Source organism: Lycium barbarum, chromosome 9, assembly GCF_019175385.1.
Source record: "Lycium barbarum isolate Lr01 chromosome 9, ASM1917538v2, whole genome shotgun sequence".
NCBI lineage: Eukaryota > Viridiplantae > Streptophyta > Magnoliopsida > Solanales > Solanaceae > Lycium > Lycium barbarum.
Genome location: NC_083345.1, coordinates 107,545,811 through 107,617,899, shown reverse-complemented (window position 1 = coordinate 107,617,899; position 72,089 = coordinate 107,545,811). Strand labels below are relative to the sequence as shown.

Genomic DNA, 72,089 nt, shown 5'->3' with positions numbered 1-72,089 from the left:
ATTTCGTGAAACCCTTTTGGGACATATTCTAACAATCTCCACCTTGGACCAAAATACATCAACATCAACACTCGTCACCCCATAAATCCCCGAAGGGCAATTTAAGCATGAAGAACACCAACTAAGTCTAAGCAATGCTTAAACTCAGTAATAGCAAGCGGCTTGGTTAACATATCTGCGGGATTCTCTAACGTGTGAACTTTCTTTACCAAAATCTCCCCTGCAGCAATAGTATCTCTGATAAAGTGGTATTTAACGCTAATATGCTTGGTCTTCAAGCGATGAGAATCGGCCTTGGTAAGATGAATAGCACTCTGACTATCAGAAAATACAACGGTAGTACCCTGTTGAACACCAAGATCAATAAGAAGACCTCACAACCATGTAGCTTCTTTAACCCCTTCAGTTGCAGTGATATACTCAGCTTCAGTAGTAGAAAGGGCTGCAATAGACTGTAATTGTGCTTTCCAAGAGATAGCACCAGAGCATAGTGGAAAAAATGTAACCAAAAATAGACCTACTACGATTGAGATCACCACCATAATCAGAATCAACGAACCCAACAACATCATAAGATGATGCCTTGGCTCTATCAAATACCAAACCAATATTAACAGACCCTTTCACATAACGAAGAATCCACTTCACGGCATTTCAATTATCCTTTCCAGGATTATGCATGTATCGTCTTACCATGCTTACCGCAAAAGCTAAATCAGGTCTAGTGCAAACCATAGCATACATAAGGCTACCAACAGCACTAACATACGGGATAGTAGACATCCTCTCAATGTCCTCCTCGGACTTAGGACAAGAGTCAGTAGACAGTTTGAAATGGGCAGCAAACAGAGTAGAAACAGGTTTACAATCAAACATATTAAACCTATCGAGGACTTTCTCAAAATACTTCCTCTGAGACAGGTAAAGCTTCCCATCTTTTCGATCCCTGTGAATCTCCATACCTAGAATCTTCTTAGCTGCACCAAGATCCTTCATCTTAAACTCAGAATTAAGTTGAGCTTTTAACTTGTTGATCAAAGACTTGTCTTTAGAAGCAATCAACATATCATCTACATATAACAACAAGTAAACGAAGGAACCACCAGAAAAATATCGAAAATACACACAATTATCATACTTACTACGTTTGTAGTCTTGCCCAATCATAAAGGAATCAAACCTTTTGTACAACTGTCTTGGAGTTTGTTTAAGGCCATAAAGAGATGTTTTCAACCTACAAACAAATTGCTCCTTGCCAGGAACAACAAAACCCTCGGGTTGCTTCATATAAATTTCTTCTTCTAACTCTCCATGAAGAAACGCAGTTTTAACATCAAGTTGCTCCAACCCCAAGTCAAAAAGAGCAACAATAGAAAGTAACACTCTAATGGAGGTATGACGAATAATAGGAGAGAAAACTTCATTAAAGTCAATACCTTCCTTTTGGTGGCAACCACGAACCACTAAGCGAGCTTTCCATCTTGCTTCTTCAACCCCAGGAATACCATCTTTTAGTTTGTAGATCCATTTTGCAGTCAATGCACGGCGGTTTTTGGGTAGCTCACATAACTCCCATGTATTATTTTTGTGCCAGCTTTCCATCTCTTCTTGCATAGCCACTAACCAATTTGAGGAATTAGGATAAGAAATTGCCTCAGAGTAAGTAGAAGGATCAACTCTCTCGGGAATTTCTTGTGCAACTGCAAGAGCATAAGCAATAAGCCCATCATCATCAGTGTCAGCATATCGAGTAGGCTTCTTTATAACTCGTCTCGGTCTATCACGAGCAATAACATGATCATCCTCCACCTGTGGCTCGACGGGACGTGTGGTACTAGTACTTGGCTCAACAACAGGAGCCTCCTCGCTAGCCTGAGGAACTGTAGAAGAAACAGGGCCAACTTCATGAGCTTCATGACTTACTTCTACCTCCACCGTCTCACTGGCATCTTTCATATCATCATTACCCGTAGAGGAAACAACAGACTCTTTCTTAGAAGATAACATAACGACCTCATTAAAAGTTACATCCCGAATCTGAATAATTTTCTTGGAGCTAGGACACCACAAACGATATCCTTTAGACTCAGAAGCATAACCAAGAAACATGCACTTAACAGCCCTGGGGGCTAGCTTCCCATCATTAACATGAGAAAAAACAGTGCATCCAAAAACTCTAAGTGGTCGTTTGGTACCCGGACAAAGTTATGCTGGGATTATAGTCCTGGGATTATAATCCTGGGACTAAATAATTCCTGGATTATTTAGTATTAGTTCTTTGTTTGGTTCATTGGATTAAAGGTGGGATATACCATTAATAATCCAAAGCATGTGTTTGGTTTGAAGTTGAATAAAGCTGGATAAACTTTCATTTCCAATTTTAACCTTGATATTCCAATAACTTATTGTGCATAAGTAGTACAAAACTTATGCAGAAAAATGTGCAGAAAAATGCAAAAAAGTGGGCAGAAAGCCCAAAACTATGCCGAAACTGTGCAGAAAAATGCAAAAACAATTGCAGAAAATACAAAAACTGAAGCCAAAAAATGCAAAAATTGTGCAAAAATGAGTATTATGCAGAAACTGTGCAAAAAAGAGTGCAGAAAAATGCAAAAACGAATGCAGAAAATACAAAAAATGAAGCCAAAAAATGCAGAAATTGTGCAAAAATGAGTGCAGAAAATGCAGAAACTGTGCAGGAATTGTGCTTAAGGGGTAAGATGGTCATTTAGAAAAGTTATCCCAAGATTATTAATACCGGTATTAGTTATACCAGCTTTCCAATGGGATAATATTATCCAAGATTGTGGTATAAAATTATGTCGGGACTAACTAATAACTCAAACCAAATGTGGTACAAATTTAACCCAAGAATTTAGTACCGGTATATCCGCCCTTATACCCTCTACTAAACGACCCCTAAGAAATAGAGTAGTCAACGGGATTACCAGACTAAACTTCTTCGGGAATTTTAAATTCATTAGATGAATGTGGAGATAAATTGACGAGGTAACAAGCCGTAGAAACGATTTCGGCCCAAAAATCACGGCGGTGCCATAAACCAGCATTTGAGAGCATACAATGGGCTTTCTCAAGTAATGTTCTATTTATACGTTCTGCAACTCTGTTCTGCTAGGGCTTATGAACGAGGGTCTTATGTCTAGCAATACCATAAATAGCGCAGAACTCCAAACCATTATAAATAGTGATCGAGACATAATTAACATTAATGGTTGGGAAGAGACATAATTATTGGGAAAGTCTCTGAAAAGGGGAGTTGGCGGCTTCTCCTCATTTCCTATTATCTCTATTTTCCCAAGTTTTTACGTGGACAGGGGACACATATCATATTTTAACACTAGTGGTTTTCATCTAATTAATTAAAGTAGAGTCTTAATTACATTGTTAGGATAGTAAATATCTTCATATATTTGCTCCGAGAAACAGTTGCGGGATCAGAATTTTTACTAAAGGGGTTCAAATATACAAAGAAGTAAATACACGAAGAAGCCAAAGGGATTTCAACATCTACTATATATATATAAAAATGATTTTAATCTTGTATATAAAGTGTAATTTTGACCGAAAGGGGTTCAGGTGAACCCCCTACCCCTTACTGGCTCCGCCTCTGCCCAGAAAGATTGTCAATCACAAAATTCTGGCAGATTTCTAAAATTTCCCATGCATTTTAGGATTTTAATATGGGAGCGCTTAGTACTGTAAACTATATAAATTTTGGAGAATATCTTAAAAGAGAACCACAATTTTGTAAAAATAAAAATGTAATTTTTATATTTTAATTTAGAATATGAGATACATATTAGTATAAATATAATTGTCATGACCATTTTAGGGTGGGACTTGATATGTATCTCACTCTAATTATTACTCGAGCGAACCTTGAACCTAATTAACTGATAGATAAACCCAATGAGCGGTTTGATCAATTCAACCAGAAATCCAACCATAGATAACAATGTGGTAATATGTCTGAGTCCGTAACTGAAGAATAGTAATTGTGACTTAATCTATAAACACCCATTATGTTAAGTCATGAGTTTCTATAGAGTATTGATAAAAATCTGAAAACATATGTTCTCGGGCTAGTTGCGGAGCCAAGAATTTGATAAAGGGTGTGCAAATTTTCTTCTCACTTATGTTAATGGTGTGTAAAATTAAATATATACTCATAATAGCTAACATTTAACCTATGTAGACCGCATAATTTTCTGGCGAATGGTGTGCACTGGCCATCCTTCGCCTAAGGTGGCTCCGCCCATGTCTCGGGCATAGCCCCCAAAATACTAAAGCAACTAGTGAAATGGTCCGCGCTTACGGTTACAAAAATCTGATTAGATACGCGAAATGATTCTTTTCTAACTTATCCTACAATTTTTTAATATTTCTAAAATCCTGATCTAAGAGAATGGGTTAATTTACTTCACTCACAAATTAATTAAATTGACTTATTTAAATGAAACATTGTAGAACAATTTCAATAAATTATAGAATAAAAATGTGGTGTTGAAATTTTTATGGTGATCATCCGGATTAATTTGTGGCTAAGATAAGCCTTATGACTGAAATCCTGACGATTCGTCAGAATTTGTAACTAAAATCTCGATCATCACCACAACTTCTTGTTAAAGAAGTCTTTCCCAATATCTAATTAAAAAACCTAGACATAGGAAGAACACTCATCTTGTCACAATAAGAAAAAGAAAATCATTAGAAGAAAATATTCACTTATGTATTAATGAAATTGTCTGGTGAACACATTAGCTTTTCGTATTTGGAAAGTCACAAGAAAGAGCGACAATTGATTAACACTGAATAACATCTTCTTTTTTTTTCTTTTTTCTTTTGGAATAAAGACTTATGAAATTAAGAAGATTTGGAGGTACGACGTATGGTTCCCTCAGCATTTTCATACAATCTTCTCTCTTATTTCTCTTTATAAAGAGTTTTTTTTTCGTTTGTTAATTCTTAGCAAACATAATTTTTGCAATTCTAAAGCTGATATTATCTCCAGCAAAAAGGAAAGTCACAATGCTTATTAAGCATATCTAATACTTTAAACTCCAAGGGAAAAAAAAGCTAAAAATGGTAAAACTTTTAAAAGAAACTATGAAGAAACTTAACAGTGGATCCCGTTTGGCCATGAGAAATTTTCACTATTTTTCAGAAAAAAATTTCACTTAATTTGAAAATCAGCCTTTAGCTATGAAAATCAAGTTGTTTGAAAACTTTTAATATGTGCCTCACACAACTGACATTAGTTGTGTGAGGCTCATTTTTGTGAGATAAAAAAGTGGACCCAAAAGTGTAAGATGTGGATCTAATTTTTTGTCTCACAAAAAAGAGTTTCACACAACTAATGTCAGTTGTGTGAGGCACATAATAAAACTTCTCCAAGTTGTATTTGAAATTTGAAAAACACCTAAAACCTTATTTTCACTTTCAGTACATTCAAATAACCAAATATTCTTTGCAAAAACTATAACCAAACACAACTCCATCTTCAACTCCAATTTCAAATGTTCATATGCAGTAAAATTTATCTTATCCTCTTCAATGGAGGAATATAGTCTAGCATCTTCTTCTTTTTTTCTTATCTTTTTGGGTCTCATGTTCTCCTACTCTAAAAATTGTAACTACATTTAATTTATATCCTAAAACTAAAACCTCTCAATTCTCACTATCGATGCATGTCTACGTGTAACTGCTAACAGTTACAATGAGGGGATAGGAAATGGAGGATTAGTAACAATTATGATAATTGAGGCAGAATGACGTATATATACATAATGATATGGTATATTTACAAAATATGATGATACTTTGCAGTTTACAAAACATAACGATAGATTTCTTACAAGACATATATGAAAAAATTCGCTCAAGGCTTACAATTTTCGCTCAAGATATTGTGTATGAAAATTATATGTAATGTGTATATCTCGCTCAAGCTTAAAATTTTCGCTCAATGAAAACTGTATGAAATATGTATATCTCGCTCAAGGCTTAAGAATTTCACTCAATTTTGTTTATGAATACTATATGAAATATGTATATCTCACTCAAGGCTTAAGAATTTCACTCAATTTTGTGCATGAATACTATATGAAATATGTATATCTCGCTCAAGGCTTAGAGTTCTCAATCTTTTGACATTTTTCTCTTCATTTCTCTATTTTACCAAATAAAATAAAATTTAAAAATTTCATCCATCCACCTATAATAATGACTCACTCACCATTTAATAGCATTATATATGTCATTACATCCCCTATAATTATTGTGATTACTTCGTATTAAATTTATTAGTAAAAATAATTTATCTTTTTTTTAATTCATTCTTTGGTTTATTATTGTATTAAAGGAAGACAATCTTATGTGACATCTCTCTATGGCCTCCATTAACATTTATCTTTTTTCTATGTAACATTTATCAATTTTAAAGAAAGACAATCCTATGTAACAATTATCAATTTTTTGACATTTTTCTCTTCATTTCTCTATTTACCAAATAAAATAAAATATTAAGAAGTTCATCCCTCCACCCATAATGAAGACTCACTCACCATTTAATAGCATTATATTTGTCATTACTTCCCCTATAATTATTGTGATTACTTTGTATTAAATTTATTAGTAAAAATAATTTATCTTTTTTTTTTAATTCATTCTTTGGTTTATTATTGTATTAAAGAAAGATAGTGGAAAAATGTAAGAAACTTTTAAAATTCCATCAATCGCCTCATTTCTTTTTAACAGAAATCTCATCAATTGCCTCATTTATTTATAAGTAATTACACCTTAAATATCATTTGTAACCTCCACACCCAAATACAATCCTCTATTAATAACTCTTATGAGTTTTGACCGGACCTTTCCCTCTTCATATTACCCCTCCATTTTCTTAAAAGTTTCCAGCTTTTTGAAACTGTGATTCAATGTTGTCGTTTCTTTCTTTTGTTCTTTTCCTACTATCTATATATTAGGTAGATTTATATATATTTGATTTGTATTTGGGGACTTTTTCCAAATGCTTAACGTTAGAATAATAATAATCACTCTTTCCTATTTTTGTCACCTATATTAATTGATATTAGTTTGAAATGTTGTGCTTTAATTTTTATTTGAGGCTTTTTATGTTTGAATTACTGAAAATTGAAATCAAAGGTGATGAAAGTCTTAGTTTCCTGTATTTCTTTCTTCCCGTTATGGTTTAAAATTTTACATATTTTGTTGATTTTAGGTTTCTTATTGTCTGCAGGGATCGGCGTGTGAATTTAGTGGATTTGGACTATTTTGGTTTTGAAGATATTGTTAAGTTGTTTTTAAGAGCCAACCATTTACGTGGAAGATTATTTGTGGGAGACGGAGTCACTCTTCAAGTTTCGACTACCTATTCCTGTGAAGGCGGAGCTTCATCTCTCGAGGTTGCAAAGGTCATAATATGGCCTCCTTACCAGCTCTCAAAATGTAAGTAAAAGTTGATGATGGATACTAATTAATTATATTTTTCGTGCTAATGACGTTCAATATATAGTAGAGGGAGAAAGAGAGCGGGAGGAGATGAAGGTCAGAAATTCTACCGCGAAACATCTTTCAGTGGCAACGAAGGGACAAGAAATGAAATTGGGTTTCGTTTCTATTTTTGAGCTGGAAAACGAAGAGTTTGACGGTTTGAGCTGCTTTTTACCTTTATATCTTCGTTTTTTTCTTTTGGTGGATTTTCGCATGAGCAAATATTTTTTAGGCAGTGAAAGTATGAAGTTTATGAAGACTATTGTAATTTCTGGTCAATTCAAAAAATTATTCGGTAAGATTAAAAAGGAATAGGACCGTTGTATTATTTTATTATAAGTATTATCTAAAAAAAATCATGTTGATCAATTTCAAGAATTTTATCTTTGGTTATTATGTGATAATTATCTTTGGAATTTAGAAAAAAAATAAAAAGATAAGGTGACAAAAAAACATGAAAGTTGAAGTCCATTTTATATTATAAGTGACTTAACAACTTTCACATTTTAATTACTTAAATTTTCACATCATGTTTTATATAAAAATGTAGCTGGCTAAACTAACCATTTTTTAGAAGTTTAAATTAATATAGTTTATATAATAATAGCTTTTTCTTTGTGAGATAGTCTCCCTATTTTTATAGGTATATATTTGCCATTATCCACCTACAAAAATCTTTTAACATTTCATAGGGTTATATTTTTCATTATTCACTTACTCATTTTTGTTTACTTAAAATTTTATATTTAAATTTCTAGACAATTTTAGACGTAATTCAATTGGATTACAGTTATAATTATCTTCACTTTGCTAGGGATTAATGCACAGGCTTACCTACTATGTATGAACGTTTTGAATTTTTATCCGCATAATCTTCTCTTTTTGTCAATACCTTTTTTTTTTTTTTTTTGTGAAACTGGTAATGTTGATTCTAATTTTGGGCAAAAATTAGGAAGGTTTGCTTTGTCATTTGTTGGAATATGAAAGTGGGAGAGTTAAAAGATTAGATATAACTTCGATCTTCCTTATAAGAATTAAGGTAACTTTACTGTATGCAATTTTCAATTGTTAGCAACTTGTACTTTTACATGTTCTATCTGTAGACCAAGAGTTTATAGATTTTTTTTTAATTAGACTGCTTATTTGATTACTGATTAGTTTATGTCGTCAAGAAAACAGAAGGTGTTACTCACCACATTATGTAATAAGAAGTCTTATTGAAACTAAGATTTTGATTATAGAAGCTACTCTAATACATAGATTATTTAATTAAAAAAAAATCAATCGCGCGAAGCGCGAACTTATTCACTAGTTTTGTATAAAGTTCATGTTAGGTTTTTGGATTTTTTTTTTTTTGGAAGAAATTCAAGTCAACTTTCATCTTGTCAAAGCCTAGTTAAATTCAGGTACCATACATAATTCACTTAGGTTCCATAAGAGCAGTAATATCTTGAACGTAGATAAAGAGCCTGTTTGGATGGGCTTATTATAAGCTAAAGAAAAATAAGTTGGGGTAGCCCAACTTATTTTTTTTGGCTTATAAGCTGTTTGCAGCTTATAAGCTGTTTGCAGCTTATAAGCTGCTTTAGATAAGCTAAGTCAAACGGGCTTAATTATTTTTTTGAGCTTATTTTAAGCACAAAATAACTTTAAGCTAGCCAGCCAAATACTCAAAAAAGCTGAAAATAGCTTATAAGCAACTTATAAGCCAATCCAAACGGGCTCAAAGACCCCTCTAATAATCGCCTCATTCATATTACTGTGGTCTGGCAACAGGCTCCAGTGCTTCAATTGTCATTTGTCGCCACACTATTACCCCAAATTACCACCATGCCAATCTCATTTTTCTCATTGCCATTAACCTCAACGGTGTTGTCAATAACCAAAATCATGAACTGATCGAACCCATGAAGAGTCCCCACAACTTGGTGGTTCTACCATAGCTGAACATAATCATCGGTTATAATTCTTTAGATCTGAAGCAGAGGTTGAGTAGAATGGGGAGAAGGGGAAGGAAGGGTGGGCGGCTGGGAAAAGGGAAAGGGAAGGGTCAGTTTTAATTTTTCCAGATCTAGTATGATTTGGGAAAGGAAAGGGTGGACCTTTAATTTTTCCAGATCTGGTATGATTTGTTATTAAGTTGTTATATTTTATAAATAAGAAAAAATATAGATATGTTTTGTAATATAGTATCTTAAGTGGTATTATTAGGTTATTTTCCCTTTAAATCTCTTCCTTCCCCATTTACCCACTTTTCACAATGATTGCATAAAGCTATTAACATATGATTATCCATCTTAAAAGTCTATGCTGACATATTCTTGTATATTAAAGATGCAGTCTCCAATATATTTACTTGAAGAAACGTCTGAATCAATGAATGTAGGGGGAAATGCACAAGGAGAAAAAGAAGAAGATAAATAGAAGAAGATAAAGAGAATATATTCTATTAAACGAGAGAGAAATCCAGCAAAATTGAATATACATATATATATATATATATTGTTGACGTACGTGAATAATTAAATTTTTCCATAACATCACAATTGTCTCAGTTATTGTTTAATATTTGTGTCTAAACGAAAGTCCAAATATCAAATAACATAAAAACTTACAAAACCTATGCAAAAATCAATTGCAATAAATAGTTACAAAATAATTTCCATGGCAGCTAGGAACAAAGAGAGTTCACCATGATTCGGCAGCATAAAATGCACATCAAAACCATTTCTTGGAGCGAAACCATAGTATTCCAACCATTTTTTGCACCTACAAAAAGTAGAAAATTATCAATCAATTGATTAAATTAAATTAAAAAAATCTTGAGAATGTAGCAGAAAATAAAGGCACTGTATTAGGTTAGAGATAAGAGTATATGTTGAATGATAGGCATAGTATTAGGTTAGAGATAAGAGTATATGTTGAATGATAGGCATACTTAGAGTATTAGTCTTCAAGGTTAATGATAAAACCTCCTTCATAACCTACAAATACGTGATGGACTCCTTTTAATTTCTCAATAATTAAAAAAAAAACATGTTTCAACTTCCACATTAAATTCCAGGGAAGCATAACCAACGGTTCTAGAGGGGGAGAAAAAAGGTGTAACTAAGATAATTAAGAGGCATGATTAGGAGAATTAAGAGAGTTGCTTTTGATATTTTTAATACATAGCAATTAATTTAAAATGAGAGAAAATCCAAAAAAATGAGAAAAAAGATAAATAGTATTCTAGGTCATAGAGAGGTGCCACATCACCTTGTCTATGTCTAGGCTTATATTATATATAGACTAGTGAATTAATTAGCTCGTGTTTCGCGCGGTCATTAAATTAAAATATAGCTAAGTAGTTATTTAATTTTTTATTTAAAAATATCTATCTTTGCTTATCAATTAGTTTTGTCTTTTCTATATTCTTCAATTGTAACACTACTGTTTGTTCGAATAATATTTTCCAAACTGATGACAAATGAAAAAGTAAATCTCACTTCAGCTCAACTCAATATTTAACAAATAACCCTCCTCAATTTGATCATATTGTATATTGTAAATATGCAATTACGAATAATCCGGTAAAGTAATAAAAATTCGACCCAACACATTGCAAATAAAAACTTCAGAACCTAAAGGAGCATGAGTCATATACTCCCGAAACGTCATTATTGTCAAGGTTGTGTGTCTTTTTTTCACCTTACTCATTACCTTCTTGACATAATTGAAATTTATCTTCTTTTTTTCCTTTTTTGAATTTTTCTTGATTATCTATTTATATTTTTCTTATCTTTTTCCCTTCCATTTTCCATCTTAATAATTTTCTTATGTAATCACTTTTTTCTTTATATTCATTCTAACATTATTTTTCGGCTCACTTTTACCTACTCTCTTTTTATATATTACTATGTTTTACCTTTTTTTTCAATCCAACCAAAAAATTAGTAATTATAGTGATCTTTCCTTAAATTAATCAAGTTGATTTGCCCATTTCCTTCTACTAAATTGCAAAAAGATCAAATTTTCTCTTAATTAACTATATCTCATAAACTCATGATTTATGTGTTATATTAAACATCCAAAATTACTTCATAATTTGGTTATAAATGGTTATCTTCCTCTTTCATTTCCCACTTTTTAGCACATAAAAGTTACTTGCCTACAAAGTGCATCAACGAACGTATCTCAATGTTTGTCGAAAATTATTTGTAAGAACTTTTATCAATGATTTTGGTCGTATAAGTTTATACGGCCTTTTCGAATTTACCTTGTTCTTTTAGATGTTTTGTTTATTTTGTATCCTCCTTGCAAATATATATATACATATTTTTTTGCACAAAGTAACAGTGTGAATTTAGAGAGCTCAGAACATCAAAATTCTATCCTCCTCCTTGTCCATCCCGTAAAATAACATTGTTGCGTTCCGAATAACGCCATTTAAAATATAGGTGTAATTGCCTTTTTCATCAAAATTCATTACCCTTCCTATTTTAAAAGATCTTACGATCTAATCATAGTCTTAAATTATGCATATATAATTCAATCAACGTTCCCTGCAATCCATCATGGCATCAGTTAGTCCAAGTGCAAAAAAAAAAAAAAAAGAAAAAAAAATTACTCTATTTACACTCCCTCTCAAAAATAGGAAAAGAAAAGAAACAGAAGAAGAGATAGAGACTGACAATTTTTTGTTGTATGTGCTATTTCGAGATCATGAGTTTATAAATTGTATTTACTCTCTTAGAAACTTAAAAATCTGAAAAACTTGAAGACTTTAATCAACAAAAAGAAAATGAAAAACTTGAAGACTGCAATTTTACATATCAATAAATATTATGAATTAAATTGTAATTTGAATATTACAAACAATTTTACATTCTCATGCTCTTTCATTAGGTATATTATAAATTGATTCACATGACTACGAAATGACATATACTTACTTCCTTAAACAACATGCACGTTTACGTAGGCTTCTTTTCCATGCTTTCACTTTCGAAAACATCCTGACATGGAGACATAATAAGTTACGCTAACAAAGAAAAGAAAACATAAAAATAAAAAATAACCAAGCAAATGAAAGTTTAGAAAATACTATAATTATGAGTTAAAGTGAAAATAAGGACTATGTTGTTAATATAGCATAATCAAATTCTCTAAAATAAAATAAAAAGAGAAGCAGAGAGAAATCTAAAATCATTTTCTGAAGAATTTCTCCATTCATATCCTCAAGAACCCAAACAAATGCTCTATACAACAAAGATAGAGGATAACCAACATGACTCAAAAGAAATTTATATGAATAGAAATTAGAGTGATTTTAAGGTGTCATAAATTTGTACATTAAACAATTAGAGGGTTATGAACATGAAAAGCTTGGAGGTTATGGATATTATTAATATTTATTATGAGTAGAATTTATGGTAAATAAAGAGGTGTGAGTTATGGAGATGATTTTTTTAACATAAAATTATTAACAAAAAAAGAGAGAAAAAGTCAAAAAAGGGAGAAAAAAGATAAATAGGATCCTTGGCGATAGAGAGGTGCCACATAGGATTGTCTATTTCTAGCTTTATATTATATATAGATTTAATTAGACAATAAGACTGAATCTCCCACTTAAAAGAGAAGAAGAAGGAGGAGGAGGAGGAGGAGGAGGAGGGGGAGGAAGTTATATTGTTACCTGGTCTAAACTAGTCGTACCAGGAACGTGATATATCGATTGTATCTGCATCCAAGAAATTGAAAGTAGATCATCGCAGGCTAATAAGTATCACCGTTAGGATACCCAATTAAGTCTTATAGACTATAGCCTTGTAACGACCCGTTCGGTCGTTTTAAGCATTTTACTCTTTTCTTCCCAAAATAATATTTCTTGTAGTCCGACTTCCTGTATTTAGGATTTATGGGGATGGGTGACGCGGTTTTCGAGGCTATCGGGTGAGTCTAGTTTGGTTTTGAGGATTTTAGAGTTTTCTAAGTTGGATAAGTGAAAAAGAGTTGACCAATAGTTGACTTTTGGGTAATTGCGTCCATAATAGAATTCTAATAGTTCTGTTAGGTTTGGAATGTGATTTTTGACTTAGTTGAGCTTTTGGTTTGGGTACCGAGGTGTCCGTTTGTGTTTTGGGTCATTGGTTGGGATGTTGGTTTTGGTTTGGTTGGCGTTGACTTGGGTCAACACCGGGTCAAGGCGGCCTCTTTTGGGAAATCCGAGTGCGCGAGCGAATTCGTAGCGTGTGTTATGATAAGTTTGCCTGTTTGGTTTGTGTCCGAGAGATCTCGGATGAGTTTCAGTTTGGATTGGATTTGATAAAAATCAGATTTTTCTGGTTCTGGTGCAACCGAACCTGCGAGATAGACTGCGCAGCTGCGGAGTCGCACCTATAGGTCTTCGGGAGTTTAGTAAAGCCTGCACCTGCGTGGATTTTCCGCAGGTGATGCGTCGCACCTACGCGGGATATCTCGTACCAGCGAGGATCGCTGAAATCAGTCCATAAATCTTCCATTTCAAGTCTTATTTCCCAATTCACATAATTTGAGTTGTACACTTCGATTTTGGAAGATTTGAGAGGGGTAATTCAAGTTTCTTCTTGGGGGTAAGTTCTGAACTCAATCTTAGTTATTATTAAGGGATAATTTCAGAGACCTCCCCTTAGGTTTCGCTCCGTAACACTCACCTCTTTTGTGGTTTACGATATTACACATACCTCTCTTATTTTAATTTCATTGTAACAATTCTTTTTATGTATTATTATAAATATTAAAAATCTACAATATGACACATTTACCCTTGCTAAGATTAAACTCTTTCTTTGACAAACAAATATCTAGGCTTAAACTCCTCTAATTTTCTCTTCTACGTTCCTCTTCCAATTCGGTCTTCCGAACAAGACCAACAAACCATCTTCTCTACAAAAGAAACCAAATTAGGCTTTCCAGCAAATTTATTTTCCTTTTCTCTTTTTCAAGATTTGAGTAAAAGGATAATAAGGTAACGGATTAAAACTTAAAAGCATTGATGCTCTATGCATAAATGAAAATCAATCATAACCCAAATACAAAATCAAATGGCAACTACGACACCGATAACATTCTTCCTAGGGAATGACATTGTATCCGTCATGAACACCTTTTTTTTATTCCGTCATGAACACATACCCTTATATAAGGCTGTCAAGTGGGCTGGGCCGGGCCATTTAAACGTGGGCCATAAGGGGATGGGTCGGGGCCGGGCCGTAAGTTGAGGGGCCGGGCTTGGAGGGGGAAAGGGTGTCCGGCCCATCCCTACCCGGATAGGGGCTACACCTCGGGCTAACCGGGCCGGGTCGGGTTATAATTAGTGGGCCTGTAGCACCTCCTTTGGGAAGATGTCACTTATGAAACAAAAGAAAATTTCATACTTACAACGTTTATAAGAAATTTATTTAATACGGTATTGGCAATAATTTAGTAGCGAAAATAGGCCCATGTGAACAAGTTTCCAAAAACGACATCTCGACATAGTAGGATCTAAAAGAAGCCTTCTAAAACAAAATAGAAATATCCAACCATAAAAATGGACAACACCTATTTTGAGTTAAATCAGCACTTTAGAATTTATCAAACATTTAGTAGAGAAATATTTTTCATGCTACAACATCTAAGGCTCATACCAAGCATGAAATTCAACTCCCAATCTCAAATACAAACTAGTTAAGTTCCCAAGTTCAACACAAGTACTAAATTTGATATATTACAAGACTTGGGCATGGGCACTCCCAAAATAGTCAAGTCATTCATCAAACCCAAGTTACAAAGTATTAGCATCATGACCCAAATTTCATTCAAAAGGGCATATCTAAGTGTATCACATGGATCACGTACAAGTCCCCAAAAGTATACAAAATGAACGCGCTCATGCAAATGCGATCTTCATCTAAGCATCCAAAGAGTCTACTTCAAATGGCCATCCTCAAGTCTCTTTCGGAACATCACCTACGATAGTAACAAACTATCGCTAAGCATAAAGCTTAGTGGCACATAAACTTAACTAACACTTAGAATAAAAATATAATGTAAGGAGTGCAAGAATAAATTCTAGGAATAAGCTTGTCAAAATCACCATCAAATATCAAGCTTGTCTAAATCTCAAATATCAAGAAGCTTTCCAAAACAAATCCAAGAAAGTTCACCATTTGGTTAATCTCGCCCAACACATACATCATGCAATTACATCAAAGCATAATCGAATAACAAGAAGGACCGGAGTCCCAAACCAAGTAGGGTCGTCACCCAATAATCAAGAGAATCAAGAACCATGTTGAAAATGGCTTCCCCATTCATACATAAGATGGACCAAGATCCATAATTAAGATGAAATGTGTATCCAAAGTCAAGATGGGACAAGATCCGAATAATCTCAAGAGGTATGCCAATATAAGTGATAAAGTCACTATCACAAGAAGGACAAAATCCCAACGAGAATGCAACAATGCTCAAGCAATCTATATATGTGGGCGAGTTAGTTTGTCTTACAAAAGCATTCCACATGATACCAAATGATATTCAAAGTTGCCGAGTGGCTCAAAGTGTTCATACACAATTAAACATAGCGAAATAAGAATTTACTAGCAATAACGGAATAGGATAGCAAATTAAAGAAAAGACAAGTTTTACCCAAACTCAAGATATTCAACATACTTCAACTAAATAAAATGTGAAATTTAAGAATATGTGCAAACCTTGGAGCTTTAGTGCCTTTAAAGGTCAAAGAAAAACACCAAGAAGTTACAATCCCAAGGCAACGATCAAGCAATTATATCGACTTCCTTAGCTTTTAGAAGAGCCTCTTGTACCTAAAATACACAATGGAATACTCACTTAAGGTCTAGAGTTTAACGATATAGAAGCTAAATCATGACGAACAAAAACGGGGCTAAATAGGTCGCCACTATTGCAAGATTTTAAGTAGAAAAAATTCTGGACAGCAGCTACGTGATGCCTTGCAGTCCGCTTTTGACATAGTAAAAAAAGGAATTAGAATTTTCGCAAAACACGAAAGTTGTGGGTAATTTTCTTATATTTTCACAACATTTTGAATCACCAAATTTCGCCTTATAGATAAAGAGTTATGGTCAATATACTAACTGCTGCCAGCTCCAAAAATGGGATTAAATTTCCCTACTTAAAGGTTTCAAAATCTCTAACAAAAACTTGAATACTTCATCCAAAATAATATGGAATAACAAGCTTACCACAAGATTGATTGAGCTTCTTCACAAACCCAAAACCTAGGATTATCAAAACAAGACTTAACCTATGTGATTCTTGGTGGCAACCTTCCAAAATATATACAAAGCATGAAAACTTGGGGGATCTTGTTCATATTTTGAGAGTAGTTTAGGTGGATTGGAATTTCTAATGGAGGGTTTAGGAGGAGAAGAAGAAGAATAAGAAGACCAAGTAGAGAGTGGGGCTAAAGAAAATGGTCTTCTTCCTTGTAGTACCCACTTTTATCAATTGGGTCTTACTAATGGGCTTCAATATCCAAATAAAAAATATGACAAGTCCAAATTTATTTATTTTTCCAATCACAAAGTAAAATTTTAGACTCAAGAAAAATAATAAAAAGTATTTACTACAAGAGTAAGATTATTTAAATGCCAATATTAAATTTAGGATGTTACACCTCTCTACCCCTTAAAAGAAATTTCGTCCCGAAATTTACCTTATACTAGTCTTGGAACAAGTGTGGGTATTGTATTCGCATGTCCTCTTCTCGCTCCCAAGTAGCTTCTTTGCCAAAATGATTTCTCCATAGGACTTTTACTAAGGGGATTTTCTTCTTTCTAAGCTCTTTTACCTCACGTGTCAAGATTTGGATAGGTTCCTCTTCATATGTCAAGTCAGGACTGACCTTAATGGATTCAACAGGAAGAATATGAGATGGATCCGAACGATATCTTCTAAGCATAGAAACATGGAAGACATTGTGGATCTTATCTAACTCCGGTGGAAGAGCTAGTCTATATGTAACTGGGCCAACTCTCTCAAGTACCTCATATGGTCCAATAAATCGAGGACTAAGTTTTCCTTTTTGGCCAAATCTCATAATCTTCTTCCATCGAGAAACCTTTAAAAATACCTTATCTCCCACTTGATGCTCAATCTCACGCCTCTTAAGATCGGCATAAGACTTTTGTCTATCCGAAGCAATTTTTAGACGATCCTTGATGATTTTTACTTTATCTTCAGTTTGTTGCACAATCTCAGGACCAATTAATTTTCTTTCACCAACTTCACTCCAACAAAGAGGAGTTATACATTTTCTCCCATATAATTCTTCATAAGGAGGCATGCCAATGCTTGATTGGTAGATATTATTGTAAGCAAATTCTATCAAGGCTAGGTGTCTGTCCCAATTACCCTCAAATTCCATAATGCAAGCTCGAAGCATATCTTCCAAGATTTTAATTACCCTCTCGGACTGGCCGTCTGTCTGAGGATGGAAGGAAGTACTAAAGTTCAACCTAGTGCCCAAAGCTTCTTGCAAGCTAGTTCAGAATCTGGATGTAAACCTCGGGTCTCAGTCAGATACAATAGAAACAGGAACTCCATGTAGCCTCACAATCTCATTAACGTACAATTCTGCTAAACGTTCAAGTGGGTAGTCTACTCTGATGGCCAAGAAATGACCACTCTTGGTCAGCCTATCAACTATAACCCAAATTTCATCATGATTTCTTCGAGTGCGTGGAAGTCCAGAAACAAAGTCCATAGTTATTCTTTCCCATTTCCACTCAGGTATCGATAAGGGTTGTAACAAACCAGCTGGGACTTGATGCTTGGACTTTATTTGTTGACAAACAAAGCATTTAGAAATAAATTCTGCAATGTCTTTCTTCATACCATTCCACCAATAGTGTTCTTTGATGGTTCGGTACATTTTAGTACCTCCAGGATGCATTGTTAATGGTGAAGTATGTGCTTCATTTAGAATTTCTTTCCTCAAGTTATCATCTTTAGGAACACATAATCTACTTTGATAAAATAGTACTCCATCCTCTCTCAATGAAAAATCAAGCTTTTTCCCATCTTGAACCTCTTTGACTAATTTCACGAGATGCTCGTCTAACTTCTGTGCTTCTTTCACTTGCTCAAGTAGGACTAGTTTGGCTTGCAAACTAGCAACAATTGAACCATCAGAATTAAATACAAGACAAGCGTTCATGGCTCTTAATTCAAGAAACAAAGGCAATGGACTTAGAGATAAACTTGCAAAGGAATTGCGACTTAAAGCATCTGCAACCACATTGGCCTTACCCGGATGATAGTCAATCGTGCAATCATAATCTTTGATGAGTTCAAGCCACCTACATTGTCTGAAGTTCAATTCTTTTTGTGTACCTAAGTATTTCAAGCTCTGGTGATCAGCAAATATTGACACTTTTCTCCATATAAGTAATGCCTCCAAATTTTTAAAGCAAACACAATGGCTGCAAGCTCAAGGTCATGAGTAGGATAATTCAACTCATGCAGTTTCAATTTTCGAGAGGCATAAGCAATCACTTTCCCTTCTTGCATAAGAACACAACCCAAACCACGATGAGATGCATCACTATATATCACATACTCTTTCCCTTCAGTTGGTGGAGTAAGTATAGGAGCTTGTGTCAACAAGGATTTGACATTTTCAAACTCTCTTGGCATTTGTCATCCCACACGAACTTGACTTCTTTCCTCAAAAGTTTAGTCAAGGGGAAGGCTATAGTGGAAAAGCCTTTGACAAATCTGCTATAGTACCCTGTTAAGCCTAAGAAGCTTCTAATTTCAGTTGGACTTTTAAGCGGTTTCCATTCAACAATAGCTTGGATCTTACTGGGATCCACCTTCACACCTTCAGCCGACACAATATGCCCAAGAAAAGCCACTTCGCTAAGCCAAAATTCACATTTGGAAAGCTTAGCATAGAGTTCCCTCTCCTTCAAAGTTTGCAAGACAATCCGGAGATGTTTATCATGATCTTCCCTATTCTTGGAATATATCAAAATATCATCTATAAAGACCACCACAAATTGATCAAGATAAGGCTTGAATACACGATTCATAAGATCCATGAACACCGCAAGAGCATTAGTCAACCCGAATGGCATCACCAAAAATTCATAATGGCCATACCAAGTCCTAAAAGCAGTTTTAGGGACATCTTGCTCACTTACCCATAGTTGGTGATAACCCGACCTCAAATCAATTTTTGAAAACACACTAGCACCATTCAGTTGGTCAACTAAGTCATCGATCCTAGGCAGTGGATATCTGTTTTTGATTGTTGCCTTGTTCAATTGTCGATAATCAATACAAAGCCTAAGAGTGCCATCTTTCTTCTTCACAAATAAAACAGGAGCTCCCCAAGGAGAAACGTTGGGACGAATGAAACCTTTCTCAAGAAGTTCCTGCAATTGAATCTTCAACTCTTTCAATTCTGCTGGAGCCATCCTATAAGGAACGATAGAAATAGGAGTAGTTCCAAGAACAAGATCTATAGGAAACTCAATCTCCCTTTCTGGAGGCAACCCAGGGAGATTATCAACGAAGACATTAGGAAAATCACACACATTGGGTATGTCTTTGAGACTTGGACTCTCCAACCGTGTATCCACTATATGAGCAAGATAGGCATCACAACCTTGACGAATCATCTTCCTTGCTAAGACCGCAGAAATAATATTAGAAGTCAAGGATCTTTCTCCTTGAACAACTATGTGAGAGTATTCAGGAGCTTTAAAAGTTACACGCTTCAATCTACAATCAACTAGTGCATGATGTCTATGGAGCCAGTCCATACCAATAGTAACATCATAATCCTGGAAGGGCATTTCAATCAAGTCCGCAGGAAAGACCAGATTTTGAATCATAAAAGGACAATCTCGATACATTCGATTACAAACAACCTGATGACCCAACGGACTTTTGACAAGCACATCGTAGTCAAGTCTCACAAATTTCACATTTTCAGGAAAAGCAAGTGACGAGCAAACATAGGAATGAGTAGAACCAGGATTAAACAATGTAACAACATATAAGCCAAATAAGTGAAATTTACCAACAACCACGTCCGCTCCATCTTGGTCATCCCTCTGTCTCGTGGAATAAAATCGTGCAGTAGCTCTTGACCCACTAGCCTGATTAGCTCCACTTGAACCTGCTGCTTGGGTGTTTCTAGATCTTGCACCTCTGTTCCTTTGAGAAGGAGTAGTAGTAGATTTACGGATTGAGCCCTCAGAATGTGGAAAAGACATAGGATTAGGATTAGGACAATCCTTCACTTTGTGATCAAGGCTTCCACAATTAAAACAAGCACCAGAAGCTTTCCTGCAAGCATCATAGTGATTCTTCCCACATTGAGGACAAGTGGGTACACGAGCCTTGCCTTGACCATGACTTGGAGTGCTAGAAGAAGAAAAATTTGATCGACTTTGCTTAGGTTGAGCTGACTTATGAACACTACCAGGCCTAGAATGATCAAACTTCCCCTTTTTGGATGGACCTCCATAATCTAAATTAGCTTTTCTGGACTTGTTCTCATTTCTACTAGCTTCTTCCTTGTCGATTATTTCCCAAGTAAGAGCAGCTGAAACTAGTTTGTCAAAATTATCATGTTGTAGGACCGCCACATATTTTCGGATGGAGTCATTCAATCCATATTCAAATCTCCTGCATTTATCTTTTTCATTAGAGATAATGCCTCCAGCATAACGAGAAAGCCTGAGAAACTTTTGTTGATACTCTGCAATAGACATACTCCTTTGCTTTAGATCCAAAAACTCCTTCTTCTTTGCATCACAATAGAAAGGAGGGACATATTTCATACGGAATGTATCCACAAATTCATTCCAAGTAAGAACTGGAGGTCTTGCTTTTGCATTAGGCACGGTCATCCACCAATCATAGGCATCTTTTTGAAAAAGAGAGACAACATACTTGAATTAGCAGCATTGGAGCACTCTAATTGATCAAAGACTCTCTTCATGCGCTCAAGCCATTGTTCAGCTTCCGTGGGATCAGTAGTGCCTTCAAACTCAACTCCACCCATTTTCCTCATCTTCTCAAAATTCACTTCATTAGGGTCGTACATTGTTCCAGCCAAGTGACGAAAGTGTCACACCCTAATTCCACTAGGGTGTGATGGGCACCCGGCCCCATATCCGGAGCCGAGCGAACCCACAGATTCTTACTACACACATAATTTCCTCGGACTCTAAAAATCAAATGAAGGTAAAATACGTATTAAGTTTTCGAAATCTTTCTTTTATCGTTCTCAAAATTTAACAAAATCTGTAATTATATAGAATTTATTACATAACACAGAATGACATATCGACTGATGGAGCCGCTTACAGACTGACAACCAATACCCACGACGCTGTCTGCAAAGTCTCTAACATCAATCCAGAAACCAGAACATGCATATACTCTGACTCGGCAACGCTCCAGAAGCAAATGGAGCTCGCCAATCTTGCTGACACATCTTCTGACAAATCTTCTATCCATCTGTAGGTACCTGCGTGGCATGGAACGCAGCCCCCCGAAGAAAAGGGGTCAGTACGGAATATGTGCTGAGTATGTAAGGCATAAGATACAGAAAACGAAATCATAATCGAAACAAACAGTACAAAAGGTACGTACATTACCCAGAATACCAAATACTTACTTTCCAAACGTGAATCATGTATCAGAAGAAGTACAGACCCAGAATACCAAAACACCAGATTATCAAGATGCTTGTCTTTCCAGACACAAATCATGAATGCCAATGTCATGCGTAATATAATAATGCCGCGGAACGTACGACCCGATCCATAGAACATATCACATGTGCAAATAACGTGTCCCGGCCCTCGAGTGAGGGACTTGGTGAATAGGATCATGTATGTCAACATCGTATATCACATATGCATAACGTGTCCCGGCCCTCGAGCGAGGGACTCGGTAGATAAAATCATGTATGTCACATCAAATATCATGTATGCATGTAACGTGTCCCGGCCCGCCAGTGAGGGACTCGGTGGATAACGTGTCCCGGCCCTTCAATAAGGGACTCGGTAGAGGGGATCCGATCCAGATCTGGCGCCATCATCATATAACGTGTCCCGACCCTCTATTGGTGGGTCTCGGTGAACAATGCAGTGGAATACGCACGAGAACATAACATGCCCTGGCCGGGACTCAGTGAACAGACATACAGAGACTTGCACGAACAGAGTAGTGCGGAACCATATGCACACAAATCAAGACTCAATAGATACATACACTTACGGACATCAGAAGGCTCAAAAATAAGTTTCGGATCAATCCGACTTAGTATGAGAAAGTTACAAACGTTTGAAGTACAGAACGTTCTATAAGCATTTTAGGGCAAATCTGAGATCTTTTCCGAAGGTTAGGGACATTATGACTTACAAAATTCTTTCAGAAACAAAACTCTTTATACTTATCTCATTATTCAATCGTATAACAAACTGGATCATATCAGACATAATTTTATCAGAAGTGAATCAGAATCATAGGTAGACTCGGAAACATATTAAATAGAGCTTCAGAAACAAATCTCTTCCAAATATCACATGGACCAAATCAAATATGACTTTTAAAATCATATGTACCAAATCGAAATGTATTAGGGACTCAATAGAATAGTTAAACATACTATCATTTGGAAATCAAAATGTTAATCATACCAATTGTCTTTCGAATGCCATTTAGAAATATACCAAACGAAACTTCAGACATTAACACATACGAAACTCTTTAGGGACAAACTTAGAATCCAAGAGTGGAATTACCCCAAAGTGCACATCACATCATACCTTATGTGGCTCTAGGACATGCCAAATAAAGAAAGGGTAAGCCTTACATACCTGTGCCACGACCAACTAGTTACGCTTATTTGTCTAAACTTGCTAGTCTACATACAAAAGAATTCACATGATCATTAGATTCATCGACATATACTTGTCTTAGTTTTTCAAATGAATTCACTTATATTCTACCGAAATTTCGGCAGCATCTCCCTTGTAACTACACCACCCCCGAGAGTCTGTCTCGGCTAAATCATCAACAACAAACCCGAGAATGGAACTCGACCAAGATATCAACAACAATGCCAACAATCATATCTCCAAACTTCAACAATTTACTCAAAATGCATTCTAACGATAATAACTCGTTTTACATAATTCAACGGCATTTCATTTAGGTTCCAACCGATTATCACAACACAATCCGCAACCTTCCAAGTTAAATAAAAGCATCAACAACACATTCCTTACTTTCAAATTCATGAACTAGATCAACAACCTACACGTCGACAACTTTCTTTCGAATTACCAAACCATCATTTTCATCATAGAATCCGCATCGACTACTACTAAAATGTCAAATAGAATCCATTCATCATAACTTACCAAAACAACCCCTTATTCGGCCACAACAACAACATACATATTTTCATGAATTTTTCATCTATTCCTATACATTACAACAACAATTTAAATACTAAGTAAAATTAATCCATTCCTTCTACACAACACAACACATCCACGACCAACACTATACATATTCGGCCCCAACTCCAACATCATCCTTTCATGAATTTCATTCATTTCCACACACTCTAACATGCATAAATCATCCATAACATATGTAAAAGAAGATTGAACCTTACCTCTTCCACTTGGCCCTTCATCTTTCGGCTAGGATCAAAACAACACCAAAGGAATTATTTGCTTGCTCCAACAACTATACCACGTCGTAGAGGACCTTCCAATTGGTTGAAAAGCTAGAAGAAAATATATTTTTTCTTGAGCACCTTCCATGGCCAAATTCGGCCAGCCCCTTAGCCGAAGGTCTTTCTCCTTCTTTCTTCAATTTTTCTAGAATTTTTCAAGATGAAGAATATATCTTATTTTGCCCCCCACCTTTCTATATATATATATATATATAGTTCCCCCAAGCATGTGAGGGGCACATGCCCTCTCTAGAAGTTTCTTAAAATAACTAAATATGACCACTTGTCTTGTTATATAAACTTTGGTCCATTCAAGAATTTTCTTGAATACTTGTGAAATTCCCGTTTTGCCCCTAGTCTTCCACAATATTACCATGGGCCATTTTGCGAATTTTTCTTTTTGCCCTTAGCCTTTCTCAATATTTCCATACTAATAATAGTCATAAATAATATTCATAACAACTTGTACATTAATAATTTTTTTGAAAATGGTCTTGCCCTTAACTTACCACGACCACCTTGAAATATCCGAATGTATAAAATACAGGACATAACATAAAGAACTCAGCCATCTGCTGAAATGGAGGTGTCATAACAGGAGTGTTATGACCCATCGCTCTATGATTATTTCGCACTTCAGATTCAATAGCACGAGAATGATTAATATTAGGCAAACGTTCCTCATCTTCTTGAAAGTGAGGCGGGTCATTATACTGGGCTTGACTTTCATTAACATCTTCAATAGCTCCATTCGAAGAGGAGGCCATATCTTAATTCCTATAGAAGAGAAGATCACATTGCATTAGGGATAAGTACATGATGCATATGCACACTACACTCTACAAAACATTTTAAATAAGTGTGCAAATAAATGTTATTAGTCAAACAATCTTCACAAAAGCAAGTATACAAAGAAGTCACAACAAAAGTCCTAGAACCATAAACCTAAGGTTCTGATACAAAAACTTGTAGCACCTCCTTTGGGAAGATGCCACTTATGAAACAAAAGCAAATTTCATACTTACCACGTTCATAAGAAATTTATTTAATAAGGTATTCGCAAAAATTTAGTAGCGAAAATAGGCCCATGTGAACAAGTTTTCAAAAACGACATCTCGACATAGTAGGATCTAAAAGAAGACTTCTTAAACAAAATAGAAATATCCAACCATAAAAATGGACAACACCTATTTTGAGTTAAATCAGCACTTTGGAATTTATCAAACATTTAGTAGAGAAATATTTTTCATGCTACAACATCTAAGGCTCATACCAAGCATGAAATTCAACTCCCAATCTCAAATACAAACTAGTTAAGTTCCCAAGTTCAACACAAGTAATAAATTTGATATATTACAAGACTTGGGCATGGGCACTCCAGAAACAGTCAAGTCATTCATCAAAACCAAGTTACAAAGTATTAGCATCATGACCCAAATTTCATTCAAAAGTGCATATCTAAGTGTATCATATGGATCACGTACAAGTCCCCAAAAGTATACAAAATGAACGCGCTCATGCAAATGCGATCTTCATCTAAGCATCCAAAGCGTCTACTTCAAATGGCCATCCTCAAGTCTCTTTCGGAACATCACCTACGATAGTAACAAACTATCGCTAAGCATAAAGCTTAGTGGCACATAAACTTAACTAACACTTAGAATAAAAATATAATGTAAGGAGTCAAGAATAAATTCTAGGAATAAGCTTGTCACAATCACAATCAAGAACTAAATGAAGGTAAAATCCTTTAAAGAAAATAAATATCAAGTATTAAAATAGTTCAAGATATCAATATCCAAATCTCAAATATCAAGAAGCTTTCCAAAGAAAATCCAAGAAAGTTCACCATTTGGTTAATCTCGCCCAACACATACATCATGCAATTACATCAAAGCATAATCGAATAACAAGAAGGACCGGAGTCCCAAACCAAGTAGGGTCGTCACCCAATAATCAAGAGAATCAAGAACCATGTTGAAAGTGGCTTCCCCATTCATACATAAGATGGACCAAGATCCATAATTAAGATGAACGGTGTATCCAAAGTCAAGATGGGACAAGATCCGAATAATCTCAAGAGGTATGCCAATATAAGTGACAAAGTCACTATCACAAGAAGGACAAAGTCCCAACGAGAATGCAATAATGCTCAAGCAATCCGTATATGTGGGCGAGTTAGTTTGTCTTACAAAAGCATTCCACATGATACCAAATGATATTCAAAGTTTCCGAGTGGCTCAAAGTGTTCATACTCAATTAAACATAGCAAAATAAGAATTTACTAGCAATAACAGAATAGGATAGCAAATTAAAGTAAAGACAAGTTTTACCCAAGCTCAAGATATTCAACATTCTTCAACTAAATAAAATGTGAAATTCAAGAATATGTGCAAACCTTGGAGATTTAGTGCCTCTAAAGCTCAAAGAAAAATACCAAGAAGTTACAATCCCAAGGCAACGATCAAGCAAATATATCGACTTCCTTAGCTTTACAAAAGCCTCTTGTACCTTAAATAGACAATGGAATACTCACTTAAGGTCTAGAGTTTAATGATATAGAAGCTAAATCATGACGAACAAAAACGGGGCTAAATAGGTCGCCACTATTGCAAGATTTTAAGTAGAAAAAATTCTGGACAGTAGCTATGTGATTCCTTGCAGTCCGTTTTTGACATAGTAAAAAATGGAATTAGAATTTTCGCAAAACACGAAAGTTGTGGGTAATTTTATTATCTTTTCACAGAATTTTGAATCACCAAATTCCGCCTTATAGATAAAAATTTATGGTCAATATACTAACTGCTGCCAGCTCCAAAAATGGGATTAAATTTCCCTACTTAAAGGTTTCAAAATCTCTAACAAAAACTTGAATACTTCATCCAAAATAATATGGAATAACAAGCTTACCACAAGATTGATTGAGCTTCTTCACAAACCCAAAACCTAGGATTATCAAAACAAGACTTAACCTATGTGATTCTTGGTGGCAACCTTCCAAAATATATACAAAGCATGAAAACTTGGGGGATCTTGTTCATATTTTGAGAGTAGTTTAGGTGGATTGGAATTTCTAATGGAGGGTTTAGGAGGAGAAGAAGAAGAATAAGAAGACCAAGTAGAGAGTGGGGCTAAAGAAAATGTTCTTCTTCCTTGTAGTACCCACTTTTATCAATTGGGTCTTACTAATGGGCTTCAATATCCAAATAAAAAATATGACAAGTCCAAAGTTATTTATTTTTCCAAACACAAAGTAAAATTTTAGACTCAAGAAAAATAATAAAAAGTATTTACTACAAGAGCAAGATTATTTAAATGCCAATAATAAATTTAGGATGTTACAGGGCCGGGCCTTTTTTTTTTTTTTTTTAAAGTTCTAATACAAAAATAGACATTTACATTTAGTACTAATAATCAAATTAACATTTGAACTAATGATAAAATTGCTAAATTAAAAAAAAGTTTAGTTGTCGTCAAATTCAAAAAGCTAGCCATTGTAAATTTAAAAAACTAGTCGTTGCTAATTTTATTTGAACCCCTAAATTTATGAATAACTACACTTTGGTCATATTTTCAAACTATAAATACCCCTCCATTCTTCTTCATTTTCACACAATTCTTCCACAATTCTCTCTTTATCTAAATTTTCTATTCAACTAGTGTACATTACTTCACCTCCACCTTCTCCTCAAGTTCGAAGATCAACTTCAAGTGCGGTGTGGATGCATTTTGAGCGAGTAAATGAGGAACATGTTAAATGTCAACATTGTGGTGACATATATCTCCACAAGTGCGGAGCGTCGGGTATTAGCCTATCAGGGGGGGGGGGGTGGAGGGGGGGGGGGGTACCGGTGTGTTGCGTAGACACTTGTGAAAAGGCACGAAATTGAACTTTGAAGTTTATCTCTTCTTTAAATTTGTCCATCGATGTTAGCCGTTTAATTTGTATGTTTTGAACTTTTGATTTGCAATATTTCGCCGTTCAAGTTTGTATGTTTTGAATTTGCAATGTTATCAATTTAAGTTTTAAGTTTTATTTTAAATTATTTATGTAGATGTTGATATGTCTATTTGACTGGACACGAAGTTTAAGAAAGAAGAGAAGACTTTTAAACTTGTGGTGTTCAATGAGTCACATATATTTTGTGTAGCTATAAATCACTGCATAAAGGTAAATTGTTTCCAACTACCGAAAGGGGTCATTCTTTTTGTCACGGACTAATAAAGAAATAGGTTCACGTAAATTGAAATGGATGGAGTATTATATTTGATATAATCTACGTATTCACAGTATATATGACATGCTAATGAAATTTTACTTTTATATAAAACTATCACAATCTAATATATACTATATACTGAAAATGTATCAAAGGTATATTTGTTGAGAAAACAAGATTTATCTAGCTTTAAAATACAATTTTAAAGAAAACTAAAGTGCTCCATAAAAAGAGACTCCTAATTTATTGGAATACGATGTTTTTAAAATACTTATTATTAGTAATACATGTAGTACTTATCTCTCTTTTTTTAATTTGAAGTGGGTCGGGCCGGGCCGGTGCCCCGATGGGCCATCACCTGGGCTACTAGTGGGCCGGGCTGGTGGGCTGTCCACCTTGTCCGTCCCAGCCCCCTAATAAATCCTACCTAGCCCAGCCCCTTACACCTCTTAGTGGGCCTGGGCCGGGCCGGTTGTGGGCCGGGTTCAGGCTGGCCCGGCCCACTTGACAGGCTTACCCTTATACTTTAAAATTATCATCTTATAATAAAACTCTTAAATCATTCAGATCAAAGGATAATAAGTTTGAGTTACACATATGAGGAATGTGTTACCGGAAAATATTTCACAAAAGGATTACACTCAAGATGAACGTTAACTCGAGCAAGAGGAATGTGTTCCCGAAAAATGTTGCTCGCGTTTGCCTAAAGTAGGTTGTGCAATAAATTTTGCTCATAGTTTTTCGCTAGCAGCTCTAGGCTATAAAGGTTTCTCAACCCCCATATGACTTATCATATAATTTTTGGTAAGTTTATATTGATTTCTAAAGATTTTTTTCTTAAAATTAATTACTGGTGGAGTATATATATCAGCAAGGGTAAATGTGTCATATTATAATTAACATTTATAATAATAGATAAAAAGAATTGTTACAACAATATCAAAATAAGAGAGGTATGCGTAATATCGTAAAACCATAAGGGAAATGAGTGTTACAGAGCGAAACCTGAGGGGAGGTCTCTAAAATTATCCCTATTATTAATGATCTCTTACATTATTGTATCTTTCCTTTCATGATTGAAGGTAGAAACTTAGGGTTTGAACCCACTTCTAAAAGTATGGGTCATAGGTGATTGGATGCTTAGAATTAGGCCTTTGAATCTATCTTGAGGATTTAGACTTGTTAAACATTGGGCAAACTATTTCTAGCAAAAATTTACCAATTTAATCCTCATTTTAGATGATTTAATTTAGGGTTTTTAGCACATTTTGGGATTTGGGTAAATAATGAAATCGAAGGCTCATTTGTGATTAGAAATTGATGATAATTAAGATTATGACAAATTAGACTATGAGTAGAGTGAATTTAACTTAAAGTTCCGATTTTGCCCTTGTGGACCCGGGGAAACTTTTAGTTACCTTTTAGAAGCATGGCATTATGGATATTCTTGGATTCGTATTCTAATGTAGAATGCATATTTGATAGACGTTGATCGTTCTGAGGCTCTCCGGATGAGAAAGGCGTTTGCTTGAGGTTTGTGGAACCTGTTCGGCCTGTGTAAGGCATAGAAAATTTGGGGATTTCTGGTGTCTGGTGTCTGGTGCCCGCAACGGCGGCACCAGAGCCGCCCCAGTGGTACCGCTATGGCGGTGTAGTGACTGCTGGGGCGGTCATGAGTAAAATGGGCCTCATCGCTGCAGCGGTGTCCCAACCATTGCAACAGCGCCGTGGCAATCACGGGCAGGGGAATTTCATTAAATGTGTCTTAAAATAAGACTTAGACCCTCATTATGTCATAACTCGATATTGGAGATTGGGAAGGATGTTCTTGGGGAGAAATTGAGGAATTTCTTGAAGGTAACGCTTGGTCTAATCACTTACTTCTCTTTAACCATTATCATCTTAGAATCATCCCTTCCCTTTTCGCTCAAGATATTGTGTATGAAAATTATATGTAATGTGTATATCTCGCTCAAGCTTAAAATTTTCGCTCAATGAAAACTGTATGAAATATGTATATCTCGCTCAAGGCTTAAGAATTTCACTCAATTTTGTTTATGAATACTATATGAAATATGTATATCTCACTCAAGGCTTAAGAATTTCACTCAATTTTGTGCATGAATACTATATGAAATATGTATATCTCGCTCAAGGCTTAGAGTTCTCAATCTTTTGACATTTTTCTCTTCATTTCTCTATTTTACCAAATAAAATAAAATTTAAAAATTTCATCCATCCACCTATAATAAAGACTCACTCACCATTTAATAGCATTATATATGTCATTACATCCCCTATAATTATTGTGATTACTTCGTATTAAATTTATTAGTAAAAATAATTTATCTTTTTTTTAATTCATTCTTTGGTTTATTATTGTATTAAAGGAAGACAATCTTATGTGACATCTCTCTATGGCCTCCATTAACATTTATCTTTTTTCTATGTAACATTTATCAATTTTAAAGAAAGACAATCCTATGTAACATTTATCAATTTTTTGACATTTTTCTCTTCATTTCTCTATTTACCAAATAAAATAAAATATTAAAAAGTTCATCCCTCCACCCATAATGAAGACTCACTCACCATTTAATAGCATTATATTTGTCATTACTTCCCCTATAATTATTGTGATTACTTTGTATTAAATTTATTAGTAAAAATAATTTATCTTTTTTTTTTAATTCATTCTTTGGTTTATTATTGTATTAAAGAAAGATAGTGGAAAAATGTAAGAAACTTTTAAAATTCCATCAATCGCCTCATTTCTTTTTAACAGAAATCTCATCAATTGCCTCATTTATTTATAAGTAATTACACCTTAAATATCATTTGTAACCTCCACACCCAAATACAATCCTCTATTAATAACTCTTATGAGTTTTGACCGGACCTTTCCCTCTTCATATTACCCCTCCATTTTCTTAAAAGTTTCCAGCTTTTTGAAACTGTGATTCAATGTTGTCGTTTCTTTCTTTTGTTCTTTTCCTACTATCTATATATTAGGTAGATTTATATATATTTGATTTGTATTTGGGGACTTTTTCCAAATGCTTAACGTTAGAATAATAATAATCACTCTTTCCTATTTTTGTCACCTATATTAATTGATATTAGTTTGAAATGTTGTGCTTTAATTTTTATTTGAGGCTTTTTATGTTTGAATTACTGAAAATTGAAATCAAAGGTGATGAAAGTCTTAGTTTCCTGTATTTCTTTCTTCCCGTTATGGTTTAAAATTTTACATATTTTGTTGATTTTAGGTTTCTTATTGTCTGCAGGGATCGGCGTGTGAATTTAGTGGATTTGGACTATTTTGGTTTTGAAGATATTGTTAAGTTGTTTTTAAGAGCCAACCATTTACGTGGAAGATTATTTGTGGGAGACGGAGTCGCTCTTCAAGTTTCGACTACCTATTCCTGTGAAGGCGGAGCTTCATCTCTCGAGGTTGCAAAGGTCATAATATGGCCTCCTTACCAGCTCTCAAAATGTAAGTAAAAGTTGATGATGGATACTAATTAATTATATTTTTCGTGCTAATGACGTTCAATATATAGTAGAGGGAGAAAGAGAGCGGGAGGAGATGAAGGTCAGAAATTCTACCGCGAAACATCTTTCAGTGGCAACGAAGGGACAAGAAATGAAATTGGGTTTCGTTTCTATTTTTGAGCTGGAAAACGAAGAGTTTGACGGTTTGAGCTGCTTTTTACCTTTATATCTTCGTTTTTTTCTTTTGGTGGATTTTCGCATGAGCAAATATTTTTTAGGCAGTGAAAGTATGAAGTTTATGAAGACTATTGTAATTTCTGGTCAATTCAAAAAATTATTCGGTAAGATTAAAAAGGAATAGGACCGTTGTATTATTTTATTATAAGTATTATCTAAAAAAAATCATGTTGATCAATTTCAAGAATTTTATCTTTGGTTATTATGTGATAATTATCTTTGGAATTTAGAAAAAAAATAAAAAGATAAGGTGACAAAAAAACATGAAAGTTGAAGTCCATTTTATATTATAAGTGACTTAACAACTTTCACATTTTAATTACTTAAATTTTCACATCATGTTTTATATAAAAATGTAGCTGGCTAAACTAACCATTTTTTAGAAGTTTAAATTAATATAGTTTATATAATAATAGCTTTTTCTTTGTGAGATAGTCTCCCTATTTTTATAGGTATATATTTGCCATTATCCACCTACAAAAATCTTTTAACATTTCATAGGGTTATATTTTTCATTATTCACTTACTCATTTTTGTTTACTTAAAATTTTATATTTAAATTTCTAGACAATTTTAGACGTAATTCAATTGGATTACAGTTATAATTATCTTCACTTTGCTAGGGATTAATGCACAGGCTTACCTACTATGTATGAACGTTTTGAATTTTTATCCGCATAATCTTCTCTTTTTGTCAATACCTTTTTTTTTTTTTTTTTGTGAAACTGGTAATGTTGATTCTAATTTTGGGCAAAAATTAGGAAGGTTTGCTTTGTCATTTGTTGGAATATGAAAGTGGGAGAGTTAAAAGATTAGATATAACTTCGATCTTCCTTATAAGAATTAAGGTAACTTTACTGTATGCAATTTTCAATTGTTAGCAACTTGTACTTTTACATGTTCTATCTGTAGACCAAGAGTTTATAGATTTTTTTTTAATTAGACTGCTTATTTGATTACTGATTAGTTTATGTCGTCAAGAAAACAGAAGGTGTTACTCACCACATTATGTAATAAGAAGTCTTATTGAAACTAAGATTTTGATTATAGAAGCTACTCTAATACATAGATTATTTAATTAAAAAAAAATCAATCGCGCGAAGCGCGAACTTATTCACTAGTTTTGTATAAAGTTCATGTTAGGTTTTTGGATTTTTTTTTTTTTGGAAGAAATTCAAGTCAACTTTCATCTTGTCAAAGCCTAGTTAAATTCAGGTACCATACATAATTCACTTAGGTTCCATAAGAGCAGTAATATCTTGAACGTAGATAAAGAGCCTGTTTGGATGGGCTTATTATAAGCTAAAGAAAAATAAGTTGGGGTAGCCCAACTTATTTTTTTTGGCTTATAAGCTGTTTGCAGCTTATAAGCTGCTTTAGATAAGCTAAGTCAAACGGGCTTAATTATTTTTTTGAGCTTATTTTAAGCACAAAATAACTTTAAGCTAGCCAGCCAAATACTCAAAAAAGCTGAAAATAGCTTATAAGCAACTTATAAGCCAATCCAAACGGGCTCAAAGACCCCTCTAATAATCGCCTCATTCATATTACTGTGGTCTGGCAACAGGCTCCAGTGCTTCAATTGTCATTTGTCGCCACACTATTACCCCAAATTACCACCATGCCAATCTCATTTTTCTCATTGCCATTAACCTCAACGGTGTTGTCAATAACCAAAATCATGAACTGATCGAACCCATGAAGAGTCCCCACAACTTGGTGGTTCTACCATAGCTGAACATAATCATCGGTTATAATTCTTTAGATCTGAAGCAGAGGTTGAGTAGAATGGGGAGAAGGGGAAGGAAGGGTGGGCGGCTGGGAAAAGGGAAAGGGAAGGGTCAGTTTTAATTTTTCCAGATCTAGTATGATTTGGGAAAGGAAAGGGTGGACCTTTAATTTTTCCAGATCTGGTATGATTTGTTATTAAGTTGTTATATTTTATAAATAAGAAAAAATATAGATATGTTTTGTAATATAGTATCTTAAGTGGTATTATTAGGTTATTTTCCCTTTAAATCTCTTCCTTCCCCATTTACCCACTTTTCACAATGATTGCATAAAGCTATTAACATATGATTATCCATCTTAAAAGTCTATGCTGACATATTCTTGTATATTAAAGATGCAGTCTCCAATATATTTACTTGAAGAAACGTCTGATTCAATGAATGTAGGGGGAAATGCACAAGGAGAAAAAGAAGAAGATAAATAGAAGAAGATAAAGAGAATATATTCTATTAAACGAGAGAGAAATCCAGCAAAATTGAATATACATATAAATATATATATATTGTTGACGTACGTGAATAATTAAATTTTTCCATAACATCACAATTGTCTCAGTTATTGTTTAATATTTGTGTCTAAACGAAAGTCCAAATATCAAATAACATAAAAACTTACAAAACCTATGCAAAAATCAATTGCAATAAATAGTTACAAAATAATTTCCATGGCAGCTAGGAACAAAGAGAGTTCACCATGATTCGGCAGCATAAAATGCACATCAAAACCATTTCTTGGAGCGAAACCATAGTATTCCAACCATTTTTTGCACCTACAAAAAGTAGAAAATTATCAATCAATTGATTAAATTAAATTAAAAAAATCTTGAGAATGTAGCAGAAAATAAAGGCACTGTATTAGGTTAGAGATAAGAGTATATGTTGAATGATAGGCATAGTATTAGGTTAGAGATAAGAGTATATGTTGAATGATAGGCATACTTAGAGTATTAGTCTTCAAGGTTAATGATAAAACCTCCTTCATAACCTACAAATACGTGATGGACTCCTTTTAATTTCTCAATAATTAAAAAAAAAACATGTTTCAACTTCCACATTAAATTCCAGGGAAGCATAACCAACGGTTCTAGAGGGGGAGAAAAAAGGTGTAACTAAGATAATTAAGAGGCATGATTAGGAGAATTAAGAGAGTTGCTTTTGATATTTTTAATACATAGCAATTAATTTAAAATGAGAGAAAATCCAAAAAAATGAGAAAAAAGATAAATAGTATTCTAGGTCATAGAGAGGTGCCACATCACCTTGTCTATGTCTAGGCTTATATTATATATAGACTAGTGAATTAATTAGCTCGTGTTTCGCGCGGTCATTAAATTAAAATATAGCTAAGTAGTTATTTAATTTTTTATTTAAAAATATCTATCTTTGCTTATCAATTAGTTTTGTCTTTTCTATATTCTTCAATTGTAACACTACTGTTTGTTCGAATAATATTTTCCAAACTGATGACAAATGAAAAAGTAAATCTCACTTCAGCTCAACTCAATATTTAACAAATAACCCTCCTCAATTTGATCATATTGTATATTGTAAATATGCAATTACGAATAATCCGGTAAAGTAATAAAAATTCGACCCAACACATTGCAAATAAAAACTTCAGAACCTAAAGGAGCATGAGTCATATACTCCCGAAACGTCATTATTGTCAAGGTTGTGTGTCTTTTTTTCACCTTACTCATTACCTTCTTGACATAATTGAAATTTATCTTCTTTTTTTCCTTTTTTGAATTTTTCTTGATTATCTATTTATATTTTTCTTATCTTTTTCCCTTCCATTTTCCATCTTAATAATTTTCTTATGTAATCACTTTTTTCTTTATATTCATTCTAACATTATTTTTCGGCTCACTTTTACCTACTCTCTTTTTATATATTACTATGTTTTACCTTTTTTTTCAATCCAACCAAAAAATTAGTAATTATAGTGATCTTTCCTTAAATTAATCAAGTTGATTTGCCCATTTCCTTCTACTAAATTGCAAAAAGATCAAATTTTCTCTTAATTAACTATATCTCATAAACTCATGATTTATGTGTTATATTAAACATCCAAAATTACTTCATAATTTGGTTATAAATGGTTATCTTCCTCTTTCATTTCCCACTTTTTAGCACATAAAAGTTACTTGCCTACAAAGTGCATCAACGAACGTATCTCAATGTTTGTCGAAAATTATTTGTAAGAACTTTTATCAATGATTTTGGTCGTATAAGTTTATACGGCCTTTTCGAATTTACCTTGTTCTTTTAGATGTTTTGTTTATTTTGTATCCTCCTTGCAAATATATATATACATATTTTTTTGCACAAAGTAACAGTGTGAATTTAGAGAGCTCAGAACATCAAAATTCTATCCTCCTCCTTGTCCATCCCGTAAAATAACATTGTTGCGTTCCGAATAACGCCATTTAAAATATAGGTGTAATTGCCTTTTTCATCAAAATTCATTACCCTTCCTATTTTAAAAGATCTTACGATCTAATCATAGTCTTAAATTATGCATATATAATTCAATCAACGTTCCCTGCAATCCATCATGGCATCAGTTAGTCCAAGTGCAAAAAAAAAAAAAAAAGAAAAAAAAATTACTCTATTTACACTCCCTCTCAAAAATAGGAAAAGAAAAGAAACAGAAGAAGAGATAGAGACTGACAATTTTTTGTTGTATGTGCTATTTCGAGATCATGAGTTTATAAATTGTATTTACTCTCTTAGAAACTTAAAAATCTGAAAAACTTGAAGACTTTAATCAACAAAAAGAAAATGAAAAACTTGAAGACTGCAATTTTACATATCAATAAATATTATGAATTAAATTGTAATTTGAATATTACAAACAATTTTACATTCTCATGCTCTTTCATTAGGTATATTATAAATTGATTCACATGACTACGAAATGACATATACTTACTTCCTTAAACAACATGCACGTTTACGTAGGCTTCTTTTCCATGCTTTCACTTTCGAAAACATCCTGACATGGAGACATAATAAGTTACGCTAACAAAGAAAAGAAAACATAAAAATAAAAAATAACCAAGCAAATGAAAGTTTAGAAAATACTATAATTATGAGTTAAAGTGAAAATAAGGACTATGTTGTTAATATAGCATAATCAAATTCTCTAAAATAAAATAAAAAGAGAAGCAGAGAGAAATCTAAAATCATTTTCTGAAGAATTTCTCCATTCATATCCTCAAGAACCCAAACAAATGCTCTATACAACAAAGATAGAGGATAACCAACATGACTCAAAAGAAATTTATATGAATAGAAATTAGAGTGATTTTAAGGTGTCATAAATTTGTACATTAAACAATTAGAGGGTTATGAACATGAAAAGCTTGGAGGTTATGGATATTATTAATATTTATTATGAGTAGAATTTATGGTAAATAAAGAGGTGTGAGTTATGGAGATGATTTTTTTAACATAAAATTATTAACAAAAAAAGAGAGAAAAAGTCAAAAAAGGGAGAAAAAAGATAAATAGGATCCTTGGCGATAGAGAGGTGCCACATAGGATTGTCTATTTCTAGCTTTATATTATATATAGATTTAATTAGACAATAAGACTGAATCTCCCACTTAAAAGAGAAGAAGAAGGAGGAGGAGGAGGAGGAGGAGGAGGGGGAGGAAGTTATATTGTTACCTGGTCTAAACTAGTCGTACCAGGAACGTGATATATCGATTGTATCTGCATCCAAGAAATTGAAAGTAGATCATCGCAGGCTAATAAGTATCACCGTTAGGATACCCAATTAAGTCTTATAGACTATAGCCTTGTAACGACCCGTTCGGTCGTTTTAAGCATTTTACTCTTTTCTTCCCAAAATAATATTTCTTGTAGTCCGACTTCCTGTATTTAGGATTTATGGGGATGGGTGACGCGGTTTTCGAGGCTATCGGGTGAGTCTAGTTTGGTTTTGAGGATTTTAGAGTCTTCTAAGTTGGATAAGTGAAAAAGAGTTGACCAATAGTTGACTTTTGGGTAATTGCGTCCATAATAGAATTCTAATAGTTCTGTTAGGTTTGGAATGTGATTTTTGACTTAGTTGAGCTTTTGGTTTGGGTACCGAGGTGTCCGTTTGTGTTTTGGGTCATTGGTTGGGATGTTGGTTTTGGTTTGGTTGGCGTTGACTTGGGTCAACACCGGGTCAAGGCGGCCTCTTTTGGGAAATCCGAGTGCGCGAGCGAATTCGTAGCGTGTGTTATGATAAGTTTGCCTGTTTGGTTTGTGTCCGAGAGATCTCGGATGAGTTTCAGTTTGGATTGGATTTGATAAAAATCAGATTTTTCTGGTTCTGGTGCAACCGAACCTGCGAGATAGACTGCGCAGCTGCGGAGTCGCACCTATAGGTCTTCGGGAGTTTAGTAAAGCCTGCACCTGCGTGGATTTTCCGCAGGTGATGCGTCGCACCTACGCGGGATATCTCGTACCAGCGAGGATCGCTGAAATCAGTCCATAAATCTTCCATTTCAAGTCTTATTTCCCAATTCACATAATTTGAGTTGTACACTTCGATTTTGGAAGATTTGAGAGGGGTAATTCAAGTTTCTTCTTGGGGGTAAGTTCTGAACTCAATCTTAGTTATTATTAAGGGATAATTTCAGAGACCTCCCCTTAGGTTTCGCTCCGTAACACTCACCTCTTTTGTGGTTTACGATATTACACATACCTCTCTTATTTTAATTTCATTGTAACAATTCTTTTTATGTATTATTATAAATATTAAAAATCTACAATATGACACATTTACCCTTGCTAAGATTAAACTCTTTCTTTGACAAACAAATATCTAGGCTTAAACTCCTCTAATTTTCTCTTCTACGTTCCTCTTCCAATTCGGTCTTCCGAACAAGACCAACAAACCATCTTCTCTACAAAAGAAACCAAATTAGGCTTTCCAGCAAATTTATTTTCCTTTTCTCTTTTTCAAGATTTGAGTAAAAGGATAATAAGGTAACGGATTAAAACTTAAAAGCATTGATGCTCTATGCATAAATGAAAATCAATCATAACCCAAATACAAAATCAAATGGCAACTACGACACCGATAACATTCTTCCTAGGGAATGACATTGTATCCGTCATGAACACCTTTTTTTTATTCCGTCATGAACACATACCCTTATATAAGGCTGTCAAGTGGGCTGGGCCGGGCCATTTAAACGTGGGCCATAAGGGGATGGGTCGGGGCCGGGCCGTAAGTTGAGGGGCCGGGCTTGGAGGGGGAAAGGGTGTCCGGCCCATCCCTACCCGGATAGGGGCTACACCTCGGGCTAACCGGGCCGGGTCGGGTTATAATTAGTGGGCCTGTAGCACCTCCTTTGGGAAGATGTCACTTATGAAACAAAAGAAAATTTCATACTTACAACGTTTATAAGAAATTTATTTAATACGGTATTGGCAATAATTTAGTAGCGAAAATAGGCCCATGTGAACAAGTTTCCAAAAACGACATCTCGACATAGTAGGATCTAAAAGAAGCCTTCTAAAACAAAATAGAAATATCCAACCATAAAAATGGACAACACCTATTTTGAGTTAAATCAGCACTTTAGAATTTATCAAACATTTAGTAGAGAAATATTTTTCATGCTACAACATCTAAGGCTCATACCAAGCATGAAATTCAACTCCCAATCTCAAATACAAACTAGTTAAGTTCCCAAGTTCAACACAAGTACTAAATTTGATATATTACAAGACTTGGGCATGGGCACTCCCAAAATAGTCAAGTCATTCATCAAACCCAAGTTACAAAGTATTAGCATCATGACCCAAATTTCATTCAAAAGGGCATATCTAAGTGTATCACATGGATCACGTACAAGTCCCCAAAAGTATACAAAATGAACGCGCTCATGCAAATGCGATCTTCATCTAAGCATCCAAAGAGTCTACTTCAAATGGCCATCCTCAAGTCTCTTTCGGAACATCACCTACGATAGTAACAAACTATCGCTAAGCATAAAGCTTAGTGGCACATAAACTTAACTAACACTTAGAATAAAAATATAATGTAAGGAGTGCAAGAATAAATTCTAGGAATAAGCTTGTCAAAATCACCATCAAATATCAAGCTTGTCTAAATCTCAAATATCAAGAAGCTTTCCAAAACAAATCCAAGAAAGTTCACCATTTGGTTAATCTCGCCCAACACATACATCATGCAATTACATCAAAGCATAATCGAATAACAAGAAGGACCGGAGTCCCAAACCAAGTAGGGTCGTCACCCAATAATCAAGAGAATCAAGAACCATGTTGAAAATGGCTTCCCCATTCATACATAAGATGGACCAAGATCCATAATTAAGATGAAATGTGTATCCAAAGTCAAGATGGGACAAGATCCGAATAATCTCAAGAGGTATGCCAATATAAGTGATAAAGTCACTATCACAAGAAGGACAAAATCCCAACGAGAATGCAACAATGCTCAAGCAATCTATATATGTGGGCGAGTTAGTTTGTCTTACAAAAGCATTCCACATGATACCAAATGATATTCAAAGTTGCCGAGTGGCTCAAAGTGTTCATACACAATTAAACATAGCGAAATAAGAATTTACTAGCAATAACGGAATAGGATAGCAAATTAAAGAAAAGACAAGTTTTACCCAAACTCAAGATATTCAACATACTTCAACTAAATAAAATGTGAAATTTAAGAATATGTGCAAACCTTGGAGCTTTAGTGCCTTTAAAGGTCAAAGAAAAACACCAAGAAGTTACAATCCCAAGGCAACGATCAAGCAATTATATCGACTTCCTTAGCTTTTAGAAGAGCCTCTTGTACCTAAAATACACAATGGAATACTCACTTAAGGTCTAGAGTTTAACGATATAGAAGCTAAATCATGACGAACAAAAACGGGGCTAAATAGGTCGCCACTATTGCAAGATTTTAAGTAGAAAAAATTCTGGACAGCAGCTACGTGATGCCTTGCAGTCCGCTTTTGACATAGTAAAAAAAGGAATTAGAATTTTCGCAAAACACGAAAGTTGTGGGTAATTTTCTTATATTTTCACAACATTTTGAATCACCAAATTTCGCCTTATAGATAAAGAGTTATGGTCAATATACTAACTGCTGCCAGCTCCAAAAATGGGATTAAATTTCCCTACTTAAAGGTTTCAAAATCTCTAACAAAAACTTGAATACTTCATCCAAAATAATATGGAATAACAAGCTTACCACAAGATTGATTGAGCTTCTTCACAAACCCAAAACCTAGGATTATCAAAACAAGACTTAACCTATGTGATTCTTGGTGGCAACCTTCCAAAATATATACAAAGCATGAAAACTTGGGGGATCTTGTTCATATTTTGAGAGTAGTTTAGGTGGATTGGAATTTCTAATGGAGGGTTTAGGAGGAGAAGAAGAAGAATAAGAAGACCAAGTAGAGAGTGGGGCTAAAGAAAATGGTCTTCTTCCTTGTAGTACCCACTTTTATCAATTGGGTCTTACTAATGGGCTTCAATATCCAAATAAAAAATATGACAAGTCCAAATTTATTTATTTTTCCAATCACAAAGTAAAATTTTAGACTCAAGAAAAATAATAAAAAGTATTTACTACAAGAGTAAGATTATTTAAATGCCAATATTAAATTTAGGATGTTACACCTCTCTACCCCTTAAAAGAAATTTCGTCCCGAAATTTACCTTATACTAGTTTTGGAACAAGTGTGGGTATTGTATTCGCATGTCCTCTTCTCGCTCCCAAGTAGCTTCTTTGCCAAAATGATTTCTCCATAGGACTTTTACTAAGGGGATTTTCTTCTTTCTAAGCTCTTTTACCTCACGTGTCAAGATTTGGATAGGTTCCTCTTCATATGTCAAGTCAGGACTGACCTTAATGGATTCAACAGGAAGAATATGAGATGGATCCGAACGATATCTTCTAAGCATAGAAACATGGAAGACATTGTGGATCTTATCTAACTCCGGTGGAAGAGCTAGTCTATATGTAACTGGGCCAACTCTCTCAAGTACCTCATATGGTCCAATAAATCGAGGACTAAGTTTTCCTTTTTGGCCAAATCTCATAATCTTCTTCCATCGAGAAACCTTTAAAAATACCTTATCTCCCACTTGATGCTCAATCTCACGCCTCTTAAGATCGGCATAAGACTTTTGTCTATCCGAAGCAATTTTTAGACGATCCTTGATGATTTTTACTTTATCTTCAGTTTGTTGCACAATCTCAGGACCAATTAATTTTCTTTCACCAACTTCACTCCAACAAAGAGGAGTTATACATTTTCTCCCATATAATTCTTCATAAGGAGGCATGCCAATGCTTGATTGGTAGATATTATTGTAAGCAAATTCTATCAAGGCTAGGTGTCTGTCCCAATTACCCTCAAATTCCATAATGCAAGCTCGAAGCATATCTTCCAAGATTTTAATTACCCTCTCGGACTGGCCGTCTGTCTGAGGATGGAAGGAAGTACTAAAGTTCAACCTAGTGCCCAAAGCTTCTTGCAAGCTAGTTCAGAATCTGGATGTAAACCTCGGGTCTCAGTCAGATACAATAGAAACAGGAACTCCATGTAGCCTCACAATCTCATTAACGTACAATTCTGCTAAACGTTCAAGTGGGTAGTCTACTCTGATGGCCAAGAAATGACCACTCTTGGTCAGCCTATCAACTATAACCCAAATTTCATCATGATTTCTTCGAGTGCGTGGAAGTCCAGAAACAAAGTCCATAGTTATTCTTTCCCATTTCCACTCAGGTATCGATAAGGGTTGTAACAAACCAGCTGGGACTTGATGCTTGGACTTTATTTGTTGACAAACAAAGCATTTAGAAATAAATTCTGCAATGTCTTTCTTCATACCATTCCACCAATAGTGTTCTTTGATGGTTCGGTACATTTTAGTACCTCCAGGATGCATTGTTAATGGTGAAGTATGTGCTTCATTTAGAATTTCTTTCCTCAAGTTATCATCTTTAGGAACACATAATCTACTTTGATAAAATAGTACTCCATCCTCTCTCAATGAAAAATCAAGCTTTTTCCCATCTTGAACCTCTTTGACTAATTTCACGAGATGCTCGTCTAACTTCTGTGCTTCTTTCACTTGCTCAAGTAGGACTAGTTTGGCTTGCAAACTAGCAACAATTGAACCATCAGAATTAAATACAAGACAAGCGTTCATGGCTCTTAATTCAAGAAACAAAGGCAATGGACTTAGAGATAAACTTGCAAAGGAATTGCGACTTAAAGCATCTGCAACCACATTGGCCTTACCCGGATGATAGTCAATCGTGCAATCATAATCTTTGATGAGTTCAAGCCACCTACATTGTCTGAAGTTCAATTCTTTTTGTGTACCTAAGTATTTCAAGCTCTGGTGATCAGCAAATATTGACACTTTTCTCCATATAAGTAATGCCTCCAAATTTTTAAAGCAAACACAATGGCTGCAAGCTCAAGGTCATGAGTAGGATAATTCAACTCATGCAGTTTCAATTTTCGAGAGGCATAAGCAATCACTTTCCCTTCTTGCATAAGAACACAACCCAAACCACGATGAGATGCATCACTATATATCACATACTCTTTCCCTTCAGTTGGTGGAGTAAGTATAGGAGCTTGTGTCAACAAGGATTTGACATTTTCAAACTCTCTTGGCATTTGTCATCCCACACGAACTTGACTTCTTTCCTCAAAAGTTTAGTCAAGGGGAAGGCTATAGTGGAAAAGCCTTTGACAAATCTGCTATAGTACCCTGTTAAGCCTAAGAAGCTTCTAATTTCAGTTGGACTTTTAAGCGGTTTCCATTCAACAATAGCTTGGATCTTACTGGGATCCACCTTCACACCTTCAGCCGACACAATATGCCCAAGAAAAGCCACTTCGCTAAGCCAAAATTCACATTTGGAAAGCTTAGCATAGAGTTCCCTCTCCTTCAAAGTTTGCAAGACAATCCGGAGATGTTTATCATGATCTTCCCTATTCTTGGAATATATCAAAATATCATCTATAAAGACCACCACAAATTGATCAAGATAAGGCTTGAATACACGATTCATAAGATCCATGAACACCGCAAGAGCATTAGTCAACCCGAATGGCATCACCAAAAATTCATAATGGCCATACCAAGTCCTAAAAGCAGTTTTAGGGACATCTTGCTCACTTACCCATAGTTGGTGATAACCCGACCTCAAATCAATTTTTGAAAACACACTAGCACCATTCAGTTGGTCAACTAAGTCATCGATCCTAGGCAGTGGATATCTGTTTTTGATTGTTGCCTTGTTCAATTGTCGATAATCAATACAAAGCCTAAGAGTGCCATCTTTCTTCTTCACAAATAAAACAGGAGCTCCCCAAGGAGAAACGTTGGGACGAATGAAACCTTTCTCAAGAAGTTCCTGCAATTGAATCTTCAACTCTTTCAATTCTGCTGGAGCCATCCTATAAGGAACGATAGAAATAGGAGTAGTTCCAAGAACAAGATCTATAGGAAACTCAATCTCCCTTTCTGGAGGCAACCCAGGGAGATTATCAACGAAGACATTAGGAAAATCACACACATTGGGTATGTCTTTGAGACTTGGACTCTCCAACCGTGTATCCACTATATGAGCAAGATAGGCATCACAACCTTGACGAATCATCTTCCTTGCTAAGACCGCAGAAATAATATTAGAAGTCAAGGATCTTTCTCCTTGAACAACTATGTGAGAGTATTCAGGAGCTTTAAAAGTTACACGCTTCAATCTACAATCAACTAGTGCATGATGTCTATGGAGCCAGTCCATACCAATAGTAACATCATAATCCTGGAAGGGCATTTCAATCAAGTCCGCAGGAAAGACCAGATTTTGAATCATAAAAGGACAATCTCGATACATTCGATTACAAACAACCTGATGACCCAACGGACTTTTGACAAGCACATCGTAGTCAAGTCTCACAAATTTCACATTTTCAGGAAAAGCAAGTGACGAGCAAACATAGGAATGAGTAGAACCAGGATTAAACAATGTAACAACATATAAGCCAAATAAGTGAAATTTACCAACAACCACGTCCGCTCCATCTTGGTCATCCCTCTGTCTCGTGGAATAAAATCGTGCAGTAGCTCTTGACCCACTAGCCTGATTAGCTCCACTTGAACCTGCTGCTTGGGTGTTTCTAGATCTTGCACCTCTGTTCCTTTGAGAAGGAGTAGTAGTAGATTTACGGATTGAGCCCTCAGAATGTGGAAAAGACATAGGATTAGGATTAGGACAATCCTTCACTTTGTGATCAAGGCTTCCACAATTAAAACAAGCACCAGAAGCTTTCCTGCAAGCATCATAGTGATTCTTCCCACATTGAGGACAAGTGGGTACACGAGCCTTGCCTTGACCATGACTTGGAGTGCTAGAAGAAGAAAAATTTGATCGACTTTGCTTAGGTTGAGCTGACTTATGAACACTACCAGGCCTAGAATGATCAAACTTCCCCTTTTTGGATGGACCTCCATAATCTAAATTAGCTTTTCTGGACTTGTTCTCATTTCTACTAGCTTCTTCCTTGTCGATTATTTCCCAAGTAAGAGCAGCTGAAACTAGTTTGTCAAAATTATCATGTTGTAGGACCGCCACATATTTTCGGATGGAGTCATTCAATCCATATTCAAATCTCCTGCATTTATCTTTTTCATTAGAGATAATGCCTCCAGCATAACGAGAAAGCCTGAGAAACTTTTGTTGATACTCTGCAATAGACATACTCCTTTGCTTTAGATCCAAAAACTCCTTCTTCTTTGCATCACAATAGAAAGGAGGGACATATTTCATACGGAATGTATCCACAAATTCATTCCAAGTAAGAACTGGAGGTCTTGCTTTTGCATTAGGCACGGTCATCCACCAATCATAGGCATCTTTTTGAAAAAGAGAGACAACATACTTGAATTAGCAGCATTGGAGCACTCTAATTGATCAAAGACTCTCTTCATGCGCTCAAGCCATTGTTCAGCTTCCGTGGGATCAGTAGTGCCTTCAAACTCAACTCCACCCATTTTCCTCATCTTCTCAAAATTCACTTCATTAGGGTCGTACATTGTTCCAGCCAAGTGACGAAAGTGTCACACCCTAATTCCACTAGGGTGTGATGGGCACCCGGCCCCATATCCGGAGCCGAGCGAACCCACAGATTCTTACTACACACATAATTTCCTCGGACTCTAAAAATCAAATGAAGGTAAAATACGTATTAAGTTTTCGAAATCTTTCTTTTATCGTTCTCAAAATTTAACAAAATCTGTAATTATATAGAATTTATTACATAACACAGAATGACATATCGGCTGATGGAGCCGCTTACAGACTGACAACCAATACCCACGACGCTGTCTGCAAAGTCTCTAACATCAATCCAGAAACCAGAACATGCATATACTCTGACTCGGCAACGCTCCAGAAGCAAATGGAGCTCGCCAATCTTGCTGACACATCTTCTGACAAATCTTCTATCCATCTGTAGGTACCTGCGTGGCATGGAACGCAGCCCCCCGAAGAAAAGGGGTCAGTACGGAATATGTGCTGAGTATGTAAGGCATAAGATACAGAAAACGAAATCATAATCGAAACAAACAGTACAAAAGGTACGTACATTACCCAGAATACCAAATACTTACTTTCCAAACGTGAATCATGTATCAGAAGAAGTACAGACCCAGAATACCAAAACACCAGATTATCAAGATGCTTGTCTTTCCAGACACAAATCATGAATGCCAATGTCATGCGTAATATAATAATGCCGCGGAACGTACGACCCGATCCATAGAACATATCACATGTGCAAATAACGTGTCCCGGCCCTCGAGTGAGGGACTTGGTGAATAGGATCATGTATGTCAACATCGTATATCACATATGCATAACGTGTCCCGGCCCTCGAGCGAGGGACTCGGTAGATAAAATCATGTATGTCACATCAAATATCATGTATGCATGTAACGTGTCCCGGCCCGCCAGTGAGGGACTCGGTGGATAACGTGTCCCGGCCCTTCAATAAGGGACTCGGTAGAGGGGATCCGATCCAGATCTGGCGCCATCATCATATAACGTGTCCCGACCCTCTATTGGTGGGTCTCGGTGAACAATGCAGTGGAATACGCACGAGAACATAACATGCCCTGGCCGGGACTCAGTGAACAGACATACAGAGACTTGCACGAACAGAGTAGTGCGGAACCATATGCACACAAATCAAGACTCAATAGATACATACACTTACGGACATCAGAAGGCTCAAAAATAAGTTTCGGATCAATCCGACTTAGTATGAGAAAGTTACAAACGTTTGAAGTACAGAACGTTCTATAAGCATTTTAGGGCAAATCTGAGATCTTTTCCGAAGGTTAGGGACATTATGACTTACAAAATTCTTTCAGAAACAAAACTCTTTATACTTATCTCATTATTCAATCGTATAACAAACTGGATCATATCAGACATAATTTTATCAGAAGTGAATCAGAATCATAGGTAGACTCGGAAACATATTAAATAGAGCTTCAGAAACAAATCTCTTCCAAATATCACATGGACCAAATCAAATATGACTTTTAAAATCATATGTACCAAATCGAAATGTATTAGGGACTCAATAGAATAGTTAAACATACTATCATTTGGAAATCAAAATGTTAATCATACCAATTGTCTTTCGAATGCCATTTAGAAATATACCAAACGAAACTTCAGACATTAACACATACGGAACTCTTTAGGGACAAACTTAGAATCCAAGAGTGGAATTACCCCAAAGTGCACATCACATCATACCTTATGTGGCTCTAGGACATGCCAAATAAAGAAAGGGTAAGCCTTACATACCTGTGCCACGACCAACTAGTTACGCTTATTTGTCTAAACTTGCTAGTCTACATACAAAAGAATTCACATGATCATTAGATTCATCGACATATACTTGTCTTAGTTTTTCAAATGAATTCACTTATATTCTACCGAAATTTCGGCAGCATCTCCCTTGTAACTACACCACCCCCGAGAGTCTGTCTCGGCTAAATCATCAACAACAAACCCGAGAATGGAACTCGACCAAGATATCAACAACAATGCCAACAATCATATCTCCAAACTTCAACAATTTACTCAAAATGCATTCTAACGATAATAACTCGTTTTACATAATTCAACGGCATTTCATTTAGGTTCCAACCGATTATCACAACACAATCCGCAACCTTCCAAGTTAAATAAAAGCATCAACAACACATTCCTTACTTTCAAATTCATGAACTAGATCAACAACCTACACGTCGACAACTTTCTTTCGAATTACCAAACCATCATTTTCATCATAGAATCCGCATCGACTACTACTAAAATGTCAAATAGAATCCATTCATCATAACTTACCAAAACAACCCCTTATTCGGCCACAACAACAACATACATATTTTCATGAATTTTTCATCTATTCCTATACATTACAACAACAATTTAAATACTAAGTAAAATTAATCCATTCCTTCTACACAACACAACACATCCACGACCAACACTATACATATTCGGCCCCAACTCCAACATCATCCTTTCATGAATTTCATTCATTTCCACACACTCTAACATGCATAAATCATCCATAACATATGTAAAAGAAGATTGAACCTTACCTCTTCCACTTGGCCCTTCATCTTTCGGCTAGGATCAAAACAACACCAAAGGAATTATTTGCTTGCTCCAACAACTATACCACGTCGTAGAGGACCTTCCAATTGGTTGAAAAGCTAGAAGAAAATATATTTTTTCTTGAGCACCTTCCATGGCCAAATTCGGCCAGCCCCTTAGCCGAAGGTCTTTCTCCTTCTTTCTTCAATTTTTCTAGAATTTTTCAAGATGAAGAATATATCTTATTTTGCCCCCCACCTTTCTATATATATATATATATATAGTTCCCCCAAGCATGTGAGGGGCACATGCCCTCTCTAGAAGTTTCTTAAAATAACTAAATATGACCACTTGTCTTGTTATATAAACTTTGGTCCATTCAAGAATTTTCTTGAATACTTGTGAAATTCCCGTTTTGCCCCTAGTCTTCCACAATATTACCATGGGCCATTTTGCGAATTTTTCTTTTTGCCCTTAGCCTTTCTCAATATTTCCATACTAATAATAGTCATAAATAATATTCATAACAACTTGTACATTAATAATTTTTTTGAAAATGGTCTTGCCCTTAACTTACCACGACCACCTTGAAATATCCGAATGTATAAAATACAGGACATAACATAAAGAACTCAGCCATCTGCTGAAATGGAGGTGTCATAACAGGAGTGTTATGACCCATCGCTCTATGATTATTTCGCACTTCAGATTCAATAGCACGAGAATGATTAATATTAGGCAAACGTTCCTCATCTTCTTGAAAGTGAGGCGGGTCATTATACTGGGCTTGACTTTCATTAACATCTTCAATAGCTCCATTCGAAGAGGAGGCCATATCTTAATTCCTATAGAAGAGAAGATCACATTGCATTAGGGATAAGTACATGATGCATATGCACACTACACTCTACAAAACATTTTAAATAAGTGTGCAAATAAATGTTATTAGTCAAACAATCTTCACAAAAGCAAGTATACAAAGAAGTCACAACAAAAGTCCTAGAACCATAAACCTAAGGTTCTGATACAAAAACTTGTAGCACCTCCTTTGGGAAGATGCCACTTATGAAACAAAAGCAAATTTCATACTTACCACGTTCATAAGAAATTTATTTAATAAGGTATTCGCAAAAATTTAGTAGCGAAAATAGGCCCATGTGAACAAGTTTTCAAAAACGACATCTCGACATAGTAGGATCTAAAAGAAGACTTCTTAAACAAAATAGAAATATCCAACCATAAAAATGGACAACACCTATTTTGAGTTAAATCAGCACTTTGGAATTTATCAAACATTTAGTAGAGAAATATTTTTCATGCTACAACATCTAAGGCTCATACCAAGCATGAAATTCAACTCCCAATCTCAAATACAAACTAGTTAAGTTCCCAAGTTCAACACAAGTAATAAATTTGATATATTACAAGACTTGGGCATGGGCACTCCAGAAACAGTCAAGTCATTCATCAAAACCAAGTTACAAAGTATTAGCATCATGACCCAAATTTCATTCAAAAGTGCATATCTAAGTGTATCATATGGATCACGTACAAGTCCCCAAAAGTATACAAAATGAACGCGCTCATGCAAATGCGATCTTCATCTAAGCATCCAAAGCGTCTACTTCAAATGGCCATCCTCAAGTCTCTTTCGGAACATCACCTACGATAGTAACAAACTATCGCTAAGCATAAAGCTTAGTGGCACATAAACTTAACTAACACTTAGAATAAAAATATAATGTAAGGAGTCAAGAATAAATTCTAGGAATAAGCTTGTCACAATCACAATCAAGAACTAAATGAAGGTAAAATCCTTTAAAGAAAATAAATATCAAGTATTAAAATAGTTCAAGATATCAATATCCAAATCTCAAATATCAAGAAGCTTTCCAAAGAAAATCCAAGAAAGTTCACCATTTGGTTAATCTCGCCCAACACATACATCATGCAATTACATCAAAGCATAATCGAATAACAAGAAGGACCGGAGTCCCAAACCAAGTAGGGTCGTCACCCAATAATCAAGAGAATCAAGAACCATGTTGAAAGTGGCTTCCCCATTCATACATAAGATGGACCAAGATCCATAATTAAGATGAACGGTGTATCCAAAGTCAAGATGGGACAAGATCCGAATAATCTCAAGAGGTATGCCAATATAAGTGACAAAGTCACTATCACAAGAAGGACAAAGTCCCAACGAGAATGCAATAATGCTCAAGCAATCCGTATATGTGGGCGAGTTAGTTTGTCTTACAAAAGCATTCCACATGATACCAAATGATATTCAAAGTTTCCGAGTGGCTCAAAGTGTTCATACTCAATTAAACATAGCAAAATAAGAATTTACTAGCAATAACAGAATAGGATAGCAAATTAAAGTAAAGACAAGTTTTACCCAAGCTCAAGATATTCAACATTCTTCAACTAAATAAAATGTGAAATTCAAGAATATGTGCAAACCTTGGAGATTTAGTGCCTCTAAAGCTCAAAGAAAAATACCAAGAAGTTACAATCCCAAGGCAACGATCAAGCAAATATATCGACTTCCTTAGCTTTACAAAAGCCTCTTGTACCTTAAATAGACAATGGAATACTCACTTAAGGTCTAGAGTTTAATGATATAGAAGCTAAATCATGACGAACAAAAACGGGGCTAAATAGGTCGCCACTATTGCAAGATTTTAAGTAGAAAAAATTCTGGACAGTAGCTATGTGATTCCTTGCAGTCCGTTTTTGACATAGTAAAAAATGGAATTAGAATTTTCGCAAAACACGAAAGTTGTGGGTAATTTTATTATCTTTTCACAGAATTTTGAATCACCAAATTCCGCCTTATAGATAAAAATTTATGGTCAATATACTAACTGCTGCCAGCTCCAAAAATGGGATTAAATTTCCCTACTTAAAGGTTTCAAAATCTCTAACAAAAACTTGAATACTTCATCCAAAATAATATGGAATAACAAGCTTACCACAAGATTGATTGAGCTTCTTCACAAACCCAAAACCTAGGATTATCAAAACAAGACTTAACCTATGTGATTCTTGGTGGCAACCTTCCAAAATATATACAAAGCATGAAAACTTGGGGGATCTTGTTCATATTTTGAGAGTAGTTTAGGTGGATTGGAATTTCTAATGGAGGGTTTAGGAGGAGAAGAAGAAGAATAAGAAGACCAAGTAGAGAGTGGGGCTAAAGAAAATGTTCTTCTTCCTTGTAGTACCCACTTTTATCAATTGGGTCTTACTAATGGGCTTCAATATCCAAATAAAAAATATGACAAGTCCAAAGTTATTTATTTTTCCAAACACAAAGTAAAATTTTAGACTCAAGAAAAATAATAAAAAGTATTTACTACAAGAGCAAGATTATTTAAATGCCAATAATAAATTTAGGATGTTACAGGGCCGGGCCTTTTTTTTTTTTTTTTTAAAGTTCTAATACAAAAATAGACATTTACATTTAGTACTAATAATCAAATTAACATTTGAACTAATGATAAAATTGCTAAATTAAAAAAAAGTTTAGTTGTCGTCAAATTCAAAAAGCTAGCCATTGTAAATTTAAAAAACTAGTCGTTGCTAATTTTATTTGAACCCCTAAATTTATGAATAACTACACTTTGGTCATATTTTCAAACTATAAATACCCCTCCATTCTTCTTCATTTTCACACAATTCTTCCACAATTCTCTCTTTATCTAAATTTTCTATTCAACTAGTGTACATTACTTCACCTCCACCTTCTCCTCAAGTTCGAAGATCAACTTCAAGTGCGGTGTGGATGCATTTTGAGCGAGTAAATGAGGAACATGTTAAATGTCAACATTGTGGTGACATATATCTCCACAAGTGCGGAGCGTCGGGTATTAGCCTATCAGGGGGGGGGGTGGAGGGGGGGGGGGGTACCGGTGTGTTGCGTAGACACTTGTGAAAAGGCACGAAATTGAACTTTGAAGTTTATCTCTTCTTTAAATTTGTCCATCGATGTTAGCCGTTTAATTTGTATGTTTTGAACTTTTGATTTGCAATATTTCGCCGTTCAAGTTTGTATGTTTTGAATTTGCAATGTTATCAATTTAAGTTTTAAGTTTTATTTTAAATTATTTATGTAGATGTTGATATGTCTATTTGACTGGACACGAAGTTTAAGAAAGAAGAGAAGACTTTTAAACTTGTGGTGTTCAATGAGTCACATATATTTTGTGTAGCTATAAATCACTGCATAAAGGTAAATTGTTTCCAACTACCGAAAGGGGTCATTCTTTTTGTCACGGACTAATAAAGAAATAGGTTCACGTAAATTGAAATGGATGGAGTATTATATTTGATATAATCTACGTATTCACAGTATATATGACATGCTAATGAAATTTTACTTTTATATAAAACTATCACAATCTAATATATACTATATACTGAAAATGTATCAAAGGTATATTTGTTGAGAAAACAAGATTGTCTAGCTTTAAAATACAATTTTAAAGAAAACTAAAGTGCTCCATAAAAAGAGACTCCTAATTTATTGGAATACGATGTTTTTAAAATACTTATTATTAGTAATACATGTAGTACTTATCTCTCTTTTTTTAATTTGAAGTGGGTCGGGCCGGGCCGGTGCCCCGATGGGCCATCACCTGGGCTACTAGTGGGCCGGGCTGGTGGGCTGTCCACCTTGTCCGTCCCAGCCCCCTAATAAATCCTACCTAGCCCAGCCCCTTACACCTCTTAGTGGGCCTGGGCCGGGCCGGTTGTGGGCCGGGTTCAGGCTGGCCCGGCCCACTTGACAGGCTTACCCTTATACTTTAAAATTATCATCTTATAATAAAACTCTTAAATCATTCAGATCAAAGGATAATAAGTTTGAGTTACACATATGAGGAATGTGTTACGGGAAAATATTTCACAAAAGGATTACACTCAAGATGAACGTTAACTCGAGCAAGAGGAATGTGTTCCCGAAAAATGTTGCTCGCGTTTGCCTAAAGTAGGTTGTGCAATAAATTTTGCTCATAGTTTTTCGCTAGCAGCTCTAGGCTATAAAGGTTTCTCAACCCCCATATGACTTATCATATAATTTTTGGTAAGTTTATATTGATTTCTAAAGATTTTTTTCTTAAAATTAATTACTGGTGGAGTATATATATCAGCAAGGGTAAATGTGTCATATTATAATTAACATTTATAATAATAGATAAAAAGAATTGTTACAACAATATCAAAATAAGAGAGGTATGCGTAATATCGTAAAACCATAAGGGAAATGAGTGTTACAGAGCGAAACCTGAGGGGAGGTCTCTAAAATTATCCCTATTATTAATGATCTCTTACATTATTGTATCTTTCCTTTCATGATTGAAGGTAGAAACTTAGGGTTTGAACCCACTTCTAAAAGTATGGGTCATAGGTGATTGGATGCTTAGAATTAGGCCTTTGAATCTATCTTGAGGATTTAGACTTGTTAAACATTGGGCAAACTATTTCTAGCAAAAATTTACCAATTTAATCCTCATTTTAGATGATTTAATTTAGGGTTTTTAGCACATTTTGGGATTTGGGTAAATAATGAAATCGAAGGCTCATTTGTGATTAGAAATTGATGATAATTAAGATTATGACAAATTAGACTATGAGTAGAGTGAATTTAACTTAAAGTTCCGATTTTGCCCTTGTGGACCCGGGGAAACTTTTAGTTACCTTTTAGAAGCATGGCATTATGGATATTCTTGGATTCGTATTCTAATGTAGAATGCATATTTGATAGACGTTGATCGTTCTGAGGCTCTCCGGATGAGAAAGGCGTTTGCTTGAGGTTTGTGGAACCTGTTCGGCCTGTGTAAGGCATAGAAAATTTGGGGATTTCTGGTGTCTGGTGTCTGGTGCCCGCAACGGCGGCACCAGAGCCGCCCCAGTGGTACCGCTATGGCGGTGTAGTGACTGCTGGGGCGGTCATGAGTAAAATGGGCCTCATCGCTGCAGCGGTGTCCCAACCATTGCAACAGCGCCGTGGCAATCACGGGCAGGGGAATTTCATTAAATGTGTCTTAAAATAAGACTTAGACCCTCATTATGTCATAACTCGATATTGGAGATTGGGAAGGATGTTCTTGGGGAGAAATTGAGGAATTTCTTGAAGGTAACGCTTGGTCTAATCACTTACTTCTCTTTAGCCATTATCATCTTAGAATCATCCCTTCCCTTTTCAATCCCTTAGAAGTAGAATTTGAAGAAGGGTTTTGGAAGACTTCTCCCTAGGGTTATAATTGATAAAATTGATGATGTTAATACTAAAATATGACGAGTCTAAGCTTAGTAACCCATATCTTCCACTTTTAACGTGAATTTCGGATTTGGAGAATTAGGGTTCATACCCAATTTGGGGGGTTTTTACTAGAAATCAGATTTGGGGATAATTCTTGAGCTAAATCAACAATTAATTATTGGGTTATGATTACCTAGGACTCAATTTGGTATTTTACCCGTGAATTTCCTGTTTCGCCCTTGTGGGCTCGTTTCCCTAATTTCTAGGGCTAAATTGGACCTAATTGATATCATAGCAATATTAGTATCATTATTCGTGATTTCTAGTTTAGAATTCGATTATTCTTAGACTACTTTGGTTCTGAGCTTCAGAGGAAGGGCAAGGCGATAGGGTGACTTGTTGGTGTTGTTGTTCGGCAGTCCAGGTAGGTTATGGCTTACCTTTGGTGAGACTTAGTATAGTGAATCACATATTTAGATTATGATGTCGGAGACAACATTTGAACTTTCGGGTGCGAAGTGGGATGGATATTGCCTTAGGTTGGGCCCTGATGTGTGTTGGGACTAGCCACCCCGTTATATGCGTTTGATTGCTTAATTGTGTTGGCTTGATGCCATGTGTAGTTGGTAGATAGCGAATGTCGCTTGTTGTCCTGATTTGGATAGGATTGACATACCCGTTGTTGGTATTTGTACTATGATACATTATTGGCGTACCCATTGTTGGTACTTGAGTTATTGATATATGTTGGTATACCCACTATTGGTATTGTGATGTGATACATTGTTGGCGTACCCTGTTGAGGTACTTGTGATATTGAGCTTGCTTGGTGATGATTTACATATGCATTGCATACATCCTCTCATATTATCATGCATGGCCGATATCCGGTGATGATCCGGTATCGTTGATTGAGCGAAACTGATATTTGATAAACTCTTTTATTTGAGTGATTGTGAAAAAGGCTGATGTCTGAAGATCCATTCCAGAATCGTTTTTTAAATGAAACTGATACGTGATAAACTCTTTTACTTGAGTGATTGTGAGGAGGCCGAGGTCCAAGGTTCAATTTCGGAATCGTTAATTTATGAAAACGATATTTGACAACTCTTTTGAGTAATTGTAAAGAGGCCGGTGTGCGATGGTTATATTCGGGCATCGTTGTTGCATGGCCTATTCCGATGTTATCCTGGATCGATTGTAGTGCATGGGCTCCGCAGGTCCCCCAGAGTGGTGCCAATGTGACTCCCCTTGTGAGCAATTAGCCAGGGTCCCGTCTGTCTGTTTGGCAAAGATCTAGGATGGGTGGCACTCAGCCTTCGCGAGTCACACTGGGTTGTGCTGTCGGGATGTTGATATTTCCGTACGGAGTATATGTGCACATCTCATTTGCATAGCATGGCATGGCATCACATTCATACCATTATTGCATTGCATCGCATTATGACTTGAGTGAGATGTCGTGATGACTGTATTGTGATGGATTGTGTTGTTGATTCTATTTTGTTGATTGTGCCAGGATTAGATATACTCAGATTTATTATATTGGGGTTTGATACTTACATAGGTGTTGATAGATACTCGATTACGATTATATTGTTCCATGCGTGATTGGTTTACTTGTTTACTTGTGTTATCTTTTGAATTGTGTTAACTATGCTTAGTCGGCCTATGTTGCCTACCAGTACTGTTGTTTGTACTGACCTGCACTCGCTGCACTCTTTTATGAATGCAGAGTATCAGGCCGGATCTACTTCTTTGACTCATGGCTGATCGACTCCTCAGCTTCTATTTGAGTTTTCCAGGGTGAGCATAGCGTCCGCTGACCTCGAAGACACTTCTTTTGCGTATGTCTTACTTTTCACTCAAGGCATGATTTGAGACATTTTATGTATTATTATTCAAACCTTAGTATTCGGATTTAGATGATCTTGCATGACCAGACCAGATACTGGGGTGGATTCGTTTATTTCCGCACTTATCTATATTATATTATATTGTGAGACATACGTCATTTACTTCTTCCGCTATTTTATTATATTTATTGATTGTGAACGTTGAGTTAAGGGTTCGCCTACCTAGGTGGGAATGGTAGGTGCCCGCATGACCTAGGCTAGAATGGGTCGTGACAGCCTGCGAGGTAGGTTATGGCTTACCTTTGTTAGACACCGATTAGATAATCATATGTAATGGTAGATATTGACAGGGAAAGCATCGGAGGTCTTCAGGCATGGTTGTCGTGTCAAATCCACTGGTTTGGTATGGTTGTTGTTGTGTGGGCTTGCCACCATGTTTGTTACTAATTTGTGATTTTTGAATAATCTTTCTAGTTGCTTGATACTTTACGTATCTCATGAAAAGGGAAGGATTATATATTAATAACTTGAGTTGTGTTCGGCGTTTATGATATAGATCTATTGGTTCTGTGATTTACAATATTGTTGAATTGATTTCCATGCATTGGCATACCATCCATTTTCATGCATGATTTGTTATAATGATGAGAAAGTGATTGATAGCCTTCGAGGTCTTTGTCGGAGAGGGAATGTTATTGATAGCTTCCGAGATCTTTACCGGAAAGCGAGTATTAATGATAGCCTCCGAGGTCTTTGCCGGAGAATGAGTTATATTGATAGCTTCCGAGGTATTTGCCGGAGAGCGAGTTATATTGATAGCATCCGAGGTCTTTGCCAGCGACGAGAGAGGTCTCCATCTCCCGAGTCCGAGTATCAGCCGAGTAGAGACCAGACCGCAAAGGATGGTGTGGCCCCAGCTCGGACACAACCTGAGGTTACTTCTGACCAGGCCGTGCATGACACTATGACCAGGATCCTACTTCACCTTGATGCTCAGCAGGCGGCCGCCGGTGCTACTACTCCCGGCGGGGGTTCACAGACTAGAGTTGGGACGCAGACCCCTGAGCAGGGACCTACACGGGTAGCACATCTCGCCACAGCTATGGCTCCCGACATTGATGCTATACCTGCCCCTGGGAGGATATTAGGCCCATGGATGTCGCCGTTATGACTGCTGCTGATCAGGACTTGGTGGGGAGGTTCAGGAAGTTAGAGCCACTGAGGTTCTCTGGTACTTCGTCTGAGGATGCTTATGAGTTTATTCTTGATATGTCCTTGAGCAGTTTGTACACCTTGAGCAGAGAGGCATGTCCTTAGAGTCCTCTATTTGGCCCGATACTCTACTTCGTTAATTCCTACCGAGGCTGATAGGATCAGGCGCTTTGTTGGAGGACTAGTGGGCTCTCTACAGATTCCTTGTCTTCAGATGGAGTCTATAGGGGCTTCCTTCCAATCCATTATGGAGCGTGCTTCGATGGTTGAGGGCGCCAAGGCCCGTGCTAGTAGTGGTGATGACAAGAGGCCACGTCAGACTGGCAGCTTTGGGGGTTCTGGTACGAGGGGCGCCGGTCAGTTTTCGAGTCCACCTCAGCCCTATTCCAATCATCCCGTGCATTCAGCATTACCGGCTCCCTCTAGTGAGCCGCCTAGGCAGAGAGCTCCTGAGAGCTCGTTCTCCAGACCAGTAGATAGGACCGCTTCATCCAGGTCTTCAGTTTTCGTGTATCAGCACTCGAATCCTCTTACCTGTTTCTCTTGTGGGGAGGTTGGGCATATTGACAAGAGATGCCCCTGACCTAGGCGAGATTATCAACCGCCGAGGACTCCTATATCATCCGATGGTCGATGAGGGACTTCTCAGAGAGGCGGTGCTCAGTCAGGTCGCGGTACTTCCCATGGTTCTAGAGATGGGTCCCAGCCAGCTAGAGGTGGTACTCAGAGTTCAAGAGGGGGATCCCAGACCGGTCGTGGTGGAGCCCATTGTTACTCATATCCTGGTAGGCCGAGGCAGAGGCCTCAGATGCTGTGATCTTAGGTACCATTTCTGTGCGTCATAGAGCAGCATCTGTGTTATTTGATCCTGGATCCACTTATTCGTATGTATCTGCATTTCATGCCATTGGTTGGGATTCACCCTGTGATAGCATAGATATACATGTTCATGTGTCTACTCTAGTCGGAGATTATGTGGTTGTTGATCGAGTCTACCGGTCTTGTTTAGTTACTTTTATGGGGTATGACACCTGGGTAGATTTGATGATTCTGGATATGGTGGACTTTGATATTATATTGGGTATGTCCTGGCTTTCTCCTTATCATGCGATCTTGGATTGTCACGCCAAAACAGTCGCTTTAGCCATGCCAGGCATCCCTAGGCTTGAATGGAGAGGTAACCCTAGTCCCGTTCTGAAGAAGATTATTTCCTTCCTTCGGGCGAAGAAATTAGTAAGTAAGGGGTGTTTAGCGTATTTGGTGCATATTCGTGATACGACTGTTGCATTTCCACCCCTTGAGTCTATTCCTATTGTGAGCGAGTTTGCGGAGTTATTTCCATCAGATTTGCCGGGTATGCCACCCGATCGTGACATTGATTTCTGTATCGACGTGGACTCGGGTACTAGTCCTACTTCCATCCCACCATATCGAATGGCACCTGCCGAGTTAAGAGAACTTAAGGAACAATTGCAGGATTTATTGAGCAAGGGCTTCATTAGACCGAACGTCTCCTCTTGGGGTACTCTAGTGTTATTTGTAAAGAAGAAAGATGGGACCATGAGAATGTGCATTAATTACCGCCAGTTGAACAAAGTCACTATCCGGAACAATTGCTCTATGCCTCGTATTGATGATCTACTTGACCAGCTTCAGGGTGCTTCGGTGTTTTCTAAGATTAATTTGCGTTCCGGCTATCATCAGTTGAAGATTAGGGCGGCGGATATTCCGAAGACGGCATTTCGGACGAGATATGGCCACTATGAGTTTCTAGTGATGTCTTTCGAGCTTACCAATGCCCCAGCTGCATTTATGACCTTGATGAATGGTTAGAGTCTGGCATTCTTGGGTCATGTGGTGTCCAAAGAGGGAATTATGGTTGACCCACAGAAGATTGAGGCTGTGAGGGGTTGGGCGAGGCCCACTACTGTTATCGAGATTCGTAGTTTTGTGGGGTTGACCAGTTATTACCATAAATTTATGAAAGGTTTTGCTGCCATTGCTTCGTCCTTGACTAGATTGACTCAAAAGGATGTTCCCATCCAGTGGATGGATGATTGTAAGGAGAGCTTTCAAAAGCTCAAGCTTCTTTTGACCACAACCCCGATCCTAGCCTTACCTGTGGAGGGCAAGGACTTCATGGTATATTGTGATGCTACCCGTATGGGTTTGGGTACGGTATTGTGATACCTTATGCTTCAGATTAGTTGAAAGTTCACGAGAAGAATTATCCTACCCATGATTTGGAGTTATTGGCCATAGTCTTCGCTTTGAAGCTTTGGAGGCATTACTTGTACGGTGTCCATTGTGAGGTTTTTACCAATCACCGTAGCCTTCAGCATGTGTTTACTCAGAGGGATCTTAATTCCAGGCAGCGCCGATGGATGGAGCTCCTAAAGGACTATGACATCTGATACGCTCAAATTACACCTATTAATGGTATAACGCGGACGTTGTCAAATATAGTAACCCAACAAGGTTGGGGTTGAATCCCACAGGGAATATGGTGCGAAAAGGTTACTAAAGTCGTAGAATGCTAAATTTAGGTCTAATGTCTTCATCCGATGATTTTGGTAAAAGTTGGTGTTTTATGACTAATTTCTAACTAATTGCTTTGAGTGGTAATTTATGGTAAAAAGAAACTAAGGTTGTGTCCCCGTTAGATGGAGTGTATGATCATGGGTATTGATCTTGATATACTTCTAATGGATCATTATATGAATGCACTTAATCTCTATATGAATCTCTACTATTTCCCAATAAATAAAGATTATCTCTTTATATGATTTTCCCAAATATGAAGAACGATTTATCATGCCAAGTAAATTCTTCTTATTCCTAAATGAATTTATTAAACAAAGTTTAAAGCTTTGAGTCCTTGTTATTTATTCTTACCAACCCTAATTATTTTCCCAAATAAATCAAGGTTTGTGGCTTTAATCAATGTTTTCAACCATTAATTATGAATGAAGAATGAAGAATAAACAAACCCTAATAATCCATTATGTGTATATCAATCACAAAACACCCATCATTAGGTTCACAACCCCAGTAAGGGAATTTAGCTACTCATGACAAAGAACAAGAAATAAGACATTGAAGAATTCATAATTGCTTACTTTGGAAGAAAAGAGGAATTGATAATACTTGAATTGATGTTTGAACCTTCAAAAACTAGAGAGTATTTAATGTTCAAAGCCAAAAGTCAAAATATAATACTTGATGATAATTAAAACCCATACAATGGATTATTTATAGGTTTCAAAAACGTAAAATTACAGAATTTGCACTTAAGTCCCAGGCGGTACTTAGACGGTCCGTACAACTTTTCACGGACCGTATAAGACTTATACGGCATTCATCCTTGTGTCTGCAGAGACAATACGAACTGGCATTCCACGGTTCGTATAACTTTATACGGCTCGTGCAATCGTGCCCGTGAAACTTCTTCCAACCTTCATCACATCCACTTATACGGCCCGTACAATATTGTACGGTCCGTATAAGTGTTCATGGTTCAACATCTCTACAATATTGTACGGTCCGTATAAGTGTTTATATATGCAACTACCACATCGAATCTCTACCAACAAACTCCACCACCCCAACTTATGTTTTTCACATCTACTCCACATTTAATTCACCCTCAACTTAGGAATTTTGCCTTATCTATCTAGTAGCATCAAGGAGGGAACGGGTGCGAAGATGGATTAATTATACAAAGGGTAAGGTTTCATAATTGGCTAGCCAAAGAAAAGGTCAAAAAAGCTCAAAAAGGGAAACTAGGGATATTTACAATTTGGTACGGCTTATTTAGGCAAAGTGACTATTTATACAAAGAAAGCCTAAGATCATTTCTCAACCAAACTAGATTTCGGATTTCAAACAAGACCAACCGGGCAAGTTCTGGATTATACATGCATAAACAGAACCAAACTAGCAACTCACACGCACATTGGCATAAGGACAATTATTCTTACACTTGTGACCTCCTAAGTAGTCATTCGTCACACACAATACCCTAACAATAGTAATGTCATATAAAGAACAAACATGTCAACCAATAACTGTTCTAGGTATGCATTTTTCAATTTTTGAGAGGTCCACAATTTCCAACAAACAATAACAACATGCCATCAGTTACAGAACAACACCAATTAAGTCAAAACTACTCTACTCAACCTAAGCAACATCCTAAACATGCCAGTTTCAACAAAATAAAACCCCTCAGGAAAAGAACTCTGGTAAAGAAAAGCCGAGGGGGTTCCTAAATAAATATTTACAATATTAACCTGATCAAGTACCCCTACCCCCAACTTAAGATCATGAAATGTCCCCAATACATCAACTCTAGATACAATATTACAAATGGTAACGGATACCTGGGCGCCCTAGGCGCTATGTTCCTCCATTCGGGACTGTGCTGCCTCAGACGCAGCAATATCAGGCGTCGCCTCCCGTGGCTGGCTGCCCGACGCGCCCATTAGATCTGGATAGTTTTCACGCAATGAGTTCAAAGCAGCGCCTCGCACCATCTCCTCCTCCAGTTTGTGCAGCCTCTTGTTACTCTCATTCACATCCTTAACTATGGCATCTAATGGCCGTTTCCCCCGCGCCTTTTCTCCTTTCTCTCCTTCATCCTCAGAGTCGAGCAGGTTCTGGACCGGGATATCAATCTCCATGTTGGTGTGTGGTGCCAGAACAGGTTCCTCTACTCGCTCACGCGCCTTCAGCGTGTCTAATTCAGCCTTAAGCTTCCCCAATTCGGTATTAAATGCAGCTGAACTGCCCCCTGATTTTGACTGCTCCAAAGCAACCAACCTCGTCTCAAACCCGTCCAATCATGCTTGGAAAACCTCGCGAGACAGAGCATATTCCTCCCGAATCTCTCTCTTGGCAATGTTGATTTGCTTATTTATTTGGGGCTTAAGCTGCTGCAAGATCACCTCAAGTTGTTTTTCAGCCTTTAATGTTTTGAAGGCTAACTCTCGGTAACCTTCTCTCGAAAATGTAAACAAATCAACTCCAGATGGCGCTGCAGGAGATGGAGCAGCTGAAGTGGTAGGACCCGCAGAAATAGCGCGTGCGGGGGCAGTAGGTGTTGGTGGATCAGTAGTGGCAGTGGTACAGCCACCTCAACCGTCACAGTACTAGGATCAGTGGAATGGGTCTGAGCTGTAGCATCTGTACTACCAGCTTCAGGCATCTCCGGATCAGTAGCAATAGCATCTCCCATGGCCCCAGACTCGGACTCGGGTGGAGCCTCTATATCTGCATCAGGTGGGACCACAAATATCTCCGGTGCATCCCCTTTTTTACCCTTTCGCCAGTCCCCAAACTTCTTATTTTTGGTGCATTGGCCCCGATCAGGAATGCCGACAACCTGAGCTCACCTGCACAGCTCCGTGATATGACACGGGAATGCCAATGAAGTCATAGGCTGGGATGCTCTCCATCGAATTTCATCAGCTATCATACGCCCCATGTTCACTGGATACCGGCTCATTATTGATGCAATGCACACTGCCTGGGAAACCGTGATTGTATTGTCATTCTGGGTCACTAACAGTCTATACCTCATCAGGTGCCACCAGAATCGAGCTTCCTTATTGAGTGAGCCCTTGACAATCTTTGGGCTCTGCTGGGTCACCCATTCTACCTCCGGGTGAAAAATTACCACTGCTAACCATTTGATCACCGACCGATGATTTTAGTGATTTAACTTATCGAAGTACTCTTTCTCATCCTCCGGTTCCTGAAAGTCATCCCCGAAATAAATTCTGTTGATAGCCTCAGCTGAGATGTCAACCTTGACATTTTGCACCGTAATTTCATCAAGCAACGGGAGAGCAGTATTAGTCTGACTGGGTTTTTTCATCCTCAACAACTCATCCCCGTTGTTGGCATAAAACTCCCGCACAATCTCTGGGCAAAACTCCCCAGCAGGTTCAGCAAACACCCTTAACCAGTAGAATCGGAGTGTTTCGGTTGTGTTAGGAAGAGCCTCAAGACCCTCGAACACCAATTGCCTCTCTTCCCATATACTTCAATTTGGCTTACCCCCACGTTTGATAGTAGACAGACCCTTCTCGTACAACTCCTTTGACCCCGGAACTCCAAACTGCAAAGCATCCTCTGGTAGTGTTTTACTTCGTAGAACCAACCAGCGCTTGCCGTGTGCTGAGTCTGCTGAAGCATCAGAGTTTAGAGCTCGATTTTCTGTCAGCTTAGACGAGACACACTTGGTCGAATTTCCCTCATCATCTGAGGAGTCACTTATCTCCGTTTTAGCTTCCCCAGATTTTTCTCCTCCCTCCGAGGCGGAAGGAGTCATGGTTGGGGGTTGGGGGTTGAGGGTTGCTAACCCCCCTGACCTTTTTCACTGGTATGGCCTTATCGTCCGAGCCCTCATCCCGCAAGCGAAGGTCTGTCTCTGGTTGGTCGCGAGCTCGACCTTGGCCCCTAACAGCTCGAGGCCCCGTATCCCTTCGTACATTGAGTTTTTGAACCATACCTGCAAAAGAACCTATGTTAGTGATGAATCTCAGAAGTAACAGCTGACTGAAAACATAGTTCTCTCTGTGTCAAACAATTTTTTTTTTGGTTGTATAAGTCTTATACGGTCCGTATAATAACATACGGACCGTATAAGTCAGGGTATGTGGGCAACAGACTACTCAGAGACCTGTTTGTGAACCACGAACTAGTTTCACTGACCGTATAACATTATACGGTCCGTATAACAGGCTGGTTCGTGCAATTCAAAAACAAGGGCTTCCACCAACCCGTCAATCCTATACGACTTTTTGGTTACAGCAAATCATCACATACACAGTATTCCATGGTTTCAATTCTTACGGGGGTGGGGTTACTCAGACTTCACCCATTTTTCCTATTTTACAATTCATTAGCATTCTTAAGGCATTGTATTGGTGGGCATAACAACATCCGAGTCCAAAATTTAGATTCTTCATTTGAAATGCCCTCCGCCTCATTAGAGTGTTGAATTACCCCATGAGTTTATAACAACCTATTATGCTCATTCGTATTTTAGAAAATCATTAACCATGGAAAATTTTAATAACATCTTAAGTATACCAATATCCAACACAAGATTTTCACCAATTTAAGCAAAATTTCGAATTCACATACCTGTGCTTTGACGATTTTTAGAAGGGTCCTTGAAGAACACTTTGTGCAAAACAATGGCAGAAAGAGAAAAGAAAAACATAATTTTTAATCTTGAACAGAGGGTTTGTGGAATGTGGAGATGAATTTTTCTGGGTGTTTATGGCTGCTTGGATGAATTTATGGATTTTGGGAAGGTGGAATTCGAGTGGGTGAAGGTGGATGGGTTGTGGGTGATCGTGGGGGTTAATGGAGGGAGTGTAAATGATAAAATAACCAGGCAAGTGGAAGGTTTAAAAACCCTCTGTTCGCGAATTTGTTTTCTTAGTTATACGGGTCGTATAAAATTATACGGTCCATGTAACATCAATTTTCTTCACTAACCCACGTTTGAGCACGTCCTAATTACACAATCATTGATACGGCCCAAATAATATTATACGGTTCGTGAAAATGATCGTATTTGGAGGATGTCTTCAAACAGTGTTCTGCCTGATTTCCTTACCTTCCACGGCTGGATTATACGGTCCGTATAATATTATACGGTCCGTATAAGTCTGGTTTCTTCCAGGCTTCAGTGATTTTTCTGCAACTCTTTTTTTTTGGTTATTTTTTTTACTGCACTAAAACAAACGTTACCCTATATTCAAACAGAAACAAGAATGAAAATAACATTACACTTGGGTTGCCTCCCAAGAAGCGCTTGATTTAACGTCGCGGCACGACGGTGGTAGACATTCACTCCTTACCTGCGTACACCAGATCATTGTTCGTTCCGAGGTGCTTCAACCGGTATCGGTCAACAATTCTATCTTCCGAAACCATCCCGTGATAGTGCTTCAACCTCTGCCCATTCACCTTAAATGTCCGAGTTCCATCTCCGGACTTCAACTCAATCGCTCCATGGGGCGAAACACCTACCACCTAAAACGGACCAGACCACCTTGATTTTAGCTTACCCGGTAGTAACTTCAACCGAGAGTTAAACAGCAAGACAGGGTCACCCTTATAAAACTCTCGCTTCAGCATTTTCTTATCATGGTATTGCTTCATCCTTTCTTTATATAGTGTTGCACTCTCATATGCCTGGTACCGAAACTCATCCATCTCATTTAGTTGAAACAACCTGAGCTTGGTCGCTTCTTCCCAATCCATATTAAATTTCTTCAAATCCCACATAGCCTTGTGTTCAAGTTCAACCGGCAAGTGACAAGCTTTTCCGAAAACAAGCTTGAATGGTGAAGTCCCAATTGGAGTCTTGAAAGCAGTTCGATATGCCCATAGAGCATCATCGAGCTTGCGGGCCCAACCAGTTCTATTTGCATTCACTATTTTTGCTAGAATACTCTTGATCTCCCAATTGGATACTTCAACTTTCCCACTTGTCTGAGGATGATAAGGTGTTTCCACCCTATGTTTTACACCATATTTCTCCATCAATCCTGCAAAAGCTCTATTACAAAAGTGGGACCCACCATCGCTGATTATAGCCCTCGGAGTGCCAATGCGAGTAAATATATTCTTCTTGAGGAATCCCATAACACTCTTGGCCTCGTTATTAGGTAAAGCCACCACTTCTACCCATTTTGACACGTAATCTACAGCAACCAAGATATATTTCATGCCACCCGAGCTCACAAAGGGTCCCATAAAGTTAATCCCCCAGACATCGAACACTTCTACCTCCATAACAAAATTCATAGGCATCTCTTGCCTTCTGCCTATATTCCCTTGCCTCTGACATTGATCACAAGACCGAATTAATAAATTGGCATCATGAAAGATGGTCGGCCAGTAATAACCGCATTCAAGTAACTTAGCCGCAGTCCGGTTACCACTATGGTGACCCCCAACAGGAGAGTCATGGCACGCCTTTAGAATCGCCATCACTTCACTTTCAGGAACACAACGCCGAATGATGTTATCAGCGCATGTTCGGAACAAGTAAGGCTCGTCCCAATAGTACTGCCGAGCATCCCGCAAGAACTTCTTCTTTTGGTAAGCTTTGATATCTTCTGGAACTATGCCTGTTACCAAATAATTGGCAATGTCAGCATACCACGGTGCTACCTCCATTGACACAGCCAACACCCTCTTGTTTGGAAAAGCATCATCTATATCTAGCTCATCAGAAGGTCTCCCAGCCTCTTCAAGCGGAGATAGATGGTCAGCAACCTGATTCTCGGTGCCCTTGCGATCCTTCACCTCAAAATCAAATTCTTGCAGCAATAATACCTATCAGATCAGTCGCGGCTTTGATTCCTTCTTTGCCATAAAGTATCTCAGTGCTGCATGATCAGTGTATACCACGACTTTGTAACCCAACAAATAGGCCTGAAATTTCTCAAAAGCAAACACAATGGCAAGCAGCTCTTGCTCCGTCACTGTGTAATTCATCTGGGCAACATTTAGTGTTCTGCTTGCATAATAGATCGGGTGCATAATTTTATTATGCCTCTGCCCAAGCACAACACCTATTGCAAAACCACTAGCATCACACATCAGTTCAAATAGCAAGGACCAGTCAGGAGTAACAATAATAGGGGCAGTAGAGAGACACTCTTTTAACTCCTCAAACGCCTTCCGACACTTATCGTCAAACACAAACTTAGCCTTTTTTTCAAGAAGCTTGCACATTGGGTTAGCAATCTTAGAGAAATCTTTGATGAAACGCCTGTAGAACCCAGCATGTCCCAAGAAACTTCGGACACCTTTGACTGAGATAGGTGGTGGAAGTTTTGCAATCACATCAATTTTCGCTTGATCGACCTCAATTCCCTTTTCAGAGATTTTGTGACCAACGACGATCCCTTCTTTCACCATAAAATGGCACTTCTCCCAATTTAGCATGAGATTTTTCTCCACACATCTTTTCAACATTTGACCCAGATGGCCTAGACAATCTTCAAACGAATCCCCAACAATAGAGAAGTCATCCATGAACACTTCCAAGAAGTCCTCTACTATGTCAGAGAAGATTGACATCATGCACCTCTGAAAAGTGGCTGGTGCATTACACAAACCAAAAGGCATCTGGCTAAATGCAAACGTCCCATAAGGACAAGTAAAAGTAGTCTTCTCCTGATCTTCTAAAGCAATGTTGATCTGATTGTAGCCCAAATAACCACCAAGGAAACAATAGTAGGAACGCCCCGCTAGCCGATCAAGCATTTGATCAATAAAAGGCATAGGGAAATGGTATTTGTATGTGGCTGAGTTGAGCTTGCGATAGTCGATGCAAACTCTCCATCCGGTGACAGTTCTAGTTGGGATCAACTCATTCTTTGCATTCGGCACATCAGTGATGTCGCCCTTCTTAGGAACACATTGGACTGGGCTCACCCATTTACTATCAGGAATTAGGTAAACCACTCCCGCATCCAACCATTTGATGATCTCTTTCTTGACGACCTCTTGCATATTCTCGTTTAGTTGCCTCTGATGCTCTACACTCGGTTTGCTATCCTCTTCCAACTGGATTTCGTGCTCACAGATCCCAGATGGAATACCTCGAATGTCTGCTATGGTCCAACCAATAGCACGCCTATACTCCCTCAACACCTCCAAAAACTGTAGAATCTGCTCCTCATTCAGTAGGGCTGAAACAATCACCGGTAATGTATTGTCCGGACCAAGGAACTCATATTTCAGATGTGATGGGAGCTTCTTAAGCTCCAACATAGGTGGCTCAATGATCGAAGGCTTTGCTGGAGGAGTTGTTCTATTTTCGAGATCAAGATTCAGCTTCTTTGGGTGGTAAGAATAAGACCCCAACCGAACAAGTGAATTAACTGTCTCCACATAACCTTCCATATCCTCAGCATCAAAGTTCACAAGAATACCAGCTAGAGCTTCACCCAAACTTTCTTCTTCCATCTTGAACTCTACTGCTTCATCAACAACATCAAACGAATCAATTACCAAAATACTCTCGTAAGCACTTGGTAACTTCATCCCCTTGCTAGCTTGAAAAGTAACTTCTTCATTGTTGGCTCAGAACTTGATTTCATTATTTTTTCGAATCCATCAGAGCTCTCCCTGTAGCAAGGAAAGGTCTCCCCAGAATAATACGAATGTCCCGATCAACAGCACAGTCAAGAATCACAAAATTAGCGGGCAACATAAAATTACCAACCCGAACAAGTACATCATCAACCACCCCAACGGGTCTTTTGATAGACCTATCAAATATTTGTAACCTCATAGTTGTCGTCCTTGGCATCCCCAAACCTGATTGTTTGTATATGGTAAAAGATATCAGATTAATACTCGCCTCATTATCACACAAAGCTCGAGCAAAATCATGTTGCCCAACAAAACGCGGAATGGTGAACGCCCTAGGATCTCCCTTTTTCTGAACAGTAGTAGTTGAGATGATGGAACTAACAGTGTGAGTCAAACTCACGGTTTCATATTGAACTGTTTTCTTCTTGGTCAGCAGGTCCTTCAAATATTTAGCAAAATCGGGCATCTCCTTGATAGCTTCCAAGAAGGGAAAATTTTGAGATAACTGCTTTAACTGATCATAAAACTTCTCGAACTTAGCATCTTCCTTCTTCTTTACCAACCTCTGAGGAAAGGGAGGTTTAGACTTGAAAAGCTAAGTCAAAGGGCGGAGAGCCCCTTTTATAGTCTGCTTGCTCGTGTTATCAGCTTCCTTTACAATCTCTGGAATATCAGCAACCTTCTTGTCAGTAGGATTCTCATCAGCTATAATGGGTGCTTCAGACTGCACTTCATCCTCTTCATCTATCGGCTCAAGATCAATCACCTTCTCATCAGCCCCTTGGAGTATTTTACCACTCCTAGTAGTGATGGCAAACACACGGTCCACACCGCCTCCCCTATTCTTTGGATTTGGAATAGTGTCACTTGGAAGTCCTCCCTTTTTAGGAGGGTGCTGCTCTCTAAAAATATCCCTCATCTGTGCCTAAAGCTTCTGAATAGCCGCTGTATGGGAACCCACTGTCTTTGTCAGCCCAGATAAAGTCCTCTCAGACTTAAACTGATTGGCCAGAATCTTCACAAGCATTGATTCATACTTCGAACTACCTTGCTCTGTTGACTGCCCTTTCGATGGTATATAAAGATTGGAACTCTTGTTCCCAAAATTTTTACTGTTGTTGTAGCTCCCTTGGTTCGCACCACCATAATTATTATTGTAGTTCCTAGAGTTGTTATAAGCACCTTGACCTTGCTGAGGTCTCCATTGATTCTGATTCTGATATCCACCTTGGTAGTTCTGTCTTTGGTAACCCCCTTGAGAGTTATTAACTTAATTAGCATCTTCAACCTGCATAGGGGGCCCATCATGGAACGTACCATCTTGAGTATGTTACATCCCTTTTGGCAAAATTGTATCATCCTCACAAACATTTACCTTTTTTATCTGGGATTCATCAAACTTCTTCGTTAGCAAGAAAATATTTGTTGCAAGTTCTGCCAATGTTTGCTGGGTATCTTGATTCTCCTTTACTATATTCTGGATCATAGCACTAGCATATGGTACCACATCAGCATTGTTTGAGTGCCAAGCCTGATTATGAGTTGTCAGCTTGTTAAGTATGTTGGTCACTCGTCGATAAGATTTATTCATGAAACAATCATCAGCTGCATTATTAGCAATTGACTGTGTTACTGGATCTAGCCCTCGGTAGAACTTCTCCATTAATATGTTATCCGTAAAACCATGATTCGGACTCTTCTGCAAATACTCCTTGAATCTCTCCCAGGCTTCATATAGTTGTTTCCCCAGTCGCTACTTAAATTCATAGATCTTGTCACGAATTTCAGCCTTTTTGCTAGGGGGGTACCATTTTATGAGAAAAGCAGTCACCATCTCTGCCCATGAAGTAATCGAATTTCGGGGCAGCTTCTCAAACCATGTTCTTGCCTCTCTAGTTAAGGAGTATTTGAATAACCTCAACCGAATAGCATCTTGTGGAATGTTGTTCTGGATGTGATTAGCACACACATCCACAAAATTTTGCAAATGATGTTGAGGGTCATTCTCGGTAGAGTTCCGAAAGTATCCCTCAAGCTTCAACAACTGGTATAGAGAGGAGTCAATTTTCACGCTAGCAGCTACAACTCGAGGCTGAACAATAGCAGATGCAGTCCTCCTCTGGAACAAGATCAACAAAAATATTCTCATCATCTGATTCGTTTGCCTGATTGTTCAACCGATTCCCCTAGTTACCAGCACGTTGATTTTCCTGATTCTGATTCATATTCACCTGGTTTACACATAGTAGCAAACAAGGTGTGATGGAATAAGCAAAAGACTTCAATCAAAGCAAACACTATTTAGTAATTTCAAAACTGTATACCCCGGCAGCGGCGCCAAAATTTGATACGCTCAAATTACACCTATTAATGGTATAACGCGGACGTTGTCAAATATAGTAACCCAACAAGGTTGGGGTTGAATCCCACAGGGAATATGGTGCGAAAAGGTTACTAAAGTCGTAGAATGCTAAATTTAGGTCTAATGTCTTCATCCGATGATTTTGGTAAAAGTTGGTGTTTTATGACTAATTTCTAACTAATTGCTTTGGGTGGTAATTTATGGTAAAAAGAAACTAAGGTTGTGTCCCCGTTAGATGGAGTGTATGATCATGGGTATTGATCTTGATATACTTCTAATGGATCATTATATGAATGCACTTAATCTCTATATGAATCTCTACTATTTCCCAATAAATAAAGATTACTCTTTCTATGATTTTCCTGAATATAAGAAAGTAAATATGAAGAACGATTAATCATGTCAAGTAAATTCTTCTTATTCCTAAGTGAATTTATTAAACAAAGTTTAAACCTTTGAGTCCTTGTTATTTATTCTTACCAACCCTAATTATTTTCCCAAATAAATCAAGGTTTGTGGCTTTAATCAATGT

General features: G+C 36.8%; 1 non-coding gene across 1 annotated transcript; it reads left to right on the top strand.

Moving 5' to 3' along the window:
• Positions 1 to 70,874: 70,874 nt before the first annotated feature.
• LOC132612460 (small nucleolar RNA R71) lies at positions 70,875 to 70,980 on the top strand. Its single transcript, XR_009571819.1, has one exon. It is a non-coding gene; the product is annotated as a small nucleolar RNA R71 (small nucleolar RNA).
• Positions 70,981 to 72,089: the final 1,109 nt, after the last annotated feature.